The following is a 67,373-nucleotide window of genomic DNA, read 5'->3' on the forward strand; positions in this document are numbered from 1 at the left end:
GAATATGTATGAGATGAGTGAATTTCTACTTTCATTTTCATAGTCAAAACAGCAATCTCAGCAAGTAATTAAGATTGGTAGAGAAAGTGTGCATCTTACTGGTCTCTACTCCTACAGTTATAGCATCAGCCTGGTTTCTGCACCTGTAAATTCCCCAGACTTCATCTGTAATCTTTGTAAGACATTTTACCTCTTGTCAGGAAGCAGTTTTCTTCCTACCTCACGGGAAAATAAATACTGCTCTGCCTCATTTTAAAAAGGCTCCTAATCCAAATTCTGAGGAAAGCTCCTCTTGCCTGACACAAAGTAGCTAACAAAAAACTCAGTTCTATCTTCCCACACTCACATAAATGTATCTTAGCATCCACATGTCAAGGAGCTGCTACCTGTAAAAGTAACATTAGATAACAAAAATACCTGGAGATACCCTGAGGAAAAATTGCACAATGGTGTGAAATGCAGTTGTTTTGAATGCTTGAGAACAGAGTAGTAAATATTTTTGTTTTCAAGTTGAAATCTTAAATCGTGAAGAATACGCCTGAGTGTTTGTCTTTCTCCACAAGAGATGAAATTGCTTTCTTCCAAATATTGAAGATTTCTATATGACATTGCAGATTCAACAGATTCTTGAGTGATGGCAAAAAATGTCTCATGTCTAGAGAATTTAAAGAAAGATTTTAACCTTTAGTACTCTTTCTGAGAAGCAGGTTGACTTGCAGAAAAAGAAGTCTAGATTCTAATGGTGATTCTTAGATTGCTGATATGTCTTAAGGAAGCTCTGACCAATCAGAAGTTTCTATGGAAAAAAAGGAAGAATGACAAATATAAGGGTTTGGGTTTTTTAAATATTTTTAAAAATATTTTTACAATTTTTAAAAAAATTAACATTTTATTTCCGTTTATTGTAATAGTTCAGCTCTCTTCATCTGGCAGAATTTGTAAAGACTGAACACTTCAGCGAGTAGATAGTGTCATCCTCACATCAGACAAGTGGAAAATGAGACAGTTTTTACATGGCTGATAGTCACAAAGCTAGAAATGGACCTCAGGATTGCTGACTTCCTTTTCTTTTAACCTGTTAAACTCAGCAGCAGTTAGTCCTTTTGATGAAATCTCTTTATTTGGGCAGCCTTAGCAGGAAAGAAGATGGAGTGGAAACTGAAATTAAGAATGATCTTCAGGCCAGTTCCAGATCATTCTGTTCCTATGACTTTAATTAGTGAGAAGGTAATTAATTATACCTTTACAGATGCTGGTTTTGAGCTGTTTTTCAGACCATGTAAGGCAGATGCACCCCTAGTGCAGACAGAAGTGCGTTGTTGCTGTTCTGTGCAAGGTAGAGCGTACACAAGTGAAAGTCCCAGCTACGCAGTTTCCTTCTCCCTGCTGATCCTCTACCGGATGGATGACAGACACACACCCCAGCCGTGGGTTTGTTGATACTATATCCACGTTACAGCATCACATGGGCTCTTGTTGGAACTCGGGGTAGCTCCGGGAACAAAAATGTAGTTGTGTTTTTATCGTGATGGGTTCCGTGATGAGTAACAAAATGGTGAAAGGAGGGAATTTAGGTGAGATAAAGGTTCTTTTGAAACTGCAGCCCTAAAATAGACTGCATTGCGTGAGAAGAGAGAAGGCTCCTACTTAAGATAAGGAAGGATGAGACACAAATAATTCCGCCAAAAGGTTTGCATAGATAATTGGAACAGAATATACTGAGTCAAGCATCCACACAATCTACTGAGGGCTTGTCTAGACTTGAAATTTCTTTCAGGCTAACTTGAACTATTTCACGCTTAAGTTCCTTGCATCAACAAATAAAGTGTGTATGTTACAAATTATCCGAAAGCCTAAGAAGGAGGAGTTTGGAGTCCAGTGTGCTTCAGGGCTTTCTGGAATAAAACACCTCCCATTGGTGTCCTGCGTTACTTTGCTGATTGCTTCTACCTGTATAGCCTTTCCTGCTCTGTCTGGGCTTCCCTTTCTAAACACAGGGATGCCTGTTGCTAACTTGTGCAATTTCAGGTCACAAAAAGTTCACAAATTTATGACGACTTCAGCAAGCGTGTTTCAGTAGTCAGGATACTCTGAAGTACAAGGTTGTAGATTAAGTTTTTCTGGGAAAGCCTCAGGATTGAATATCCAGCAGAATACCATGCAGAGCATTTAAGCATAGACAGCTACTGGGTTTTTTCCTCCCAGTTGAATTCCATTACCAGAACGACTAGAGAAACAGCAAAGCCCTTATTGTATATAGCAACTACCAGAATAAAAGTTCTACACCTCTGAAGAAAAGTCTTCGAAAACTCCTAGCACTGTGAGGAAGTTTTACATGGACATTGATAAACCTTCCACAGTGATCAACCAGTTCTTGCAGAACTACAGGAAAATACTCCTTTCTATCCCCGAAAGAACAGATCAAAGCGGCCCATCATTTGCTTCAGTTCAGGAACCTCCAACATACAAACCCTTAACCTCCTGGGCATTGCTTAATCTTATGATGTAGTGATATGATATCGTAGGATAAACCATTCCCAAGCATTTTGCATCTATAGCAGGATAAGAACAATTACAGTAGTTGTTAATGGGAGGCGACTAACTTGGAGCATTTTATTCAGCTCACCGGCTAATGTAAGACAAGCCTTTCTGACTTCCAAAGATGTGATCCTCCAGTGCTGTTGATCAATATTCAAAATAGTTAAGTGGGTAACATGCTGTGAGTAACGTTATGTTACTCTCCCTGTGAAAGCAAAATATACAAATGCAATTTTTTAGTCTGAAAGGCAACATATTGCTTGTGAGCTGTGACCATTGGCATGAAGAACAGAAAAAAAATAAAACTGATTTGAGCAATGCAGTGACTAGTAATACAATAACAGATCACTAGAAATGGCAAGAATGAATGAAAAGATAGAACTGAGGAGGAAGCTTTCCAGCAGGTAGAAGTTTCTTTAAAGAATTCTGTTATGATCATACTTACAAAACTTGCAGTATTACAAAATATTGTGGTCAAATTTTAACAGACATTACAATGAAACTGTATTAAGACAGGATAAAATTGAAGGTGTTACTAATTTTGTTGAACTATGAAACAGTTGCATCCTCTCTGCCCACACCCCAATTCTTCCCAGTCTGTTCTGGCTTTTAACAATATTGGTACTTGAATTAACAGGCTTTCAGGTGGGAGGATGGGCTCATTTGTATTTTCAGCCATTGCAGGAGCAACTTCTCCAGCAAACACAGTCCGTTTACTTAGGCAGGACTGTGGGCAGAAGGGAATTTTTCCTTCAGCCAGATGAGCTATGTAAAGGTTTTTACTCCATTATTTACCTTGCAAATCAGACTCCTGTGGGGAGAGGGGGGGATGTATGAAGTGCTTTATGTAAAATCCCCATACATGTCTCTCCGCCCACTTTTTTTCTTCCTCTCTTTTAATACTAAACAGCTATTTTTGCTGCTGGTTCCCTGCCTTCGGAGAGAAGAGTGACACTTGCTAGAACAGAAAGGAGTGGATCGGGGTGTGTCAGCTAAAATGACAGAAACAGAAACAGAAAATCATTTACTGTAGTTCCTTCCCATTACTGTCATGAACACGCATCAAGCATTGCACTTCATAGAGTAAGAGGGAAATGTCTTTATCGAAAAATTAGGCAGATAAAGTCTTCCTTCCATCCTCAATCTTCTCTCAGAAAGCCAAAATCATGAAGTTCCTTATGAGCACGTTATTTCCTTTTCTTCTCTTCAGCTTTTGCAGGATCCAGTAGTTTGTTTAAGGAAAAAAAACACGCGGTAAATTAGCGATTAGTTTAATGGCTTCTGACCTGGGGCGGGGGGTGGGGGGGTGTCAGCATTGCCAGCTTACAAGTATTCAGTTATGACTCAGTCCTCTTAAAATCATGAGATAGGCTTAGTCACTTAATGTTTTTCCCCAAATACAAGTCGTTATCGTTCTCGCTATCTAGGATGAAGGCTTTTTTCTTTTTTTTTTTTTTTTTTTTGGCGTTTGAGACTTTCAAACTCCGCCAGCGGCGCCAGCCGGCAGCCTCCCCGCTCGGGGAGACGCACCCCCGAGGGCAGCTGAAGCTAAACGCCCGAGAGCCCCGCGCTCCTCGGCGCAGGGGCCGTCCCGAGGGCCGGCTGCAGCCCCGGGGCCGGGCCGGGCCGGGCCGCCCCGCTGGCCTCGGTGGCGACGGCATCGCCTCAGGGCGCGCGGGCCCGCGCGGCGCCGATCTGAGGCAGCCCCGCGCGCCCCTGGCGGGCAATGGCCGCTCGCCTCGTGGCAGACCCCTGGGGCCGCAGATGGAGCCTTCCGGCTGCCTCGTCCGCGCCCCGCGGGCTCCCGAGCGGCCCGGCTCCCCCCTCCACCCCGCCGAGAGCGGGCCGGCCGCGACCCCCGCCCGCAGCGCCGCCGCCCCCCGCCGCCGGGCCCCTTCCACGGCCCGCCCCGCCCCCGGCGCCGGCGCCACCGCGCCTGCGCGCCGCGGGCGCCACCGCCTCCCGCCGCTGCCGCCCGGCCGGCGCGCAGGCGCAGAGGCGCGCCGCCCCTCCCCTCCCCTCCCCGGCGGGGCTGTGCGCAGGCGCAGTGCTTGCCGCCTGCCCGCCCGGCTGGTGCGTGCGAGAGAGAAGATGGCGGCGGCGGGGGCAGCAGCGTGAGGCGCCTGGGAGACGCCGAGCTCCCCACTGAGGCGGGGCGCCATGGCCGTGAACAGCGCCCAGGTAGGGGCCGTCCGCGCGCTGCCGGGCCGGCGGGCGGCGGGGGGCCCTGCCCGGCTCGGAGGGGCGGTCGGGCCGCGCGGCGCGGCTCGCCGGAGGGGGGAGCGTGGTGGCCGGGACTAGGCCCCGGGCGATTCTGCAGCCTCATTGAATCGGCTCGGGGCGGGGGGCGCGGCGGCCGCGGGGCCCCGCCGCTGTCCCTGCCGCGTCGCGGGGGGGGTGGGCGCGGGGGCGGCCTGGGGTGCCCCTTGCGGGATGCGGTCGGTGCCGCTCCCCCATCCGAGCCGCTGCAAAGAGGGGGGCGATTGGGAGCCGCTCGATAGGTCGGGATTTTTTTGGGGAGGGGGAACGGCGGGGGAGATTCTATAATGGGAAAGAAATAAGGAGATTTGTAAATTAATCCTCCCCCTCACCAGCCTCCCCCCCACCCCCCCGCCCAAACACGCCGTAAACCTCGATGCATTGGGGTGCGAAGGGCTGAGTGTTGCGAGGTCGTTCTGCGTGGGGATGGGTGTGCGGTTCCCCCCTCTCCCACCAGCCAAACCAGGCGGGAGAATTATGCGTGGAATAACCAAATCTGCAGCCGGGGTAGCTCTTCTCTGGAAGTTAAAAGTTCGATTCTTGGATCTAGGCCAGTTTACACTTACAACAAAGCAAATGGTTGAATGGGTCAAGGATTTTTTACCCCCAAAAAAGCTTTAAAGCAAAAATTTCTGGCAATATAAATGCTGCACTGGGGTGTGCATTTGTAAAACTTCATAAAACTTTCTTTTTAGCAAGTAATGAAGTTTAGAAAACTTAAATCATGTTAAGTATAGTTTTACTAAAGAACTCTACTTTTTGCGGGGAAAAATCTTTATTAAAATTTTAAGTCTTTCTAAAATGATGATACTTTATCCTCTATTTTTTATTTTTTCTGAAGTTTGACTAGGGTGCTCATGTATTAAAATTGTATGCTAATGGTACTGACTTTTTGCTTTAAAGCAAAGTGTACAGTCGCTGAAAACGATCATGACATTTTTTATCAAAATTGATTTTTTTAAAGCTCTTGTTTTTTGTGGTAGATGTTCTGAGGACAGTTACAGTTTCTGAGGTTTGTTAAATTTTAATGTACAAGGCTGTGATTATAAAACTGTGTTCTTAAACTTTTTCACAGTGGAGAAATCTCGCTCTAGTTCTAGTACATTGGTTGACTGACCTAATGAATGATAATTAGAATGCAGCTTGTATCGAAAGGAAGCGTGGAGGAGATTGTGTCCAACTCAGAAGCTGTTTCACTCTGCTTTCTCCTTCTCCTGAATACTAGAGAGCAAAATACTAGACAGCAGTGCGTGTAGTCAGGTTGATAAAACCATGGGGTTTTCATTGCAACTTTTTTTCTTGATTTAGAACAATAAAGGGCATTTTTGTGTCTGTACTTAATTAAGCTGCTGTACTTTTTATGTTGAAACACTGCATACCCATAATTAAAATGAGACTGCAGATTCATCTTTTTTCTTCTCCTAGTTCTTATCTTTTGTCGAGTGAAAGTCTTTGGATCTAGTCCTTTGTAGCTACTTGCTGTCAGTACTGTACTTAGATCAAACCACTCTGTAAGTAAAGGTAGATATTTTGGTCTCTGGAGGGTTGCTGCTTAAATTTATGTATAATTCAGGAAATGAATCTGTAAGATATTTTTCAGGTAATGCTGTCTTCATGTCATTAAACATAGCCTCTTGTGATTTTTTTTTTCCTAATGTATTATAAACTGTTTATTTAAATGGTGTTTCCTATTTATATGAGCACACATTCTAGAGCAACACAGTGTTGTAATACTGAAATAACATAACTGTTTTATACTTTTTTGGATGGAGGATGTGAAGATAAGTTTAGGGATGTAGTTTTGTGTGTAGATATTTCCTTTTAATTTTAAGATGATAGTGTTTAAGATTAGTAAAAAAGTTTGAGAGACAATTTTGATAGTCATATAGTCTAAGCACAAGACTAAATAACTATTTAATTATGTTCATGTCATAATGTGGAGTCCTATGCAGAAGTACTTAGTTTGCCGTAATTGAGACATTTCTTGTCACATGGGAAAAAGTCTTCTAGAAAATCATACTCTTCTAAATATCATAAAATGTGCCATCAGGCTTCTGCCGATTAATGGATTCATATGGCGGTGTGCAGAAGTATTCTGTAAATCAGCTTGCATACTCTTAACAAGTGAATTGTGAAACATGACCATATCGGATATTTTGAAAGGAGGATTAATTTTGGATGGCCGACTATTCAAAAGGCACATCAGCATATGTTAGTACAGTTCAGATATGCTGATCATTTGTACCTCTGTATTCCATGCAGCTATTTCATAATCATTTAATCAGATTCTTAAGTGTTGCTGTCATTCATAGTCTTCTGGGTGTGTTCTGAGTATATTTAAAATCTGTAAGATATTTTTTCTTAAGGCAAGCTGGAAGTAAACCTGTTGTAGCACTACTGGTTCTGTATGGCACTGCAGATATTGAGCTGATTTGACACTAGATATAATTGAAACGATTTTTCAAGGCAGACATTTATCCTTCTTTTTTAAAAAGGAAGATTCAACAAATATTTCTGTGTTTGGAAACAGTACTGTGTAGGAACCTTATGGTTTCAGTCACTTTCTTATCCTTTTTAATGGAATGAATTACTGTAGACACTTCTCTTATAAATCTTGTGAAAACAAGTTAAACAGAAGAAAAAATACCAAAGCAGAATGAATCATTTATGCTTGTTTTGTTCTTTAACCGTTAGTCTGGTTTCAAATTAACTTAGTACCATTCTAAATACACCATATTACCCCCAAATAAGCTGAAGTAAAAACCAGTAGAGTTTCTATTTGGAAAAAGCTGAACAAACTCATAAGTTGCTCATCCTCACCCAAGCCTGTATCTGGGTTGACAACCAGAATAACTGGAACTCAGAATACAGCATGCAATTTGACTCCTTGAAATACTGCACTGCAAACTACCTCTTTTATGGCTGGCTTGGAGTGTTGCTCCCTGTCACAGGAGTATTTGGTGTTCCCTTAAGCCAGTGCTCTTTCTGGAATAAAGCAGTCTGTAGGCACTTATTTATGTGCTGCCTTTAAGTTGTATTGCCTAAGGTTTGTGAGTAACCTTGATTAGAAATTTTTCTGCCTCAAAAATAATCCTAAAATAAATGGTTGTTATTCAGCTGGATGAATTTCTCGTGCTAGCTTACTTGCATCCATGCATATGTTTCTAGCATGATAGTGTTCTTACAGGCAGGATCAAGTAGTTGCGGAGAGGGCAGTGTGGATTTTTCTGTCAAGTTCCTGAAATACACTGAAAATGATGCATTCGTTGGGGGGGGGAACACCCTGAGCACAAAATGAAAAGTTGCTCTGGACTGTATCATTGGATGGGTTTGGAGAGAGGTGTTCGAGTGCATCATCATACTGTGATAGCTGCTGCTTCTCACCTATCCTGCTTGGTCATCCTTTTGTGTTTTAAGGGGGTAAAGAAACTGGATTCTTTTGCACCTTCCTCTCCCCCCCCCCCCCCTTTTTTTTTCTTTAGAATCCCTCATTCGTTGCTCATAATTGGTTGGTTTGGTCCTTCTGCTAGAGCTCTTGCCTGTGTAGAGAGTAGCTTTTCTGGGTTTCCGTGATCTCGAGCTGCGAAAGTAGCTGCAAGTTTGGGTGGCCAGAAGGTATCATTTGTCTTTCTAAAATGTGAATGGTATATCCGCACAGAGTAGTGTGAATGTGGGCTGGTTAGCTTCAAAAGGAAGTCTGGGAAAATTGACATAGAACTTAAATTTGTATGCCAACATGCAAATAATAGAATAAAAACTCTACAGTTTTTCTGAGTCACTGCTATTCTGTGAATTTTAGACTATAGCACTGGTTCAGAGACTTTTTTTTAGAATGGATCCAGCCATTTACATATTAATAAGTCTAGTTTTTGTAGGCAGTTGCTTAGACGCACTGCTGTTTCCATTCATGTAGCTATTAAAATATTTGTAATGTTAAAGTGGAGTTATGCTTGTAGGTAAACTAGGCTGTTCAGTTTCTGTTTATTGATATGCATGCAACATGCTGTGTCCTACAAAACAGACAAATCTGTTGTAATAGAACTTGCTGGCCTTGGGCCATTGGATTATAGTCATTTGTCACTCTAATGCCATTTCAGCAATGTAGACGTTCGTTTCCAAAGAATTAAACTTGCTAGAACTGCGTTTTTTCTTTTTGATAGAAGTATTTTAGGTGTGATCATTAAACATACAACTCAGGATTATGGAACAAAGGGTTATGCTTCATGGTGGAAAAAAAAGTGTGTGTGTGTGTGTGTGTGTGTAGATGTCTGTGGACATATATATCAACACTCTGTAATGGAATAGTCTGATATTTTAAAATTGGGGATGTAAGCCCTATTTTTGTTTTAAAAAACTGTAATTTATGGGTTAAGGCTACTTATAATAAGTAATGTTCCCAATAACAGTGAACTTTTAGCTGTATTTCTGCTATAGATTATTTTTAAAACACTGTAAAGAATTTTTCAAGATTAAAGTTCATGTGAATACATCCAATAACACCCCAGGAGAGCAGAGCTTTAAGTATGTTATCCTTTTTGATTTTGTGTTTGACTCTTAATACCTAATTTAATTGCAGGTGTCCCTGATATTTTAAATACATATAAGAACTTTTCCCCCTTGTTTGACACCATAAAGTCTTTAGTGCATACTGCAAGATTTGTTTTTTATCTGTAGTTAGGTGAGAGGTAGTTTAAATCACAGTAGCCCTGGCATAGTGATTGCATTAGGCTTATTTAAAGCATAAACCTTACAAAAAAAGCCACATGTTTAACTTAAAACTAAGAAAGAGATCTTGAGATATTCTGATAGTTACAAAAATTACCACAGTTAGGAACTAAAAATAAATGTTCAAACATGCTTTTGGGAATATTACTGTTTATAGTATCATATGTGAATTCCTGTCTTCATATGTGAGAGTTCTAAAAGCAGCATTTTATATGGTTTGCCTTGGAATTTTATAATCCAAGAAAGAAAGGGATGTGGAGCAACTTTCATTGAATGTAATGTTCACACCAACTGAAAAATCATCAAGAGTTCTGTAACTGTTCTTATTTTGATAAAGGGATTGGGGATTGACTTTGAGTGGGAAGAGGTAAAATGCCCTATCTGTAAGAAACTATATAGAACATCTCTGTAAAGGTCATGTGAAAGGAGCAATTAAAAAAAAAATAAAATAAAAATGAAAAAGGTTTTCCTCAAAGAATTCTGTGTATGAAAGACTTCTCTTACTTTTGTTTTGTTTGAACTAAACTGAACATACTAGCAGAAATAGCAGCGTTATGTTCCCTCAGCGCAGTGGGCGTATTTTTTCATACAACGTCTAGAGCTTTCAGTAGTAGTTCACAAGTATCCTGCCTCATTTTTCCCATGACAGTTGCAGGTTAGCAGTGGATCTACCAGTGTAACTTAGAATACAGAAATCATACATCTTTCATGCAGAGAAAGTGAAGGCATTCGTCATGAAAGCATTGTGTCTTGTTTGAGTGGGATTCTTTTGCAAGTAGTGTAGCAATGTATAACCAGTGGTGATCCATATACTGTCAAGGAAATGTTCCTCTTTTCATGAGGATTTAACAATTTTGCCATATGCACATATCTGTCGCTAAAGAGCAAATTATTTATATGTTCTCATGCACTATGTAGGAAGAATATACTTTTTTTTTCAAGTTGGTTGAAGATAACCTGCCTTATTAGCATTGAAGCCTCCCAGAATGTGGACAGGATTGCCAGGTTACCAGATGACAAGAATAAGTTTTGCAGATCTGTTGACTTTTGTTTTGTGAACTTGTCAAGACTTCAAATTATGTATGTGATACCAAACCACAGATTTTCCCTCTCCCGGTTTTCTGGTGAAGAGTCTGTTGCATGTGCCACCCCTTTGATTGGGCTCAGCATAAACCTTAAAGAGGAAAATGAATGCAGAACTTACCTTCTTTACAGTCCAGTTTCACTCACTCCCATCTTGTAACAGCAAAAAGGGGAGGAAGAGGCAAGCTATTGATAATCCCCTTGATTTTTCCTGAAAGCATTCAGATGGGTGAAGGGGAAGAGTGAAGAAGTTCAGCTGTTTAGTTTAAAGGAAAAAAATAGATTAATCATATTCGAATAATATTTTTGTACCATGCTAGTTGGTAGAAGATTTGATTAAAATTGATGTTATACAGGTACATAATATGGTCTTTTTGGCTTACAATATGGGTAGATACAAAAGGAAAGGGAAATAAACCACAGAGAGGAAAGGGGTATGCTCAGCACCAGCTACAGTTGAATTGCAAGAAGAATCTAGTTCTCTTGAGTTGCAGCCTACTTTAGTCTATCCATTAAATCATACGGTCTCTAATAATAGCTAGTGGTTACCAAAGAAAGTAAGAAATACTGCTGTAATGTCTGCAAAGCATGGAAAGCCTGACTTGCTGTTCTTTTCTATGGTCCTCAGGATACCAAAGCAAACCTGCCGCTATTTGAAGTTTTATTCTGTGAAGCACTGTTATTAATTGATATAAAGTCAGAAAGACGTCATAGATAACTAATTTAGGTAATTCTCAATATTTCACTTTCTTCTTCTCAACTAAAAGCTGTAATGCTACAGTGTTAGCTTACCAGTTCAATGTTGTCTGCCTTGTCCACTATCATAGGCTATTGCCCCTTAACAAGAAGTTTAAACTTCCATGAATTTCACATAGTGAAAGTTCCCTCAAGCTCCCAAAACTTGAGACAACAAATAAGGGATTATGCTCTCAATGTGCTTTCATAGTAAGCAGGAATTAGATATATAAAATTATCATCGTGGAATTGCAAGCAACAGAAAATGTAAGCACAGCAGAATCATAAAGGTGTGAAGGAAGACTAGTCAGCTTTTAGAGCAGAAGAACTAAAGCTGTTAAATTTGCTCATGTCAACAAGTTTGCACTCAATCTTTTGAACCTTACTTTTGTTCAAATCCAGAATTGGATTGTAGTGGTTACTCTTGTTGCTGCCTGTCAAAAGAACTGTAAATACTTGCTGCTGGCTTGTGGTGTTTCAGTTCTGAATGTTGCCAAAGAATCAGTTTCCTTAATCGGGGAGTTAAAGGTGATAGATGTACATTACCTCTAGTGCTAATGTTTGTCACATAAGGGCTACTGTGGCTTTTCTGATTTGGTGTAATTGCATCCTTAAAATAGAAATTTCCCGGAGTTCTTGTCAACATTCACTACTGGAATAATGTATTAGGGCAAGCATGTACACATTTTCTTTGCTTTGTGCTGCTGCTAGTAATGGTAGGTACTGTGATCAGAAGTTGTGGTGGGCTAAAGGGATCCCTCACTTACAGAATCAACTCTTGTGTGTGCTTACATGCATATGCCATGTTTGCATGGTAGTATGACTTTACAGTTAATCTGATTTTTTATTTTATTTTTTTTAAATAGTTTCTCTGGCCTAAAAATTTAAGGCTCGGCCAAGGACCAAAGTGTGTTACAGCATCTTGCTTTGCATACCAAATTTTGTGTATGTGTTTGTGCTTCAAAATAATTTATTTTATGACAGCTTTTTTAAAAAAAGCCTGTAATTAATGCACAACACCTTATTATGTTATTTCTGAAGGTCAACTCCCAAGTATGAGAGTCTTAACACATGAGTGTTTACGGAGTAGCAAGAAGTTGCAATATCTGATATTGACAGACATCAGTACTGGAATCTTCTTGGTTCATATAGTATTTTCTGTCTGTCTGAAGTGTCTGTTTTGCAAATAACAATAGTATGAGTGATTGTGATTGTGTTTACCAAGTTTTTTTATGATTTGTAAGAAATTTTTTTACTGGATTTGGAATGAAAGGAGGCAACATACAGTCACATTATAAGCATTTTTTTTCAAATGCTGCCCAATTTGGTGTTGCTTGAGCATGGAAAATATTATAAATTCATGATATGCAGGCTGAAATCTGAGGGCGTGGTTTTACCATTGTTGCACAACCTTGTCAGTGTTAGGGTTTAGACTCTGGTTTGCTGGTACTTACGTGGGGCCCCTTAAAATGCTCTAGCTCCTTTGTGCTGTAGTTGGATGAGGAGGATAGACGGTGTTGAAGCTGCAGACCTCTTCATGGAGGTGGGGGGGGTGAGCAGAGACACTGCAGATAACAACTGCTTCTGCCTTTTTCCGTATAGTGAGTAAACTGAAGAGCTAGTGCTATTTTGTGTTCTCCTGCAAAGCGTAATGATATTTCTGCTTGGAGATAGCAGGACATGCAAGCCAAGGAAGTGTTGTCTTCAACTTTTGTACCAGGAACTGGATGGGAGTCGGTATGTTAGCTGTCAGTTGGGCACTCTGATCTCAGTATTGTGGGCTTTATCAGTAAGTATGTCTGAGTATGCTGTCTGGTTTAGTCCTATTTCTTTTCCTCAAAAAGTAAGAGAACTTAAATTTCAGTAACTTCAATATTGTAAATGTGTTGGGAAGTATCTTGACCTGTTTTACATTTTTCTCACTCGCGCAAAAGAAATCTGAATGCTGACAGAAGATCTCCTGTAAGGAAAGACATGAAATAGCATCACTGTCAGGGCTTACTTGTTTGAAATGAGCTTCCTAAAAAATTAGTCTTAATATCTACAGTATCATTATCGTACAGTAAACGTACTGTCACATTCCTATCCAGTTTTTAATACTGCTATTAAAAAAAAAAAAGCCCTGGATCTTTAATATGTTGTATCTGTATTTTAGTTGCAGCAATATATTCATCTGTGAATGCATTTGAACGAGTATTTTGTATCTACGTAAAATTGTCTTGCAGATACCTTAAGCTATAAAACTATCCCAGGAGGAACTGGCAGAAACTTCATTTGGCATGTATGAAGTGTCCTAGTTTTCATTTTAACTTACATATCACTTCAAAATATAAAGTTGTCGTGGATCGTGCTCAGTTCTCTCAGGGTTCTACCTGCCGTTTATCATGTAGTACTGTCAGAATCATTGAGCGGATGGACAGCTGCATATATATGTATTCAAAATCAAAACAATAGCTAGTGACTTCAGTTTTCTCTCTGTCAGGAGAACATGTAGCATAGACATTGTCATGTGGTGAAGTAGTGGAAGGGTTTTGGAATTCCTGCAGGGAGAGAACAGAGTAACTGTAACAGTTACAGAGCTTAAAATGTAGGAGAATTACCATTATGTATATGGTTATAGTTGTGTTTATTTTTTGTTCCCCTTGAGTCATTTACCAATTACTATGTTTTTTTTCCTTGAGATTGTGGTTTCATTGTTTGCTGTGTTTTTATGAGAATATAACCCATTTTTTGCAGGTCACAGCTCCAGTCTCCCTTGTTCCTGACCACTTGCATCTGTTACTTTATACTGGCTCCTCACTTTCTCTTATGAACTACATTCTTCCCCTCCCTTCCGCCCCAATAAAGGTGTGTGTGGGAGTTCATGTCAGATTAATGAGGAAGATCATCTCACTGATTGATCAGTTCAGTGCATACCAAAAATGGCACAGGAGAAAAGATGGGATTGTGAATCCAGCAGGAGGAAAAGTGGCCAGTGTTATTTTGATAGGACTTTGCAGAATATTCAGAATAGCACAGAACTTCCTAGGTTAAATCTCATTCAGCTATAATTCTGAGCTTTCAGTGCTTCTGAAGTTTAGGGTTGAGATGTTAAGTTAGGCCCCCATAATAGGCGTATCAGTCCTGGATAGGTGGGCTAAATTGCCTTCTTAAGGTGCTAATCTGTATTCCTTGTCAGGATGGAGACCAGATAGCTAATTTTTCCCTCACCTAATTTTAGCTATCTTAAATCCTACCCTGAGTAATTGCTTGTGAAAAGCATTGTGTGGGTGACTTGTCTAGCTCTGGTGCTATTAGGGATAGATTTTAGTTTTCCATGAAACTTAGCTACAGTTACTCGGAGGCTACCCATTCTTTTCCTGCTTTTCCTGATCTTACAGTGTGTTTTTCAACTTACTTGACAAACTGGGTCAGCAGTCTGCTTTATTGCCCATTGTGGAATCACCCCCAGGACCAGTCTGTGGTGTATTCAGTCTCTGGGAAGATGTGGGTTGTGGGAGTAAGCAAAGAATATATCAAACAAAAGAGTTGGTATCAGATGAAGATACAGTTAGTCTTAATTTTTGTGCAGCTTTGCTTTTGAGTGCTTGATTTTAGAAATCTGTTTTTTTTTTTTTGGTGTAGTTTCCTCATCTGAAATAATGGGATGCCGTCCTGAAACCCACATGTAGCACCTCCAACATTAGAACCTTTATCTATGTGGAAAGGGCATGGAAACCTTCTATTTAAGGTCATGGAGCAATTCACAAGAGGAGGGAGTATTAAAAGGAGTTGAGATGCATACTGCTCTGATTGGTTTCAGAGAGACTTGTGACGATAGTACAGAAATGATGCGATTCCAGAATTTGGGGTGATAGTTCAGTTTTTGGAGAGAAGAGTGCTCTGCCAGGCACAGACCAGCTCCTTCCATTTCTTGTTCTGTGCTGTCCCCACCCATAACTTCTGATCGTGTGTCTTCTGTTCATCTAAAGCTTGTTTCTTGTCTTTTTGTCTAACTGGTTGTAATCTCTATTTCTAAACCACTTAAAAAGGTGCTTAATTCAGCTGTGTTTTATTTCTTAAAACTCAGGGCCTTGTTGCAGTTTTTCTTCCTAGAGCTCCTCCTCACCATCACCTTTTTCTAGCTTTGTCCAAGTCTGTATGCTAGTCTTACTTTTTAAAATTCTGGATTTGAAGGTTAACAGTTGCCTCAGAGGTAGCTGCATGTATATTAAGCACAGGAGAAGAAAGGCTTTCTGTTGTCAGGGCACTGCCAAGGACCTCTGAAGTTTGCTAGCTGGAAGCACCTACCAGGAAAGCCCGTGTGGTCCCCCTGCCCCGTGTAGCCCTGAGTATCCTGACTTGCTGGGGTAGGAACGTACTGGTTCCTTGATTTTAGAAACTCTGTAGATGATAAACATGCCTCGTCACTCTGAAGGGATAGCACATGTACTCTTCCACCTGGAGGAATTGAGAGAAGCTCCTTGAGGGCAAATCCTTCCAAATCTTAGTTGCTAAAATATGTGATAAGTAAAGATTTTGTAAACTTAAGAAAAATTATGATTTATATCTGGAATTTGGAGTAAAAAATGTGTTCTCTACTTGCAGAATCAGTTTTACTAGAGCGTTCTTAGAAGTTTGGTCTGCTGTAGGTATATGGCAGGAAAGATTGCAGCTCTAATGATTTTAGTCTGGTGAAGACAGAAATAGCTAACACGCAGGTTTTTCTAATGGGAAATGTTGGGCAAAATTGGTAAGAGATCGTTTTACCTGCCCCACCTATAATAAAATAGTGGTAAAACTGGCTACGTTCTCAGGTTACCTCATGTTCCGTTTTTTCTCTCCTCAGTGCTTATCATACTATAGTAAATCAGAATAATCCAGGTGTTCATTATTTTTGTTTTTCATTATAGGAAAAGTTTATGATTTGCACTTTCAACTCCATAACTAGTTCAGTGCAAGCAGAGCTCTGAACTGAATTTATCTGCTCAACTATGAGCCAACAGCTTGAAGCTGGTATTTTTCGACTCTTTGAAAGAGTTGAAGATGGACTCTTAGTGATTGCTGTTTTACTGACCACTGTTCCTGAATTCAAAATTGAGGAAGGACCTGTATACCCATTTTGGAAGTGTTTATTTTTTCCTTTGATAATTGCCATGATTGCTTGCTTGGCAAATTTAATAGGAAAGTATTTTTGTGTTTGGCTTTCATTGTCATTTAACAGGTTGCATGAAAATAGATTGGAAAAAATTACTTCTGTGGAGCACTGGCAGATATTCTGTGGGCTTGTAGCTGATCGAAATGCTGGTGTAAAGGTATCAGAAATTCCCTCTTTTACTCTCCAGGGAGCTAAGGAATTTGATGTAATCAGCTCTGACACCTTAGTTGTCATCCTTCCTCTTGCTTACTGTCTAGAAGGTACTTACCATGTATTTCTGCTGTAGTCCCAAAATCACTGCTGTTTACTGCAGCTGTCGTTTGCATAACATATGAAGGAATGTTATTACCTTCGTTTCTAGTGGAAGCTCCAAGGAAGATGCTTTCTTCTGTTTGAAAAAGAGTAAAGCAAGTGTAGCTGATGATATCCCTGAGGTAGTCCTGTTTTAGAGACTGGATGATGAGAGCGCTTTTCTATGGCTGAGGAAGGTGCAGTGCATTCTCATAAAGGCAGTAGTGCCTGTGAAGGGTGATGGGTAGGGTTTTATCCTTCCGCTCCACTTCTCCCCCCGCCCTAAACTAACTATAATCAGCACTTTATAGATAAGCTTCTTCAGGACAGTTGAACTTTGTGCCAGCTGTTATTTGTTTGAAATGGAAGAGCTCCAACAAGCACTGCATTTTGGATATGGAATGAAGAGAGCACAGAAATAGAATTGGTTTTGGTGTAAGAAATTGGCTGATGTTTTGGCAGATTTTTGCCTGATTATTGATTGGGGTATTGATCTTATTTTAAATATATGGTCAAAGTGATGGAAATTATTTTAATGGAAGAGGACAACCAGTAGTCAAACTAGGGGGAAAAAATGAATTTTTGAGTTACAAGCTTTATGGTAAACAGTTCTGATCCACGTTATGTGCACTCATGCTAAAGTCAGGCTGTAGATGACATTTGTTCATTAAACCTATCCTTCCATTAACTGTGTAGAGGCAGCCAACTGGTGCTTTCATACAAGGCAATGATCTGTTTTTTCCTCTGATCACAAAATGAGCTTTTGAGAATGATTTTTTTTTCCACAGTGGAATAAATACCACTCAGAATAATTCAAGTTAAATGTGTGGAAAACACTTTCTTCAGCTGTAAGAATTCTGTAATAACATCCAAGAAGCACTAAATTAGAAAAAAGTAAAAGTCAAGTCATGCACTGAGTTTTAAGCCTTTGATTGCTTAAATGGTAAGGAGGCAAAGTTGTGCTGACTCATGAGCTAAGTTTGGCCTACTTTACCTGGCTTGGATCTTTCTCCACACACTATGTAGAAGATTTGTTACAATGATCTAGTTTCAAGCTCCAGGCTAGTCATTAAGGACTGTAAGCTATACTAACAGTTTGCTCACAACTTGCTGTGTTTTCAGTTGTTAAAAGCTTTAGCACGCAATCCCTCCACCTTCAAGATGCAGCTTATTCATTTGTCCAGAGCTTCATCATTGCCAAACTTTTACTTATGAAAATGGACTTTATTCTTCCATAAATACAGAGGTATAATTTAAAATTACTGTCAGTGTAGAACTATTTTCAGAAGTTAGTTTTCCTGAAATGTAGCTGTATCACAGACTGCACAGTAATAAAGATGGCTAGTGTGCTTCATATCTTTCAGTTACAGTTACTGTTCCTTGAAAATTCAGTGTTGAAAAAATATGAACCTGTTTTCATTCCAACTTACCATCCTGTCTATGTTTTCATAAATGTCTTAGCAAATAATTTCTTGTGATTTGAAAGTTCAGAAAGCTTTGTATCAAGTTAAGTAATAACATATATACTAAAACTTCATGGGTTTCAGCCTCAAGAGAAAGGAGAACCTGAGGGAAGGGTGTCTTTCCCTACCCTTCCAAGAAAACGAAGATGACAAACTTAAGCAAAGTGTGAGAAAGAAGTGAAGGGTGAGAAAGAAACACCTTATTTGCTCCTGGGATGACGAATTTAAGAGCATTGTCTCTGCTAATAAATGCCAAGCGCACTCATACACATGTGCCCTTGTTTTCCTTGCCAGTTTCTCCACAGTATCAAACGCACTTCTGTCTGAATGGTTCATTTTCCTCCTCTACTCTAGGTTATCCTGACAGCTTTAGGAGCAAGTAAGTACACTTTGTAGAAACACTAAGTGAGCAAGGCTGTACAGCTTATGGTATGCATAAACTATTTCATGACTTCAGTTTATATGTGAAGTGGTTTTGACTTGTTAGGCCTTCTGCTTTGATGCAGTTGAACTATTTCTTACTTCCTTTAAAAGCTGTATTTTTAACTCATTTGTGAAAAAACAATTGAAATGAGAGTATTTGCAGTTTAAACTAATCCGGCTGGAAGATCTGGAGCTGTTTGTTACTAGATGAAAGCCACATTAACGCTGCTTGAAAGCAGAAGTTGACATGTCATTTTCCTAACTCTCTCCAAGCACAGGTGATGCCAAAATGATGATGCATGAGCACTGTTTTTACTACTCATTTTTTCTAGGACAAGGAGTGATGTAACATGTATTCCTCCTCCTTGCATTGCTGCAGAAGAGCTTTCTTGTTGCTAGACTGGAATACCAGTGGTGATTTCACTTCAGGCAATGGAGTAACATTTGCATTCGTTCTGTAAGTGGTTAAGGAGTACACAGGAAAAAACAGTCAGTGTGGGTAGAGCTTGAAGGTTAATAATTTTATTCCTTTGGGGTCTTCGGAAAACTCGTTTCCTATTTCTCTCCCCCCCCCCCCGCCCCCCTTGGAATTGCGTCGCTGCTGCTCATGCCTTAGTTAAAGTGTCACTTGATTTGTTATGGTAATCAGCGTTATGAGACAAAACTACTGATACTTTCATTACTGTGCAGTAGAAAACCAATTTTCTTGTGTAGATGTATTTGATTTTATGTAATTAATGTTTTATAAACTAGATGCAGGTAGTGTCTTTAAGATTTAAAGATAATGCCATGGATTAAATTTCGTGTTCAAACTGGCATAATACCTACGCTGGAATGTAAATCTCTATTCTACTATCGTAATGGAGTATAGATACTAATTTAGAAACTTGATTTCAGTTTTATTGCCAGTTGCTGGTGTTTCAGGTGGTAATTAGTAGGGTTTTGGATGTTGCTCTAAAGCAGCTGTTTAATGTGAGAAACTTTTTTTAAAGAGAGAGCTAACTTTGGGAGACAAGTATTCAGCACTGGGAAACTTTGTCGTTTACAGCGTGTGGAACTGACCGCTAAAATTAGTGGCACCTGGCTCACTGGTGAATCTCAAAAATGCAGGCCAAAAATCCTTTCCTTGATATGATCTTCAGTAGTCTCCTTCATTCCATATTCTTAACTTCTATTAGAGGAAAAATATATTGTAGAAATGCTCTGCAGATGTAAAATTCGCAATATTGTCTCAAAACGTAAGTACCCCCATAGGAAGAGGACATATGCGTCTTTCAGATGCTCTCTTCAGTCAAATGGGAATGAGATCTGTACTGCAGTTGTATCTGGTTCTTTTAAATCTTTTCAGCAATTTACCAGTAACTTTGTGTGCGCAGGCGTGTGTGTGCGTGTGCTTTCCAAAGCTTACCAGAATGTTTTGAATTTAATTCCAGAACATGCAAAATTTTGATAGATGGAAGCATGGCAAACAAATCTGAAATATGGATAACATAAGAAAGTTTAATTAAAAAGCTAGAGCACCCATGCTGTTATCAGTTTCATGTGAAAGGAGGCATCATTTTAGAATTGCACAAAGTATATTTAATTTTTGTCATTTGTGTGTGAACTGTTGTTAGTGTCAATATTGAAAGGAGAGATTCTGTTTATCTGTCGTGTACCATCTCACTTCATGCTGTCTCATTTTTAAGCTTATTTAAGCATTGTTTACTTTTATTTTCGTCTTGGTCTCATGGATGTGAGCGTCTGCAAGAAGGTATTCGCATTTGAAAATTCCCAGAAGTTCACAGCTTGTATATCTGGAAACTGGCGTGAAAAAAAAAAACAGGCTAAACAACCTAGAGGAGCATTTTCTTTCTGAAGTGGTTGTTTATTAAAACAAGCCTCAATATGAAAGATACGAAATGGGGAAAAAAAATCAATCTGTGATTATGCAGTGGAGGAAATGCATCTTGATATGTTGGTGTGAGATTACTTAGTTAAAATCATTTTTATTTCAATATGTTTAATAACAGTGTATATCTCTGGCAAAAGATTAAATTGGGTTAGAGTTGTGAATTGCAAAATGGAATAGCTCCATCAGTGTGTTGTAGTTTTTTTTTTTTCCTTGTGCTTTTCCATTCTGAATGAGAGGTTTGGAAACACTGTCAATAAAAACTGAATAGTAGTAGAGGTAGGTGGTTCCCCCCCCCCCCCCCCGAATTTCACAAAACCTCCTCCCCCCTGCAAATGAGTATTTTCTTCCATTTGCTTTTCTTATAGAACTGCAAATGAAAGATAGTTGAAATTTATCATATGAGTTGATTTTGACATTGCTCTTAATCTGTGACAGCAATAAGCTAACTAGTCTTTTCGCTTTGAGGTTTCTGAGGGGTTCCTTGAATACACGTAATACAAGATTGATTATTACCGTGCAGAGTTGAATGATCCGGGGAGTAGCAGGAAAAAATACAATGTAAAATAGTCACTCAAAAATGAGAGAGGATTCTTCCCTGTAGAAAGCATGTATGTAGGTTGCAGAGATGATTTGAGAAGGAGAGGGAGGTCAGATTTGACTTCAAATTAAGCCTCTTAGGGATTATGTATTTGTAAAAGTAAGTCTAGGGGCAACATTGCGATAGAAAAATTTTAAAATTTCCCTCCAGCATCCTCTTAGACTTTTTCTTCACCATCCAGTATTGGTGGCACACTGGACTCTCCTTTAAATATTATTCTTGCCTCACTATGTGGGTTATCACTTACATCCTCAGCTACTAAATATTTAGCATGCTTTTAAAATAGCTGCTCTTGTTGTTTGTCTGGGGTTATAGATTAATTAAGGTTAACTTTTTAAATAGGTAATTAAATACTATTTTTGCTTGGGAAAAAAGCTTAATTTTTGCCTTAAAATGAAATTTGTGAAGATCTTTAAATAAAGATCTTAAATCTTTTGCTTTTCATTGGCAATATTTTGTAATATTTTGTGCTTGTGTGTTCCCATACATTTTTAGTTTATATATTATTAATGGTCATATTCATGGATTTTGCTAACTGCTCTACTTCCTGTTGCCTTAGAATTGTGATACTGCATTATTCAAAAAGGTAGTGCTTCTAAAGAAGTGGCAACCCTCTGATTAGACTGATTTGCATAGTACATGTCACTTTTACTTTATTATTCTGTCAAGACACTGAGTTTGTATCAAATTTATATGGGGGTTAGCCATAGTTAATGTGCAGGAAAGGTGCCTAGTGCATTGTCTTCTCAAAATTCTTCCTCATCTCAAGCTGATTTTTTTTCTGTACAAAGTTTTTGGTAATATTTAAAATTTTTATCTCCGAAACCATAATCATTAACATGTAGATTTTGGAAAGTCATATGGACTTAAACATAAGACAAGTTATTTATGTGTGAGACTGGACCAAATCAGCTGTCTTTTCATATATACTGTCATAGTAATTGTGCTTAGACTTTGTTAGGGTGATTGATTATACAGTTATCATTGCCATAAAGATAGGAGGCTGCTGCTGCACTGACAGGTCGGTAATGGTCGGCATGATGAGCAGTTTACCTCTACTGCCTTATGTACCCTGTTAGCAAATCGGTCCCTTGCCGGTACTAGGGCTGACTCAAAACAGTCTGTATTTAGAAACCACTTTTTGTTCCAAGCTTTACGACAAAGTCCCAATCTTTCATTGGGCCTTCGAACTACTGTGAAGTACCTGCAAGTTTAGGGATGTTTAATCAGGAAGAAAGCAGGGTACGTAGGGCAGATTGCACTTTGGCTATTAAAGCAGTCATAATTTGGTGTAGCTCTGGTTGATATGTCTTTTATGCATATGCACAAGCAAAAATGCTGAAATTGGAATTGAAATAGTCTGAAACTGCTTTGTACAAGTTTATCATGTGCTAGTATATTTCTGCTGTGTTTTAGACCTTATTTAAAGAGTGTGGGGTGAATTAATGTTGATCATTAGTAGCTTATATAAGAGCAGCGTAAATCATTAATTAAACTTCTGTTTGACTGCTCCCAATTTTTGCTTTTTGTTTGACAGTTTCAAGAAAAACTAACCCTGTGACTTTTAAAATTATTTGGAATAATTTAGAGTGTATAAGCTAAGCCCCTAAAAGCTCAAACTGTCAATGGGATTATTTCTTGACAGATTATATTACTTTTATAAAATCCTAGCTCTCTATTGTTTAAAAATGCTTACTCCTTAGGCACTTCAGTTGCAGAAAAACCTTTAAATTTGAACTAATGTAAAATGATACAGTGATGTCTTTCTGAAGCTATGTTTCACAGCTAAAATCAAATGTGTTCTTACACAGAGATAACTAATCGAGGATTTGTGCTGTATTTTGGATGCTTAACTTGCAGTGGCTTTCCTTCCCTCTGCATCCTTTTTTTCGTAGAGATTATACTCCCCAAATGTTGGGATATCTCTGTTCCTTTTCACCTCAGCAGGAAGCCATGCCTTAAAAAATGGTAGAACCTTCCCTCCTCCTAGTAAGAGGGTGCTGTGTGTGCAGCCTGCAGAAATTATTTATTGAGAGACTGGGTTGACTGAAGAGGTAGAGAATAGGAAGGTAGATTTATTTAGGTTTAGTTTCATCAATCATATGGCCTGATACCCCTCTTTCGAAACAGTATTTTTCTCAGTCTTCATTTATAACACAAACTGTTAACTGGCTAACTTTGTGTTTGCAGGTATAAAGCACTGCTAAGTAAAGTTTCATAAAAATCATATTAAGTTCTGGTTTCTTCATCCCAAATGGTAAGGGATATTTGCCTGTGGGTAAATGGGATGGAGTTTTTTGCATTATAGTCTGACTAGGATTCGTTTCTGGATTAGATGTTTGTATATTTTTCGTGTCCTGTTTTCAGTTATGAAGAAACAGTTGCATAGTCAGTGTTTCCCTATGTGAATACTTCATTGTTTAGTAAAGCAATTCTGTTAAGATAGTATTAATAATCACTTTATTTAATTTTGGCTTGTGTTCCCTAATTAAAAAGTAGCACTTTCTTTTGCTCTGAAAGAAGTGCTGGGCCTACAGTACCTCGGTTAAAAATGTTGGTAAATGAAAAAGAATGTATTATTGTATGGGGAAATTAGGGTTGGATTAGTATTGCTTCTAACAGTCTATGGTTGAGGGTTTTTTTTTTTGCATGAGTGCATCAGAAATGTCTTTTTAGAACATATGATTCAGCATGTTTTTGGAAGGTGATAAATTCTAGTTATGTTACTAAATAAAAATGGTGTGGTTACGTTAGGAGCATAAACCAGGTTTAAGTCCTGTACCAAGAACTATGAAACCATTCACAGAAATTTAATTTAGGAATTCTGTTCTGTTTAGGTGTTGTACTGTCTCAGCTGGTAGTTAGTAGGCTTTTTGTATGTTATTTAAAGGATTAACTATTAAACAGATGTTCTGGTTTGTTTTGACTGTTAGAACTGTTTTAAGAACTTTTTTCTACAGTTCAGCTCCTGGTCTAGTTAGTTATATCTTGATACAGCTAAGTTAAGGATTTACCATGAATAAGACTCGATATTGACAAAGCTGGTGTCTTCACCAATTTTCTGGTGGGAGGCTGGAGAATAGCAAAGAATTATCTTAATTGATGATTAAAAAGTACACTGAAGATTGATAAGAATGGTAAGCTGCAATGTATACTAAACAGTTACTGACCTGCTTTTATCAATACACATAATATTTGTGACTACTGTTTTAATGCATTATATCCTCTCATGTGCCAAGATTGTGTAGTCTGTGGTATCTTCCAGCCCTCTATTTTGTGAGTTTATTCAACTCCTTTTTAAAATCTTCTTTCTGTCTTGGTATATCTCTGCTGTGCTGATTAGCTTCCCTGCATGTTCAGATGCTATTCAGCTAATCCGGATTGGTAGTGGAAGTTTAGAGAAAGTCCAATCTGAAGAAATGCCAACCTGTCAGGCTTTTTTGTTGAGAATGTTTCATTTCTGTAAACTACTTCTAAACTTTCATTTTAGCATCAAGATTTTTGTGGTCTAGGTAGGTGCTTATGCTTTTTCATAGAAATGTAGATATAAAATATCAAAAGGGTGGATGAGAACCTAGGTTATTTTCAGTTCAGTGGGACTCTTGTGTGCTGAAGTAGTGGTACCATTACAGCCTCACATAACTCACATTCGAGTAAGTATGCTGAAGCTTCTCACTTAATAGTTTGGCAAAACTCTGGAAAAAAAGATCTCGCTTTTTCTGTTGTGAAAGGTAAGTATATGTGGTGTTATAGAAGGACTTGTGTATAGTGTTGCAACTTTTCACCGTACATATTTGTTTAAAACTAGTCACAGCATGAGCTGGAGTTCATGCTTTGGAAACACATTGTATACGTTCCAGAGCCTGAGGGAGTTTGCTAAAAACTGAAGAGGGAAAGTGAGAGTTGGGATGCAAACACAAGTTTCAGGCTCCTAACGCACAGGTCATTTTAAATGCCAATATCTTAATAAATTTTACCCTGAATTTACCTAATGGCATCAAATTTAATCCTTCTTTAACAAAGGTCCTTCTCTTTTATTTTTTAGTATATTTTTGGGGAGTTCAGCCCTGATGAGTTTAATCAGTTCTTTGTGACTCCACGATGCTCTGTTGAGGTAAGATCCATTTAAACGTTTTTAGAAAATTGTACTTTAAAGCTACATCTCTTTGTGTATATTTGCTATATAACAATAAAACTAGTTTTTATCATTTTATCAACTTGCTAATTTACAAACTGAAGATACCGAACAGGAGTCTTCCCTTCCATGTGTGCGGATGTTAAGTCAGTTTTTAAAAATATGAAATGAATTATTCTGCCTTTTGCTTGTAATCCTTCAGAGCTGGAATAGCTGGCATTGTAATAGTAGTATGTTCAAGGTGAATTTTCCAGTAGCGTTACCTCAGATCTGGTTGCTTTGTTTAGAGGTGGATATAGGAGAGAACTTTTTCGTCTTAGTTGTATATAAGGTGAGGTTCTAAATCTTCTGATCCTTTTGAAGCACAGCAGTTCTTAACTTTTTTGACAGGTGGAACACTGCTAACCATCTAAGCTAAACTTGTAAGACTATGCCTGAGGTCTGCAGAAATGAGAAATTAATGTGATCCATGGGTCAACAATGAACTAATTACAGTTGAGAACCACAGAATGGAAACAGTTGTCTAATGTGTATTTGAGTTCATAATATACTACAAATAGTAATGCAGACTCGGATTCTCTGTAGCTCTTGGTAGAGAGGGAAGAAACCCTTTCCTTCTGTAGGAAAGCAGGTATTATGCCGTTGTCTTAAACTCCGGACTTGACAGGTAATTGTCTATCTTAACCTTTGGATGAATTTCCATGTTTTTCCTCCAAACCTTTCCATCCTGCTTCTTCCCCCAGCCAAGGAACTGAACGTTTCATGTATAGGTGGGGAAATTCGCTTTCACCACATTTTACAAATCTGGTGACTGTTCTTAATGTGACTTAATTTCCTGTAACTTAATTTTGAAGTATAATTATTATGCAGAAGTTACATGCCATGCTTTTTACGAAAATTGTAGGTGTACCTCTGACAAGAGTAAAGGTGTATTATGCTGCATGAAAGGAGTATGGGGAAGGGGGAGTGCAGAAATAAAAAGATAGCTTCCACTTGCCTTTAGGGCTAGCTTTGTGTCTGCTCTGGTGGGTGGGAAGGAATGCAGAATAGAACTTCAGGTAGTATCTGTTTCTTTTGCTTGTCTTTTTGTTTCCCCACCATTAAATATGGTAGCAGCAGCATGATGTCTGCATCCTGTTTAGTGTCACTATAAGTGTCCTATATCAGATATTCCAACACTCACACTGTGGAAGATGAAAATGTTTTATCGTGTCTTCTATGAAGCTTCTGATGTAGTCTGGTATTCTCATACAGTATGTTGAGGAAACATGAACCTACAACATAAAGAGAAGCAAGACTGATTTGAGTGACTGTGTCTCAAGAGTACCACTTGCTGGTTAGCTGTCAAAATCTAAAACTGTGTTGAACAGTGTTCCTTAAGTTTGCCCTTGATCTGGTTCAGTTCAATGTTTTAATTATCTGGATGATGAAATAAAAAATATGCTTATTAATTTTGCAGCTTGCTGATATTTTAAAGAACGTTAGGAAAGTGGTCTGAGGAAAAAAAAAAAGAAATTCAAGAAGGACAAGAGTGAGATTATAATACTGCAGCTGTGTTTGACATACATTCTGTTGGGGTGGTGCCAGATCTGGGAGTCCCAGAATCCACTGCTGCTTGTGTCCTTCCGAAGTCCCTTGCTTGTCTGTAGACTGAAGCAAGGGACTAGTTAAAGGTAGTCCTTATTAAATTTCTTAAGAAAATTGGTGGTGGAACCATTGTCAATAATGAAATCTTCTGTGAAAGGTGTAGATGTGTACAAAGAAGATGCATGAAGTAATTCTGTCAGTCGCCTTGGTATTGGCAAAGAATCAACTGGAATATTAGTTTTGGCACCATGCTTCAAGGAAGTAAGGGAAGAAATCCAGAGCAGAATAACAAGAGAGGTCTAGAAGACATTGAAAGATTGAAAGAATTGGAGTTTTTAATGCAAAAGAGAAGACTGAAAGGGTTTTTTGGGGACATGCGAGGCTTCATACACTGTAGTATGTTGGTTGCAGTGGGTAGAGGAAGAAGTAATGAACCTCTACTGCAGTTGGAAGATCTAGAGGTCAGTAAAGTACTTGGTGAGATATTAGAATAACCTGTTACTTTTGGCATTCACAAACAGGCCAAAAAAATCTATCAAAAATGCATGTGATAGAGGGTCTCAAACTTTGGTTCTGCTCCCCTTCTTTCTCTCTGTAGTAGTTTTGGTGTATTTGGTTAGTCCCTGTATTCTCCCATGTACACTTTATTCACCCACGCTGGCCTTCGTTCCAGTGACACATTCCCAAAACTTCTGAACATCTCTTTACATGGCATTTTTAATGCATGCTCCATCGGATACCTGTTGACTAAGATTATTCAGATGACCCAGTTGCAAGAAACAGCTCAACTCAGAAATATCTGCTTTACACAGCTGCTGTTGATTAACTATTGGTAGGCAACCAATAGGTGGACTGCTCCAGTTTTTTTTTTTTTAATTTTCTTTTAGGCATTGTATTTTTCTTAAGCCTCATGAATTAGAAAAATGATGAATCACAGATTTCATTGTAAACTGTTGGCCATAGTCTTGTAATTTTTTTTTGTTTAACCATAGAACTATACTGAATCTGCATTGAATTTTAATGTAGATAATAGGTTCTCAAGAGCTTGGAGCCTCTTTTTCCACCTATTAATTCTCATTTTGATCAGGAAAGTTGCTGTGTTTAGAAGTGTTATGATTTATAAATGTATCTTACAGTATATGTTATAGACTCTTTTTATACCGCTGTTTAGGAATATTTTTCTTACTGCCTGTGATGTACTGTTGTCTACAATGCTTTAAGAAGGTAATACATAAATATCTGTAGTTTTGGAGAACTGAAAAACTTCAGTGGAGAAATCTCCGGTATTTGCTACACTGTTGCATTTAATATTTAGGATAGCGTTATAAACTGCATTGCACCCTCACAGTTTTATCTCCCACTGCAGGAACACTTCAGCTGCTCTCGAAGCAGCTGCTGGAGTGCTGTGTACCAGTGGCCAGTTCATGGCAGGCACAGGAGAAGGCATTCAGCTGCTGGGGGAGTTTGGGGTGGGGATGTTAGAAATTGCCCACCTGTGGTTACACAATTAAAAGCGTTATATCAACTACTGAGTGCATAAAATGGTGCCAGTGTTTTAGATTAGACTGCGATTTACTGTCTGGTAACTATGTGCTGTGGTCACATTGTGCTTGGTCTGATGATCCAAAATCTTTATTTTTGTTTAGTGTGATTATTTTAAGAATAGAACTTAACTGAAACATTTCAAGGGCAACGCTATACCTGAAATGGATTGAGAGTGAAAAGATTTAGGTGTGAGTATTGTCTGTACAAAACTTTTTCAACCTACATATATAATTTGGTCCGTCTTTATCTTCAGTTTTTATCTAAAAAGAGCATATGTTCCTCATTTTAAAATCCTGGTAAGTTGTTGTTGAAGAAAGATCCTGAGGCTCCGAGGTGCATTGCTTGAGAAGTTGATGAGCCTATGGTTTGTAACCAAGATAATCTTTATCTTTCACTAATTGTGGTAATCTGCAAGGACATTTGAAATTACAGTGTGGGATTTGATAAATATAGAAACATGAGTTCAACAAGACATTCTCAGAAAATTAGACCTTTACAATAATGCTATTTTTAAAAGATTCAGATGTTTCAAATGAAATTGATACCATGTTATTAATAGAGTTGTATTGTCTTCAAATAAGTTTTTATTTTCTTTTGGTACAGCTTCCTCCCTACAATGAAACAGTTTCATGTGGTATTAAGTCCACAGGTAAGTTTCATGATGGTAAGAAATCAACATTCATTTTTCACAAACTTAAAAGCCCTGAAACTTTCTGTAGCATTATTACAGGCTGTCTTTAAAGTTAGTCTTTAAAGTTTGATTAACATGCATATGTGCATATATTTGGCAGGTTGCTTTTTTCTAAACACTTGTTTGTTGAATGAAATCTCTGAGGATACTTGAAAATGTTGCACTGATCTTTAGCTAATTAGAGTGGATATGCTTACTCTTTCTTGATTGTGCTACCACGCAGTCTTAATGTCGTGGTGAAATAACCTGGAGTATAGCTGTAAAAACGTGGAGAGACTGAAACTTTTGTTAGAGAACTTGTATTCAAGAAATAACTAACTTGTATGGAGTTCAGCTGGCCTTCCTGTAAAAGTCATAGAATGAATATTTTTCTGGCAGTTGCAACCTGAAGCTGGTGTTCTGTTCAGTGTTCCCGTTGACATTCTGTTTCTGTTTGGTCAGCTGTTTTTCTGGAAAATCCTTTTATTTATTTATTTATTTTTATTTTTTTCTTTCTTGAAAGTATGATTCTTGATATAAAAACGCATTATGGAGTTCCAGTTTTAAAGCTGTAATGATCATGCTTCTACTGTGTCTCAAACTGTTCACCTTACAAATTGAAAAAGAAAGCTGACCTGATTTCATGATTGTATAAAGTTGACAGTTAAGTAGGAGTTTCCATAACTGTATATGCATACATACTTTGTCAGTACTTTAAGTAGCAGGTGAATTATTGGGGTTTTTTTCAGTGAATCAGGGGAGAAGCAAGAAACCTGAGACTTACCCAGACGCATTTGAAAATGATAGAAATGACACCTAGATCTTCTTTTAAAAAATAATGCAAGTATCTGGTCATTTCTCAGAAGTACTTAAGAGAACCAAAATGCCCATATCACTGTTTAAGAACACCTAATCATTATGTCCAGTACCTTTAGCCTCTCATTTAAAGGTTAATAAGATAACCATCATAAAGGTTACAACAAGCCCCATTTGAAAACAGATGTGCAGCATTTCTGGAAATTGGGGAGCTTTATTCAGTGCAAGACCAGCTTCAGCAGTTTTATAACTGAGTAGTTTTAAATAGGAGCTTGAAAAGTTCGTGAAAAGGACTTCTCTGGTACAAGTTTTCTGTTGTTGATGATATAAAGGGGCTTCCAGTCATATGTTGCTTTGTCTAACTCTGGATTTAAGTTCTGTTCTTTAAGACTGAGATTTCAATGTTCACAAGCCATACAGAAAGCTGGTTTGTACAAATGTTTTTCAGATCATTCCTAGACCCTGAGAGAATCCCTCCCAGCCCTGAGATTAGGTAATGACAGCAAATTAGGTTTTGTCTGAAAAATGTCTTTAACAAGCTTGCACTGTACTGTGCATGCATTTACCATTGTGATGGCTGCATAAGAAGCTATGGAAACTAAAACGGAATGCTATGCTTATGCAGAATATTTATAATAATAACGAGATGACACATACTGACCATGTAGTCACTCCACAGTATATTTTTTTCTATACTTATCTTCAGTATTTAACTATAATACCTTATTAGAAGATCTGTTGATATTTACTAGGAATAATCAAATCCTGGCTGAAGCTCTAATATTAAGAATGCTGTTCAGACTAATTAGTATTATGCATTAAGAACCTGTGTTATAGTACGTTGACTTTGTCCTCGGAACATTTGTTGACACTTTTCTCTGTGCATGTGATGTTGTTCATGCCTTTAGATATATCTGTTTCAGTCCATTCAGCAATAGTGCTTCCAAACACTGTGAACAAGATTGAAATAAAGCTGCCCAGGAGTGAAGTGGAAAGTCAAACCAAACAGAAAAATGTACCTCTTCTTATTTCAAAGGAACTTGACACAATCTTAGGCCAAATGAGCTTCTGCCAGCTGTGCTGTATGCCAACTATAAAATACTGTTATTTTTTACTCTAGTCCTGGTGTAAGGTGTAAACTTCAGTTCCTTTGCTATAATATCCTGATTTTTTTGTTAAGTATTAGAATACCAGTTTTGCTCTTGGCTAGATTTTAGCCTACCACGTTCATGTTGCACCTTCAGCAAAATTAACCTTGTGCTACACTTGAGAGGGAATATGTGGTGTTCTCTGCTGCCCACTTGCTTTGAGTTGGCCCTAGCATTTGTCTTGTGTGCAGCAAGACGATCCAGTTCACCAAAACAGAAGAAAATACTCATTTGGCATAGGTTTTTGCTAAGTTAGTTTTTGGTAACACAAGTACCGGAAGATGGCTGGAGAGTGGAAAAGCAGTGTGGGAGGGGAGAGCTGAGAAAACTCTTTTGGCTGTGACAGACTAATTAACTCACCACAAAGGGAAACCACACTCTTTGTTTGAAAGCAATTTACTTTTATAACAGGGACTTTGGAAAAGAAACAGAAGTCTTGGATTATCTGGGGTTGGTAGGAATTTGAAATGTGTCCAATAATTCATTCTTTACGTGGCTGGAGGAAATATTAGGTGTTACCAGTTGTTGCTTGTGCGTTTTACTGCTGAAACGAAGGGTGAAGAGCTAGCTCTTGGTCCCTGCTTGAACTAACGAGTTGCTCCATAAGCAGATGAACTAACAAACAATATTTTTGTTGTGGATTTGTGTCCTGTGTCCCCTAAAACCCATGACCTGAATTTGCAAACAACTGAAGCTGTGGCTGGTCTGGAGCTGTATGGGTGCCGACTGGTCGGCTGGTGTGTGCGTACGGATTAGCCAGCTAGTGCTGCTGCTAAACAGAGTAGGTCATGCCTGAGATCTCCCATCCCATCCCATCCCTCTTAAGTGGATATCGTAGCACCTTTCCATATCCCTGCCCCTAGGCTGCTGATTTTTAAAGACACTTTAGCTGTTTTCTCTGGTGATATATAGTCAGTGACTGCAGAAGTAGTTGCTGAATGAAATTCAGGCACATGAGTTAGAGAAATCAGGTTTGTAGGGAGAGGTTTTTTTTAATTAAACTGGCTTATTTAGTTGGAGAAAATATATTGTTTTGAAATTAAGTTGTATTTAGTCTGACTGGCAGCAAAATCAAAACTTGATACAGGTCAGATGTGTTTACTTCTCAAGTTAATAAATTAAAAGATTGGGGGGAAGCAATTAACATCTCTATTTACTTTTTTTTTAAACTGTGATTTGGCATGAAATTACATTCTGAAATTTCGTGTGATTTTACAAGCTATTTAAGATATGTTATCTATGATTACCTAAGACTGATCTTTGTTAATTTGTAATATTTTGTTATTGCATGTGTAAGTTGGACCTCAACACACGGTGAATGCCTGTTACTCTTCCTTTGATATTAAAACTATGTACCCTGTACATTTTTGTTTCTTTCACATTTTTTTTTTCAAAATTAGTATTTTTGTCAGATGACTTTTCTAAAAACTCTTTGGGGAAGCCACAGAGTTTCAAAACAGTTATGTCTACAGTATGTATCAAAACATTCTCCCCTGATCTGTCCTCAAATAGGGTTATGTTTCTTTAGGCATGTGAATAACTTTTTTCCTTAGGAACTATTGCTTGTTTTCTTGTGTTGAACACTCATTTTCAATGAGTTTCTGTGATACACTTGAACACATGTTGTATGTAACATTAGTAAGCTGCACAAAATCTTCCAGTGTTGTAAAGACTAATGTGTATCCACTTGTTTTCATTTTGAGATAGTATCTAGTGTCTGATTCTCTTACGACATTCTTACAAGTCTGAAATGTGTTTTTTAGCCCCTTCCACCTTTGAGGAAACAGACTATGCTAAAACTGTCTTTGAAACAGTAACACGTGTCATAGAAAGGCCTGCAAATTTTGCAAATACTGAAATGAGAAATTATCTTCAAAATTTCTGAGACTTGGAAGTTTCATGAATTTTACATCCTCATTTGATATTCATGGAACTAGTTATAACTGAAGTATTCAGTGTTACTAGCTGGAGCACATGCGTTATGGAACTTACTAATTAGTTTTATAAAATTGCAGTACTTTGTCACTGACACCATGTTGTGATACTGCAGCCTGCCATGAGAATATTTCTTAGCATTTATTTAAAAAAACATATCACAGTCCAAGGATAAATAAAAAGTCCTGTCCACAGATGTTTTAGTTCTATGTACAGGTTGAACACAGTGACTTGCTTTGAAGTATACCTGTTGTATTTCTTGTGATACAGTTGTATAGTCAACTGTCATAAATTTAAGTAAGCTATTGATGAGTCTTGAGTTTCAAAGTCTGTGATTTCAGTGTTTCCACATAATTAAAAATGATTTTTAAAATTTTTATAATGATTATGATAAATCTTTGCACATGCAAATGCTAAATCATTCCACATGTGGAAATTACTTTTAAAAGTTAAACTGTTACAGGCTTGGACTTTGTAGTTGTCTGTTGAAAAGGCTGGCTTTAGAAGAAGTGTGGAATTAAATGTTGCACCATGTTGTTTATGCATGTAACCTCTAATTAACTTAATGCAGAATATTGCTAAAGTCATTAGGCTTTAGTGGGTGCTCTTAAAGGTCAATTTAATAGCTGTTCTTTGCAGGAACCCGTGCAGTGGTTAGGAAGATTTATACCTGATTCAAGAAAAGCCGGATTGTACTGTCTTTTTCCAGGAAAATGATGTTTTTAAAATGATCTTTGGGATTTGGATAAAGTTTAAGAATAACTTTAGTTTGAGGGAATGTTGTTTTTCTGAGTTGCAGAAAAATAGTTGTTTGTTTGTTTTCATAGCTTGTTGGTTAGATTTCATTTGCTAACTGATTTTTACTTTCTTTTGTCCAGGGGAAGAGTATCAGAGAATTGAATTTGGTGTTAATGAAGTTATTGAGACAGAGTCATCTGTACTAAATAACACTGACTACAGTATTTCAAGCACTCTGAATCCTCAGGCTCCAGAATTTATTCTCAGTTGTGCACCTGCTCAGAAACCCCCTGATGATAGTCTTAGTGAAACAAACTACAACTCCATTGACTGCCAGTTCTCAGATCCAGCCCTCGCTTTGGATAGCAGCTCTAATGCTGAAAATGATGGCTTGTCTGGAGGCCTTGGACAGAGGGAGCGTAAAAAGAAGAAAAAAAGACCCCCTGGATACTACAGTTATTTGGAAGATGTCAGTGATGGCATCGCTCCCCCAGAAGCTCTTGTAAATGGCCATGCAAACTCATCAGGACTAAACAGTATAAGCACGGAGGATACAGAACTTACAGGAGACGTACCGTCCCTGGCCACCCCGAGGACTTGTAACAGCCCTGACAATTCTGTAGACTTCATTAATGAAGCTGTCTCTGATGACTCTGTTTCTAGCGCACTAGACAATACCAGGACTGCAGGGCAGCCTGAGGCATGCAGTGTTACTAATTCTGAACAGTTTTGCATCCCCTCAGAGACTGGCAGAGTTAGCCCATTAAGGACAGCTGTTGTACAGTCTTATGCTGGTACTGATACTACTGAAAATCTTGGCGTTACTAATGGACAAACACTTGAATCCTCTGGTGAGGACACAGCTGCCAATGGGGTAGAATTGCACACTGTGGAAAGCACTGACTCAGACCAAGCAAAGCCTGAGGAAGCTTCACCTACTACTGAGACGACAGTCCCGGTTGCAGGATCAGTCCCTGTTAATCAGCCTACAAAATCGTGGGCTAGTCTTTTTCACAATTCCAAGCCCTCTGCTTCCACATCTGTGGTCTATGTTGAGACTAAGTATACCCCTCCTGCCACATCTACTCTGGTCCCTGAAAAACAGGTTGAAGTCAAAGAGGGGCCTGTTCCAGTTTCAGAGGATCCTGTAGCCATAAAGATTGCAGGTATAGTTAATACACACGAGTGGATGTTACAGTAGAAGGGTATTAACCTTGCTTATAAACAGGAGTGTACAGCATTGATAGGGAAGAGTCCTCTGTTAATGTTGTTAACAAGGTGATTGTTAATACGAGTTCTGGGATGTGTAATTGAAATAAGCTAGTTTTGTATTCCCGTGAGTAAACAATTGAACAATAAATTACCGTGTCATTATCCGAAGTACAGTAAAACTACTGCTACCTGTGAACAACCTGCTTAAGTGAACTGTGATTTTAAATACACCAATTAAATTCAGCTGTGTGCTATTGTAATAGGAAGAATGCATTAGAAAAGTTTGTTGCACTGAAAATGGTATGTTACGTTACCCAGTATTTATGATCTTGTCGTAATGCATTCCAGGAGAGAGAAGAGTGTTAATGTATTTATGCCAAAGTAGCTGAAATTCCTGAAGATTTCAGAATTCCTTAAGAATAATCATGAAGAGTCCAAAGGGTACTTCAGGAAAGATAATGCATAATATAAAGGCTTTGACTACTGGTACTGTCATATTTATGGCTCTGATTAATGCTAAAATGTGCATGAGTGATTTTGCAGACTGAATCTGCAAAAATATGAAGAAAATATCCAGTTAGCTGTATTTTATGTCACTGACTCATGGGTGTTTGAACAAAAATAATTCTATTTTAAAATCTGTGAAATAGTCCATATGTAAAAAGGCTTGTACAAAATGCTGTTGATTTATGCAACAAGCTAATTTACAAGTACAATGAAAATTAGCACATGACAGTTTCACGTGGAAGATTTTCTGCTCTATCCAGAAGCTGATCTGGACATTTCTATTCAGAATACCCAGGAGTACATGGCTACTTCTTATCCCCGTCCTCAGTCAGTAATACCTAAAATTAGGAGTACATGGCGGCTACTTATCCCCGTCCTCAGTCAGTAATACCTAAAATTACCTGTTCAGAGGACGCTCTCAGAATGATTTAAATTTTGGCGTATTTTCATTTAGGTGTCAGAAACTCAGTTGAGTGTATAAAAGCGTGTGTGTAAAGGTGATTATAGTCTGTATGAACCCGTATGTGTAGAGTATGTTGTGCTTTAGAATCATAAGCTATCATTTGGTAGTGAACGATTTTGTCAACTGTAAATGGAGAACTGCTTACCATAGATGAAAAGATTTCTTACTGCCTTGCCCAGGTGGCTTCTGCTTTAAGTCAACTTTCAAGATTTTTGCTCTTTTTGTACTATTTTTTTTTGCCACCAGGTGGGAGCAGAGATTTTATTTTGTCTTTAATATGTTAAAATAGCAATATGATCTTATACACATTTTTTTTTGTTTGCTTTTTTTGCACCTTGACTGTTAGCTATTTTTGCAGAGGAATAATCTGAGTATGGAGCCTTTTCTAGTGAAAAGGAATCCAAGATGACTTTTATTATTGGCTGTTTTTAAATGTCCTCAATACTATTTGGGAAATAGGTACACTAATGCTTTAGTGCTTACACATACAAAAAGGCATTACAGGAGTTTGAATTTATTATTTCCAGACAGGTTTAGTCTGGTCTGTTCGTATTTCATTTCAGATCTGCTTAGGTTAACATCATTGTATACTGTTTCATAGTAATCCTGTATATTTTTCAGAGGTAGATAGTTCCTCACTTTCTGGATGTCTTACCTGAGTCTGTTGTTTGGTATGCTGGGAATCCACCAGTTTCAAGTCCAGACAATGTGAATGGTATTTTGACCACAAGTGCTATAGGATGCTAAACACAGGTAAAATCTAAGGTCTAAAGCACCTGGAGTTTGGCAAGCAGAATTAGCAGGTCTTCTGACTTAATGCTGAAGCTCTGAGGCGTTTGTGTACAGCTGTTACTTAGGATAGGTGCTAAAGAGACAAGAAAACAATTTACTTGTACAGATTGCTTTTTTTGTGCCTTAATGTCACCAAGTGTTACAAGGGGGTTAATGGTTCACAGGCAGCGTTGAAGTTTAATGCTTTTCATGCATGTGTTAGGACTGTATTTACAGCTGTTTGAAGATGCTATTTGACTCAACCTGCAAAGGTCTGTGGTTTCTTAGACCTCAGATTTGAAAGATTTTATCCTTTCTTCAGGATATATTTATTGTTCAGCGAAAGCAGAACTCTTTTGCCAGAGGTTGGCAATGGCATACCTGCTGCTTAAGGAGCAGGTGAGAGTAAAGACTAGAAAATGATTAAAAAAAGACTTAAATTTGATGTTAAACTTGATGGAAAAAATAATGTGCAGTTAATTATAGCAAGTGGCTTTACTGGCAACACTATTAAATGGGTAAAAGGAACTCCTGAAGCAAGCTGTGAACTGTTGATGTTTATTTGGCAAAACTCAAGGAAGACATAGGACTTAAGAATGACAGAAGAGTACAGCTGCAGTGCTTGCATATTTAAAAAGGGATGACCCTGTTAATTATAAATGTGTTAGCCTAATTTAGGTGCTAGAACAAACATTTTAATAATTAATTTCTAAGGTTATAAATGGCCCATATCTGTATTTAAAAAAAAAATCAGACTTTTGCAGGTTTAACTTGTCACAGGTTTCACATCTGCTACCCTTTGATGCGTACCGATGTTAGTTAACAACATCTTACATGATGTTCTAAACAAATTAGGAAAATAAGCGATTGTAAAACTAGCTATTCTTTGAATAGGCTTTTTAAACTGTGTTTTTTGTTAACTTTAGAAAAAGATTCAATGGAGTCTACAAAGATTTTCTGAATCCTGTTTTTTTGCAGTATTTTCATTATGGATGGGGATGATGAAATCAACAGTAAACATAACATTGGTATACAGCGTCAAAATTTCAGATTAACTCAAGAACACAGTCATTTAAAATCTGAATACATCTGAAAAGGTTTTAAATTAAGAGGAAGGGAATCCAATCAAGAGAAGTGTGGAAGGATACACCAAAACAGAAATCAAATGCAGGCATGCAGTATTAGGATGGAACAAATAGCTTGGTATTTGGAAAAAATAAAAGGATCTGGAAATGCTTGGCATCAGTAAGTGTACATAATGAAGCTGGAGCAGACTAAGGTTTATTTTCAGTGTTTGTTAATGGAAATTTATATAGAAGAGATGGAAGAGAACCATTATATTTCTATTGTTGCTGCTGAGGACTCAATGTGTTGGCCAGCTTTGGGCGTTACTTTTCAAGGAAGATGCTATAGTGCAACAAGCAAAACAGAATTAAGATGTGAAAACCATAATCCTTCAGCAAACATGGAAAATTTGGATTTACTTTATCTCAGATGAGATTATAGGAGGGATTATAGATCTAACTTCAAATATGTAAAGTGAATGTATAAAGACAACAGCAGTGCACTGCTCTCCAAGACTATAGTGAGCAAGGCGAGAATTATTTAGTTTAATGTGTAATAAAAATGCTTCAGCATTAAATATTAGAAAAATGTTTCTTAATGATTTTATAGTTAGTTAAGTGCTAGAGCAAATATTTGTAGAGTGGAGACACTGCAGGGTTTGGGTTTCTGGCACTTTTTTTCATTGTGCAGATTTGAAGAAGGATCCAAGTGATGTATCTAACATTTGCCTGGTAACGGTCTCCAGCTGCGTGTTAAATTTTGCTGAAAGATAGTGATATTAATGTCTACATTATATTTTGACAAAGTCAATTGCTAACTTGTAATAAATATCTCTTTTTCAGCATGGAGACCATATTTGCATGATTTCTCTGTTAAACTGTATACTTGCATTGGCTAGGGAATTACCTTTGTTAAAATTTGTCGACTGTATATAACACCAAGTGTTGAATGAATTTTAGCAAAATGTACAAGTTACATAAATTTCTAAACACGATACTGTTCCAGATGTCTTTTCAAATGAAGACTATGTTTCACAGCTAAGTATCAACAAAAGGGAGTTTGAATTCTTTCTGGTTAGTAACTAATGATTTGTAACAAGTTTGAAATTTTAAGAAAAATGTTGTGGTTGTAAGCGTATTTTTCTTTCTTCCAGTAGTCTTGTAATAGTTCTTTTAGTTAATGTGTAGATGTTGGATGTGGTATGAAAATGTGGTATTGAATATAATTAAGGTAAACAAAAATTCTTTCTGTTTAGAGAAGATTCACTGAAATTGCTTTAGAGGTTTACAAAGCAGTTTTATGGCCACAAGAGGATGCTAAAGGTCCTAATATTTTTTTTCTTAGTGCGATATGACGTGGGGAAAATACAGTTAACTTTAAAAGCTATTGGTAGATGTACATTTTTAGCATTTTTATGGTAATTTCCAATAGTGATTAATTATAATAACAGGAAGATTGTATGTGTGGACATCACAAATGTTTAATGCTTTACTGCATTAGCTATATATTCTAAAGTATTTAAACAAGCACTGATTTTAAATATTTTAAGGTTTTGGCGTGTTTTAACTTGGTTAGAACTGGCGTCATCAACAGGAAATATGATCCCATAGCTAAAGAGATAGATTGGAAATCAAAGGACGTAGATTTTATTTGCAATTCTGCCACCTCATCTGCTCAGTTTTCTTTATTACGCCTCTGCTTTTCCTGCTGTGCCGTGTCTCCCATCTGTTTAGATAGCCTTTCTAGTGAAAAACTCTAAAGTCTATGCCAAGTGTTAGCATGCAAGGGCTTTAGAGGCCTAGATTTTATTGTAATAAAAAATAACCCACTTTTTAGACAATGGCTGTGTTTATATGCTTGTTCTTCTATTAGCTTTATTCCTTCTTTCTTGAATACTTGTTCTTATTTTTCAGATTTAAAATATATTAGATCCAGATTCTGAAAAACCTTTTCTTTAAATCAGTTTTATTTAGGTACCTAAATAACAGGCCAGACTTCCAGGGAAGATTCTCCCTGTTACTCTTCACTTCATAACTGTGACAGACTTATGCACATGCCCTGGTCTCTCATTTTTAAACTTGTGCCATTGCTGAAATATTAGCAAGCAGGAAAACAGTAAGCACCATCTTACGTATTCCAGTATCTTGATCTTTTTAGAAGTCTTAAAATGGCAACCAAAACATACCATTCTGAAGATCATACGAACATCAGTCTATCCTGTTTTCACGAAGGTGTTTTTTCTTTAAGATAGTATAAGTTGGAACTTGTAAACTAAGGCTGCTGTATCAACTTCAGGTCTTGTCAAAGCAGGAGACAAATTTGGCAAATACTGCACAAAATTTATTTTAATAAAGCAAATTTAAAATAGGTCTTCTCAGCTTTGAAATGAGAATGAATAGTTTTGATATCAGCATCCTCCCCACCCAAATTCCAGGATGTCTTCTGCTGAAGAAATCTCTGTCTGATTTGAAATATGAGTGATGCTAAAATGAAGCTAAAAATTACTTGCTAAAATTTCTGGGAATCTTGATAACTGATTTGCATAATTTTGTAATGAGTCAACAAACATTTGTTTTGATGGCTAACACATGCATTTTATTGCCGCTAAATTAAGTGTGTTTCATTCTGCAGAATTACTGGAAAATGTAAAACTAATACATAAACCAGTGTCTTTGCAACCGCGAGGGCTGATCAACAAAGGAAACTGGTGCTACATAAATGCCGTATCCTTACCTTGAAAAAATCAATATGCTTAAGCTAAATTTTATATATATGTAATTTCCTGGGTTATTCTGGTAAGTAGTTTATAAAAATGTTTGTTTTCCCATATTCTGTCCTTTAAAGAGTTTAATATTAGATCTAGAAGTCCAGGGGCTTTTTGGATTGTTGAACCCAATGTCCAGGGTTCCCCTGAAATTTGTTGCTCAATCCTGTTTGCAATTTCACCATTCCCTATATTAATTCTGGTTAGATTTTTGCCTCTGTTACTTCTGTCGAAATATTTCAGAGCTGTAATTATCTCAGTGGTTTTCTGGTTTTCTATTGAACAGATTGTCAGTAACATATCATCTGTGTAAACGCAGTTGTGCAGTCTTTTTACAAAGGGGTGGAAGACTAGCTTGCTCTTAGTGCTTTGTGTATTAGATTTGTCTCCCCCCCCCCCCCCAATAGCTTTTACCTTGGATGACAGAAATCTGCCTTCAGTGCTAGTTTATGTTAGTGATTAATAATCACTTTGTGATTATTATTGTGATCACTTTGTGTAACGAGACCCTCACTCAGCTGGTTGTCTGTATCAGCCCCCATTTTTTCAGTCTTAAAATGTTGCCTGAGAATTTGTTACTGAATTTTTGCAAACTATAGGTATCAAGTTAACATCTCTGTAGCTGTTGAGGTCAGCGCCTTTTTTTGTCATTTTCCTGCCTCTCCAGTCTTTTAATGTATTTCTTGTGTTTGCTGTTCTCCTCATGTAGCTCTGATTGTGACAATATTTTAAAATATTTTCTGTGAAGGTATACTGTAGTTTTGCTGGTTGCTCCAACTCCCACTTTCATTGAAGAATGTTTCACATCTCTGCTTTTTTGTTTGTTTTGGTTATGGGGCTGGGTAACCATCTTTTCTTGAAGTCTGTCAGTTGGCTGTTCCTATTTTTTACAGAAGATATATTCCAGGTTATCACTTGCTAATATTCAAGTTGTTAGTTTTAGAAGGCGTTTCCTATGAAAGATTCCCCCCCCCCCCCCCCCCGCCCGGCTCCTACACCTTTAGTTATAGTATTTGAAATGATTAAAATGTTGGTGAAATCACTGCATATTATAAAATGCAGGGTTTCTTTAACATAACTTCTGAACATTAACAGTTAATGTTTTGAGAAGGCCATCCATCAGTTCCAATTTAGTTAATGGGTTGGTCTTTGGTAAGTAATAAAGATTTAACTGTTTAGCATATCATTTTTAATGCGCTTAAATATTTGGTTAATATACAGATTACATTTTCTGAATACTTCCTTAATGCCACTGCACAGACACTGCAAGCGTTGGTTGCTTGCCCTCCAATGTATCATTTAATGAAGTCCATTCCAATGTATTCAAAATCGCAACGGCCGTGTACCTCAACACCAATGATAGACAGTTTGTAAGTAGCTTGTTAAAAAATCTGTGATCCGACTAAGCTTGCAAAGAAGTATGTAACAAATGATTGTTTGTTGTAGCTGCTGAAAATTGTTATGTATCCAGAAGTCTTTTTTGTTTTTTGGGTTTCTTTATGACACTTAGCTTTTTTAATGAACTTAGTATTTTACAATTGCTTGCGAAAATGCTTCCTGTTGTCTGTCTGATGAGTATTCTTTTTTAAATAGCATTTCAGTTGCAAAAGTGAACTGTGAGAGCTGCAAGAAACCTCTGCTTTATTAGCAATGATCACATTAATTTTTGTATCTGAACTTATTAGGCTTTATTATGATATCCTTTGATTTTTGGCTATTGGTAATGACAATGGTCTAATTTTATTATTTGCCCTGTTAAGTCTTAACTTGCGCTCATGTCTAGTTGTTCCTTCCGTTCTGTTTCAGTGTTCGTCTAATGAATGAGTTCACTAATATGCCTGTACCTCCTAAAGCAAAACAAGGTGAGTGGGAATAGGGGGAGAAGAGTCTTCAAAACATGATAAGAAGGCTTTTGGAATAAGGATCTGCCTTGTGCTATGTACCTGAGAGCTTTAATGCTGGTGCTTGAGCCCTTCTGTGGCTCTTTAATCCCTTGGGGTTCCTTGACAACTTTCAAAGTTTGCTGTTACTTTTCTGTCAGCATTTTTCCGTAATGGTAATTAATATCAAGAACTTACAGGTGTTGCTTGTTATATTTCTTCTGTTTGGTAGACCAAACCTACAAGTGCAGTAAGAATAGCTTTTTTTAAAGGTTAACTTAATTGATAAGATGTCTTCTAAGAACATGCCCTTCCTAATGAAATCATTTGGTATTTCTTTGTATTTTACTGTGCTTCTTCCTTGTATATCTTCAGCTGTTGTTTTATCATCTTGCTAAATTTTATCCTCATATATATCTCTTTCTTAAATACTCAGGACTTGCATTTGTTCAGAACAGAACAGGCCATATTATGGTCTGTGTAGCAATTAGAGACTGCCTGCAGGCGTATTACCTAGTCTTGAATTTCTTCCCTGACCCTATGCGCTATTGCAATGTGAAAACTTTGAAAGTATATGATTCTTGCTAATATCTGTTTAGGATCAGTCATGGTTATGGAGTGAGGAATGGAGCATTTTTCAGTGTATTTAAATGGTCTTGTAGGTTTCATTTGTATCTCTAAACCAAATCTGTTTTACTACAAACTTACAGAAATATGAAATGCTTTCAGGAATGTGTTTATGTAACATTATAAGAAAATATCGTGGGGTTGCTTGTTCCAGTGATTTCCAAATGCTTCAGACATTTCTGTGGTTTGCTGTTTAAGTGGGTTTTTTTTTTCTCCTCTGTAAAACAAATCTTACTGTCTTATATAATTTATTTTACTTCTAGGTCATTTTAATTGTATTCTGTAGTTTTCAAGAATAGTTTCTCAGGCCTTATATCACCATCAGTTTGAAAATTCTGTCAAACCATTTGTTGCTTTTTTGCTGCAGGGAGGAAAAGTGATCCATTAGAGTTACAAATATATAAAAGATTTAAGGAGTGTTCTTTGAATACAAAAGAAGTACAAAAATATAAATAGAATGAAACTTGTTCTTTTATGGTGGTTATAGATATTATTTTCTCTAAGTTTTTATAGTATTGACTGTAAAAAGAGAGTACTAACTGGTTTTTCAGCTTTCCAGACCATCTATATAAGTCAGTGCAGGGTGATGTAAGAAGTCCTAAAGAAAGTTCATGGATAAAAGACTTGTATCTTATGGATACTGAACTTCAGTCACTTGGTTAAAATGGTAGTAAAACTGTTAATAAAAGATAATTTTGGATTCCAAGGTGCAGTGATGTGTGAAATGGATGTTAAAGTCTGATGTAGAAAAACATCTATATGCTGTTGAACAATTTTTTTTTTTAAACCAGTGTTAAAAGTTGGTAAAATTCTGAAATTGTGGATGTGTGCGTGTTAATGATAATGGTACCTGGTATGACTATAGTTTAAATGAGGTGGAATTTCTGGGGAGAAGCAAACTATCTTCACATAGTCTGAATGGTCAAATATTTTGTATATTTTGAGAACACATGTTTTTCAGGTGCTTTACTGTATAACTAATGAAGAAACCAGATTTATCATCGGCCTGATTAACCTTCAAGTTTTTTTTTTTCACAATCCCACAGTGTTGCTTATTTAAATATTACTTCTCTTTGTCTTGCAGCTTTAGGTGATAAAATTGTGAGAGACATCCGACCAGGAGCTGCCTTTGAACCTACATATATTTATAGACTTTTGACAGTTATCAAGTCAAGTCTATCAGAAAAGGTGTGGTTTACAAATCTCTAAGACTTTTGTAATTGCATCTCAAGACAGCTACTAAATTTTTAGAGCAACTTAAAAGCCATGAAATAGGTTCTGTGCCTAAATATCACTGAAGTTATTATAACAAACAATAGACTAATTGAAGTTAGACAACCTTGGAACCTGAATAAATTATAGGAAGGTATTTATCATAATAATCTGGCAGTTTAGTATGTCAGAACGCTGAAAAAATATGATTGGAATAGAACATCAGTATATAGTCTTTTTATAGAGAAAATATTGCACTGATTTACATTTAAACTAAGAAATGAGTAATTGTTCATTTCTGCTTGGAATTCAGCTTGAAATAGTTGGAGGTCCACAGAGACTTTAAAATAATGGGTTCAGATTTAGTTTTAGTTGAAGAAGAGGTAATGGTTCAAACCATCTTCTGGTTTGGACTTGTTTCAACTGCAGTTTTTAATAGTACTTTTGAAAGAAATTGCCGAAAAAAATTTACTGACCTGCATGTTCTATTCAGTATGTACTGAGGGAAAAATACTAATTAAAAAATGTTCAGATCCAGGTCAAGCTTATGTATGTGCATGCTGTCACGGCTGGTTAGCAATTAATGTATTGGTTCTCTTTGAAATTGTTATAAATGGGGTGTTGCTAGAGTGAAGTTTAAACTTTATTTGACTTTCCACCTAAGCCTCTGACTACTTGGTAAATTAACTAAATTAATAGAAAAGCTAGAATTTCAGTGTCTTTTATCTACTCTTAAATTGAAAATATGAAAATGTCATATAATTACTGAAAAAACTTTTATTCAGGGCAGACAAGAGGATGCTGAAGAATATTTGGGATTTATCCTCAATGGACTACATGAAGAAATGCTGACCTTAAAGAAACTTCTCTCTCCACATAATGAAAGTTAGTTTTTTGTAGCAAACTTAATTCCTTTCGAATATTTGTGAAGATCTTTTTTTTTTCTTTTTGTGATATTCTGTAGTACAGAACAATGTTTGGAATAGATGTGGAGGTGGGGATAGAATGCCACTTTTTAGAGGACTCAAGAAGGACATTAGAATGATCTTTTGTTAAAACCTGACCAGAGAGTAAAATAAATCAATTCCTTCCAAGTTTACAAATGATCTGCAGTATTACAGTATATTTCTAAAAAAGCATTATGGTTCTATAAATGTTCTGGGTGACGTTTGATCACAAGACATGTGCCCTGTTCTCCTAAACAATAAATTTCTGTATTACAAATTTTTTAGTGAGCTCAACTGAGAACGTTATTTGAGGCTAACTCCAGTTGTCTGAGTTTGTCTTAAGTATAGGTATGTTTCTCTACCATTCAGATCTGCAGTGTTGGTTGTTTACTGGGACTCTCTATAGTATTTTAAAAATATATCAATATAGTTTGTCACTGATCTTTAAACAGCTGTTGATTAAGCTCTTCTTTTCTGAATAGCAAACATTTAGACTAATGGCTAATTTATATTTAATTTAAAATAGAACACATGGATTAATTTTAAAAGCATCTTATTGACAAAGGTGGAGAAATACAAAACAAAGACTTAGTTTCTTTGAAAGAAGTATTGGGATTTACAAGCAGCCTAAAAATGCCATTTTATTTTACAGTGCCTTTATGTTTGGGTGCCCTACTAGAAATGAAACAAAATACTTTTAGTCTTATGCAAGTATAGAGAAAGATCACCGATTATTCAGCTTCTCTTTAGTGGAGTAGTTTTTTTTGTGGTATAAAACAATGATTCCATATTTTGTTGCTTAGCTGTGTTCAGTATATAGCCTGCTGACTTTGGCACTTGCAAAGAAAATATTTGCTAAACCTTGGTTTCTCTGTAAAATATCCATGCAGAAAAGGAGTGATATTTAATAATGGCATAATTATGCCTCCAGAATAACACCTGACTTTCCAATTTTCTACCCCATTAGTTTAGTAATAAAAGTACATAAAATTTTGTCTGTTACAAAACTACTTCTGTTTACATACAGCAGTCATCAGTGAGCTGTGTTATGTTTTTATATACACATACACATGTACGTCCAGCTGTGAGTGTTGCTGGAGTATTCTTAAAAGCCCTTGTTCAGTCTTTCAAAAAACGTTGTAACCTATGAAAATACTTTATCCTCTGAAAATTATTCTTACTGTTTTTTTATTCTTTCAAATTCTTTATCTGTGTACATGTTTTATTTGTAAAAATCAGTATGTATTCTTTTCCTCCTTCCTTTTAAGAACTCTCAGTTTCCAATGGTCCTGAGGCACAGACTGCTCATGAAGAGGAGGAACAAGATGAACAAGGAGAAGGCAGTGAGGATGAATGGGAGCAAGTGGGACCTCGCAACAAATCATCAGTCACTCGACAGGCTGACTTTGTTCAGACTCCAATTACTGATATTTTTGGTGGTCATATAAGGTATAGTACTATTCAGTAAAAGTTCTTGAGATTGTGGGCTGCGTTGCCTTCACAGATAACCTTTTCTGGTTTGCTGGCTGTCTTTCACCATTGTGGAATAGGATAAAATTTTGTACAGTTGTTTCTGGCCACACAAGGTTAGCATCCTACCAGCAAGCACTGTTACGCAAGAGAAGTTTCAGAAGATGGACATCATGGTCAGAAAGCATTCTATGATTTGTTGTATAGGCTGAATCTTTTCAAGATTGAGAACAAAACTCCTCAATTGCATATAGAAGAGGAGTTTGAGTTATATATGCTTTGCCTTTTTATATTTAAGAATTTGAAAGAACTTTACAGCTACCTAATTTTTCAGGAGTCTGAACTAACTTTGTATAATACAGCTACTAATAATACTAACAAGTAGTGAGTTTTTTCTAAGAATTAAGTCCAGTCAGTAAGAGGAGGTATTAAAATTGAGAACTGTTGACTTTCCGTTCCTTATAGACACTTACGCTTCCCAGAAGCAGGAAAGTTCATAAATAAAGTGTTAAAGATGAAAGAATTTTGTTTGGAAAAATGTAAATCACTACAAGCTGTTACAGGAACGAAAGGAATGTGAGACATTACTTATATTCAAGCCTGATACCAGAGGAAGGCAGAAAGTAGGTACTGGAAGAATATTTTTTGGAAAGGAAGCCTCATGATTTGTTTGGAGAAACATATAATTTAGAATAAAAGTAAGATGAACACTAGGGAAAAACATATTCCAAAACAAAAAGGTAGAGCTGAAGAATTATTTCTAAATTGGCAGACATTTAATTCATAGTATTTGACTCCTTGTGTTGCCAGTCTACAGGTGCGAATAATGTGGACTGGTGCCTTCTGCTTGTGAAATGCACTGAAATTATTCTTCAGGGATTTGAGTCAGACAGTTGGCAAATAAAATTGTTTTCCATAGAAATTGGCAGATGGATGTTTGTATGTATTGATGAAATTCTGTGTTGATTGTATGTTCTCATAGCCAAGGTACTATTAATACCCTTAATGTATTTATCATGGCCAGAATTGCTTAGATCTGTATAAGATTCCATTAGTTTGTTAAATAAAGAATATTTAGAAGACGCTGTTCTGTAGAACTTGACAGAAAATGAAGTAAAATGGAGGTGATACTGAAAAAGAGAAAAACTTGCACCGAGCAACAGAACCACAGGGCCTAATCCCACATCTGTTGCCACCACACCCATTTTATTCAGCCTCCAAACTAGGTCACACATTTTACCGCAGAAACAGTATCCCATGTTGAGATGCTGGAAAGCTTCCTGCTCTGAGGCTGAGGGTGGAGATAGGAAGGACTGAATGCAAAATTGCAAGTAGAAGTCCACCAAATTAAAGTACCAGGAATAGAAAAATCAAATGGAAAAAGCATCTGGGAAAACATGGTTTGAATTTTCATCTTTTGGGTTGAGAAACCTTAGTCTTTCCTCAGGGCTTTAATTGTCCATTACATGCCTATTTAGGCATAAGTGCTTAAATGATTTTTGTAATTTTTGTTAAAAACAGTGTGAGACTTAAATGTGAACACGTTAATACACATTTCTGTCAGGATCTGGTTTGTTCATGAACAAGGGTGCCTTTTGGTTTTCAGCTTGTGTGAATTTCAAATATTTGCTCTGCAAGCTAGCTCACAATCCAGTTAGAGGTCTGCTAAATATTTCCATAAGTCTCGCTGACTTTTCTCTTCAAACGCACTGTGATTTTAAAAGAAAATTAATCAAAGAAGTTTTTGTATTTGGGCAGCACTTTGCTTTGAGGAAGTAAGGGTGGATTTCTCAGCATGGCCTGTGTCTCTTTCACTGTCACTATATTCTAGTGCTGCAGTTTAAGCACGGTGGTAATGGCCAGTGTATGTTTTCTTGAAAATTTTTATCTTGGAACTATACTGATAGTAGAATTCCTACAGTACCCCAAACTAATTATGAATATGAAAATAATAGATTTTTCCCTTGACCAAAAATAACTTGTAAATAATCTAATCAGTAATGTTGTTACCCAGAACCAGCCTTGCAAAGGTATTGCTATCAAGTCCATTTCTGTATATCTTTTGAAGAAATGTTACAGTTTAATTTCTAATTCCATATTTAAAGAAATATTTTTCATTAGTATTAACTTTTCAGAGTATCATTCATATTATTAACTAAGTCTGTAATGTATGAACTTCAAAATGGTTGGAACTGATAGCATTTTCTATTAATTATCATATTAAATAATGGTTAGCTTAAGAAGGAGATTGGAAAGTGTATCCAAAATGAGCAAGTTTTATACAGTGGAGGGTTTGTTTACTGAAACGTTGTGCTTGGCATGTGTCGAAGGTTTTGTCTTTAAATATAGCCAAGAAGGAAGTGTTAAACTCAAATAAAGATGCTACTGTTTTTCATAGGCTTTTTCCTCTAAAAGAGAAGTACTTGCCAATGTAGAGTGGATGGCTTTATGGTGCTTCAAGGTGTTGCCTGAATCAAAGGAGTTATTTTGATAGGAGCTTGCAGTACAGGCATTAAACTTGTATGATTAACATTTCATATGTGATCCTGAGAAATTTCAGCACGGCTGCCAGAATTACAGCTATGCTGATTATCTTCCTGCTTTCAAGCTTTGTGAGGTACTGCCGTGAGCTAAACAATACAAGAAATGCATGATTTATTTGGCTGTATAAAACCACATTGTTTAAACGAATGGGCCTTTTTAATGAAAGTACTGCTTTTGAAATAAAAAAAAAAAGAGCTATATTTGCTAGTTTGAACTTGTCAAAGTTTCAAAAGACTGAAATCGGTGGGAGTCCCCTTAGCAGTGCAGTGACGTTGTGGCTAAAGGGTACTCTTGCACCTCACAAAGCAGTGATCACCAAACCATATTACTTAAAGGCTGAAAATGATTAAACTTCCTAAATAAAAAATAGGAAGTGTGTTCTCATGCTCCAGGACTTTACTATGTTACTTGTACAAAAGCCTCCAATTTATGTCCAGACAGTGGAGCAGAGGGACAAAGTCTAGGCACAGAAAATGATGGGAAGAAAAAGGAAATGCCAGTCCTGGACAGAGCATAGTTTAAATTTCATATGGTGGGGTTAAAGCCAACAATTTAAAAACACTGTGAAATTGGTCTGAGTGATAATCTGGGTGTTTTGACTGGAGAATCTGGACTTGGTTGAAATTGTTGCAGGAAAACATACAACTAGATAAACATTAGTATATAACATTTCTGAAGATCTATTCCAAAAACAACTTAAAATCTAGCATGATCACAAATGATTTAAAATGATAGGAGTCATCATTGCTTTGGATTTCTGTGTAAGCGTTCTGTGCCTTGCAGCAAAACCTTCCAGTTTCCAGACATCTTTTCCAGAAGAATGTATATTTCACAAAACAAATATTTTTGTGGTTAGCAGCATAGAAAAATACTACAGTTGCCAAGCTGAGATGACAATTAAGTATAGCAGGAACTTTATTTTAAAGCTTTATTTTAAAGTTTTATCAAACCTAACTATAAGTAACTTAAGTGCCTTTTTTAATATAAGCTTTTTCCACTTACTTTAAAATTTTTACTAAATCAGGCTTGTACTGTGCTCTGCTGTGAAATAGGTAAATGTTTATTTTTTTAACTTAGAAAAAAATGTTAAATCTGAAGGCTCGAGGTAGAAATTCAAGAACATTAATCCTAAAATGTTACATTTGTCTTTTGTTCTAACTTGCAGTAGGTTGATTTCATTTCCTTTATTCGCACTGTGTGTTTTTGGGAGGACTTTCAGATTTCTTTGTTATAGGAAAACAGAGTCCTGAGGTGAATCTTTTTAAATACGTGACCGCAAATTTGAGCATTTTTCTTTTTTAAATGTGTGCTTATCCAATAAATGTTTTAATCCTTCCATAAATAAACCAGTTTAAATATAATCCCATTCTGTATGTTGTTAATAGATGTAAAGACCATTTTACTTGCCGTAAAGTGGATTCAAGCTGTCAAAACTCATGCTTAACAGTTTTATATTTGTATGTGTTTTTGCTTTGAATTAACTGTAAATTGTGTTACCAAGGGAGACTTCAATCTGTACTTACTTGAAGGTTCTGTATTTAAAATTACTGTTTTTTTCTTTTACTTTTTTTTGTCTCGACAGATCTGTTGTTTATCAGCAGAGTTCTAAGGAGTCGGCTACACTGCAGCCTTTCTTCACCCTACAACTGGATATCCAGTCTGACAAGATACGCACGGTTCAGGATGCATTGGAAAGTTTGGTGGCAAGAGAGTCTGTTCAAGGTTATACCACAAAAACCAAACAAGAGGTGTGTTCTGTTGACCCCTTTTTATAGTCAAATATTTTTTAATAAGTTTTTTTTTTACACAGCTCTTTTCTTACAAATAAGTACCTGAACGCTATACCTAATCTTTTTAAAGTATGCTGCAATAGTAAAGCATAATACTCTGAATTTGTACAGCGAAAGTCATTCAAAGAAGAGAACTAACTCTTAAACAAAACCGTGTCTGTAAATTGGTATGTTTTCTGAGTTGGTGCAACAATTGGTTGGAAACTTTAGTTGAGTGTGTAATGTGTATTAGATTATCAGGGTGAAATGTGGTAATAATACGTACTATTATGGGTAAAGCAGCTTACAGCTAATCTTAACATACTGACTTCTGGGCATTGCCAGATGCTTTTGGTACAGGAGTAGCTCTTCAAAGCATCAGTTGAAAACATACTCTGTCTAGAAAAAAATCTCTTACAGCAGAACATTTGCATGGTTGTTTGTTGCTGTCCCTGGTGAGTTTCAATTTGTACATTTGACTTACAAATTAAAAATAAAGATGCTCAGTAGTGGTAGGCCTGTTAGAAGTCCCTGTACAACCCCCCCTCCCCCCCCAAAGAAAAAGCCACTTGGTATCATCATTATCTTTCTGTCCAGATCGATAATCTGAAATCTTCAATAGCCAATAATTCCTCCATTGAGTATGTATTTCTTGGTACTATATAGTTGATTTGTTCTACATAGCCCTAGAAAAATCCTGTCAGAAGTACTATATTCAGTTTTAGGTCAGCACCTCAAGAAAGATGTTCTTTAGTTGGAGAATATCCAGAAGAGAGCAACCAGAATGAGTAACAGTCTAAAAGTTGTGACTTAAAACTGAGGTGGAAGAGCTGTTCAGCACTGCAAACAGAAAACGTAGAAGCAGAGCAATGGAACAGGATGTAAGGCTTGAGGAAAGGAAGAGCCTCATTTTTCTGCGATACTCAAACAGGAAATGGGAATGAGAAGCTAGACTAGATTGCCTGTGGTGCTTGTGGAGTTGTTCTCACTTCTTTAAGAGAAGGTTAGAGGCATATCGGTCAAGATTTATACAAATAGTTATGATGGAAATAGCTCAGATGGAACTATAGTAGAACAGATAGTTCAGACAATGGGCAGGAGCATCTCTTGATCTCTGTGAGCCTCATGATTCTTAGTCACTTCAGATACTAGGACATTTGATTGTATTCCCTCATGCAACTCTGCAAATCATTTATCTTAGTTTTCAAATAATATAATACATAATGTTGTAGTAGAAAAATATTATATAGGAAGAAAAGCATGTTTTTGGCATTACAGCTCGAGGACTTGTGGTATAGAGTAATAGGTAATTTTTTTTTCACCCTGCAGTGTTGTCTTGCTTCTTATGGTTTGTTTACTCTGCGTAATTAAAAAAAAAAAATTCTGTGCATGGAATGCTCAGGTGAAAATTCTGCAAACACTATTCCTAACTGCTTTCAATAGGCCAGGATGGACAGACTCTTGGATTGCAGCTGTTCTTTCTGGCGTTTTATTTCTATATATATTAGTCTTCTCAATAGTCCAAATAAATGTGTGGTTAGACAAAGAAAGAATGGACTTTTTTTTTTTTTTTGGAAAGTTGAAGATGGATCAGAGAATTGCAGAATGGTTGAGGTTGGAAGGGACCTCCAGACTAGATCATCTAGTCCAATGCTACCCGCTTAAGCAGGGTCACCTAGAGCATCTTGTCCAAGATCGTGTCCAGACAGCTTTTGAGCATCTCCAAGGATGGAGACTCCACAGCCTCTGTGGGCAACCCATTCCAGTGCTCTGTCACCCTCACAGGGAAAAAGTTTTTCCTTATGTTCAGATAGCTGCAGTTTGTCTGCTTTACGTGCCCAGTAGGAGTGAATGAGAGAGAACGTTTCTGCAGTTGTCTTCCATGTGGAAGAAACATTTGCAATGCAAGGTCATCATGAATTACCACATGGATTTTGTTGTGCTAGTCATTCATTTTTTTGGTTTTTTCTGTGGATGGTTTTAACTTCTTTACTGACAACTTAGTGTTCAATTATGGGATTTGGAAGAAATGGGTGTTCAATTTAAGTGCTCGAGGTTTGGTCTGGTTTGTATTTTAGCGTCTGGGTGGAAACATAAGCATTCACAATGTCTTTTTGCTCTCTTATTCAAAAGAAATTCAGGTCAGAATAGCAGTTGTTGTATTTCAAATTGCACTGAAAACACTGAACACATTGACTTTACAGAAAGCATAGGACTTTACAGATAATTTCATTGCGAGGAAACACTTCAACTCCGTTTCCCAGATAAGGATTACTGAAATTTTTGTTAAAGCTGAAAATGGTATTGCTGTAAATATTGGCTTATCTGGAAAAACCTGAACCATAACTTCTGCTTTGATTCTGCCAGTCTTTTGAAATGTTGTTAGCAAAGAGTATCAGAACTGTTTTACTCTTTTTTCGTAACAAATTAAAGACACCAACTAATTGTTGAATTAAGAGCTGTTAGGCTCACACCTTTTAATGTTTCAGTTTCTTAACACAGTATTTGGTGTACAGTTTTATTTCAGTGCTCAAGACAATTCAGAATTGTTTATAGTCTTCTGATTTTGTTTAATCTGAATTGCATTCTTCACAAGTGATGGGCCTGAGAAATAGATATGGAAAAAATAATCTTTCGACCGTATGTGAATTATTTCACTTAATTTTTGCAAAAGGCTTTTTAAATAAACACTAAGAGTTGATTTTGAATTTTACGTGTATAGCAGTAAATCTGATTCCCATGCAGTGTTGTTAAATGGGTAGGCATTTAAATGGAAATGGATGTTTAAAGTGGAATGACACTTCATTGGTGTCTGCGTTCAATTTCACTTGCTCACTAGCATTTGAAGAAAACACTTCTGGTTCTTTATGGTCTTGCAGATCAATTTTGTTAAATCTTGAAATATTTTAACTGTTAGTATATTTTTTTAAAAGGCTTAATTTAACTTTACTGCAGTGATTTTTTTTTTAATCCTTTTTTTCTATTCATAGACCTGTTTATGTTTTCTAAATTACCTTCCATTAATTCCTTAGAAGGAGTCTTAACACCCCCTGGAGTTTCTAAACTGCTCCTTGAAGATCTTATAAATATTTTCCTAGTGCTCTGATTCATACTCACTAAACAAACATTCGTGGCACTTTTGGATGGTAATGTCGATGCCAGAAATCAGTGCCCCTTAGCAGAGTCAGGCCAGCAGAGCATGTGCCTGCTGCTCAGCTGCTGCTGTGCAATCTGGCACCATAACACAGAACTGCACAGATCTGCGGTTTAAGCTAATACTCTTGACTGAACGGCGCAGCTGGGGGCAGCCATATGTTCCCATATGCTGGCTCGGTTACTGAGGGAGGAGAATGGGACCTGCTTAAACCACTGCAGAAACGTTCTCCAGTGTCCTCCTGTTCTTGCTCTGCCTTGGGAATTATTCTTTTTGCATTGAACTTTGAACTGAAAGACATAAGATTTGAGATTTGGAAGACTCTGTATAGGAAAATCTTGGGCCAGAAATAACTTGATGAATCAAATGCATATTATTTCTGCATATAAAGTTTCCCCGGATTTGCTCCTTAAAAGCAGAAGCTGTTCCATGCTAACATGGTAGCTGTCTCATGAGTTCATGGGAGAATTATGTAAACCTCTTGTCATAGTCTTCGCTTTCAATGTTTGCCTTTTAGCTTCTTTTTCTCCATGTTGTTTCCTGGAGAATGAGGAGATGGGCACCAGCAGGAGCTTATTTGTTGAATGGAAAAGAAGAGGGCTCTGTTTGGCTTGCTGGTTTAAAGAAAACAACAAAAATAAAACCCTACTGCTCAGCGAAGCTGCTGATGTAGCCAGGGTTTGATGTTTTTTTGGATGCAGGAATGCATATTTGAATCCTTAAGATGTAGCTGAAATTTTGCACAGTTTGTGGAAACGATTTCTGTTCCAAATATATCATTGTATCTGGTAAATTGGATCAGCTCAGATTGATTAGGAAATCAGGTAGCCTACGAAACCTACTTGCTTTCAGCATCATGAATCCACATTTTAATCTTCATGATGGAATAAGGTAATAGTTTTTCCGCAGGAGTTTCCTCACGAGTTAGTAGGCTCTAGTGGTCTATTTAAAGTTAAATATTCCTCTTTAAATGAGTGATTTTGAGTGGTTAACAAAAAATTAATTTCCTTTCATCTTTGTTCTATGTATGTTAGGTGGAGATCAGTCGAAGAGTGACACTAGAAGAACTCCCACCTGTTCTTGTTTTACACCTCAAGCGATTTGTGTATGAGAAAACTGGTGGATGTCAGAAGCTTATCAAGAATATTGAGTATCCTGTTGATCTGGAAATTAGTAAAGGTAAAGATTTTTAAATAGAAATTCTCCCTGTTTTGGGAGACGGGAAGTTACCTTTCCCAGGGAGCATCTGTTTGTTTATGTCTGTTTCAGTTCTCTTCCCCAGCACCCAGGTTTGTGCACAAGAAACATTTCTTCATGGAGAGTATTGTTTTCTAGAACCTTAATAATTGGAATTAATATCTTGAATGCTTTGTTTTGCATAAAAAGAATCTCTCTGGGTTTCTGGGTTCACTCTTGCTGAGCCTGACATTCACCGTGTATTAGTTTGGGCCACCGTCTTGCAAAAAACATTACAGAGAAAGCCCTTGAAATCTTTTCCACATCTTAGGCGTGGGACTGGCCAAATAGGAGGTGTGTGCAGATTTAAGGATTAAGATAACAGAATGTGTAATATGTCTCTATACAAGGTTATTGCTGCATAATACTAGGTATTTTTGTCTCAGATTGCAAAGAAGTGACAAATTACTACAATAAACAGTGGCTACAGAAAGGAAAAAATACACAAAAAACATAAAATATAGCCTAAAGACAAAGCATAGTTCAAGGGTTAAACAATATATTACGAAGGTCGTCTTTTAGAGATACTGATTGGACAAAGGGTGAGATTGTGCATATAATCCAGTATCTGAAACTTGCCATATTAAATGCTTCTTTTTTTCTGACAAATTGACTGTTAGCCAGTCAGCATTTCAGATGGGGGGCGGGGGGAATGGTTAGTCATATCTCAAGCGGATGTGACTTTGTCAGATAGTACCCTTTTATTTTACTTAATACTCTATTTTAAAATGTCTTTTAAAAATGGACATTTTTAGAACTAGTTTAATCTGCCTTGATTGACAAAAACAGTTGTTATAAGACTTGGACTCTGAAATTGGTTTTGTCATCTTCCGACAGTAGGAGCGAAAGGAGAAAGAAATATATAGCCTGATCTTTTGCTCTAATTTTTTCAGTATTTTTTTTTCTCAGTAGTTTTAAACACTTCCCTAGGTGTTAGTGCTCAGATAACTTCAAAAACCAATGCCTGCAATACCAGATAGCAGAATTTTGACTGTTCTATACAGGTCACAGAAGTCACTTCAGTTAAACTTTCTCATTTGTTACTGTTGGTTTCTGCTAGAAATAATTGATCTCTATTGAAATTGAATTTCTAAACTTGCTGACTGTTGCCTTTGTGACTTTCTTCCTCCAGAGCTATTATCTCCTGGTGTGAAAAGTAAAATTTTTAAAGGCCAAAGAACCTACCGGCTCTTTGCAGGTATTTTATCTCTCTGCCTCTGGTTCCTGTATTGCAAAACAATTTCTGCATATAGAATTTTAGAAACTCTGGAGTTCTCTGGATTATATATAATATTTTCTTTAAAATTGCAGTGAAATAACTTGTGGGTGTCATTCTTGCATACAGCGTTTATTCTGTATACAAACATATAATGCTACGTATTTATATATCTGACTTTTTTCAGCTTAAAACTCATAAAAACACAGTTCTGTAGGAGATCCATCCTGAAAAATACTAGCAGAAGCTGAAATATAGCTGTAATATAATTACGCTTAACATACATCAGATTCTCAGGGTAAATGTTTCAAATGTCTTTTGAAATGGCCGTTTGAATGCTGGCTTTGCATCTTTTTGTACCTCAAGATGAGAACTGCTGGCAGTGTATGAATAGCATATTGTGGGTGGAAAAGTTTCATTTGGATATGATTATTTTCATGTGAGGAAATGATGTTTTTAAGAGAGCATCTGCAATGTATATGAAAGACCTAAATTGGCAGTTAAGACTGGAAACTGGTGTAAGAATTTAGAAGAGAAGTTTTAATATTGAAGAAAACAGTATCTGGGCAGTAATGAATTTGCTAAAGTGTAAAAGTCATACACAGTTTAGGATTTACACCTGCTTATTTGTGTTGGCATCAGAGGAACATAATTTACTGGAGAACCAGAGATCTTAATTTTTACGTCACTGAATCTGTGCCAGTACTGGTGACCTTATGTGACTTGGTGGTTTAGATCCAGTTTTGTGACCACTGAGGTTACAGAAGGACATAATGTACCTGGTTTTTTGTGGAAATTCAGGGCAATTTCTGGCAGTATAATTTTTTTTATTGATAGTGAATTTCACAGAGCAAGTTTGGAGAGTGTATGTAAGCTGTTTTGGAGCAAATGTGTTAACCTTCTGATTTTTTTTTCTAACTCCTTCTGTGGAAAAGTATAATGCTTTAGTCTTCTGTCAGTCTAGGACTTCTCATCCACAGAACTGAGCTTGTTGAATGAATTTTAAATTATTAACATAAGCTTTTGAATAATTAAGTTCCAGATATCACCCAGGATTTGCTTGTTTATCTTGTGGTTAACTAAATGCTAGAACATCAGTAGTTTAAAATGTAAGCTACCATGAGACTTATTTCATAAGTTCTCAAAAATCTATAGCTATAGTGTATTCTACTTTTATACTTTCTTTAACTCAAATTATACTAAAAATGTTTGTCTTGATAGATAGTGTATCTATGCATCATGAATTTCTCTTCACAGTTGTCTATCATCATGGAAACAGCGCAACTGGTGGCCATTACACTACGGACGTCTTCCAAATTGGTCTAAATGGCTGGTTACGCATTGATGACCAGGCAGTTAAAGTGATAAATCAGTACCAGGTGGTGAAGCCGTCTGCAGAACGCACAGCCTACCTCCTGTACTACCGCCGAGTTGACCTGCTGTGAAACTTTCCCCTTTTACGCTGTGTGTGCAAGATACCTGCTTTGTAGAACGCCAACTATCACTAACTTTTCTTCCTCCTGTAAATGCTCTTTTGAGTGAATCCTTTTTTTCTTTTCTTTTTTTTTTTCCCTTGCAACTATGGGATAGAGTAAAAAAGGAAGCTACCTTGGGTTTGTGCACAACATAGTTTGTGTAGACTTTTGACTTTGCAGAATGAAGTCATTTGGTTAAAAGACTCAGTCTCATGAATCACAAAAAAAAAAGAAAATCTGAGTTAATGCTGAATCCTAAGATAATAAAAGGGGATTTGCATTCGATTCCCACTTTCTAATTGCGTAGTAGAAGAAAACCCTGCACCAGCAACAGAACTTGTAGATTTCTGTGAAAATGTTTTATCTTTACTTAAGTAAAAAATAAAAAAATAAAAAAAATAAAAAGTGCTCTCTGCTTCCCCAATAGTTTTTGATAAGTGGTAAAATATGAGCCGATGTGTATGAGATGGAAATGGTCCTATGTGCTTCAAAAAATGTACAAACGTACAAAATGCAGAGTTGCTGGTTCCTAATAGGAAGACACATTTTAATAATTGTGCGATGAGAAACTGCTTAAGTACACATTGCAGATCAAATACTTGGAGTTAAGATGTTAGTCTATATAGATGGGTGATTGTAACTTTATTGCTATTAAGAAATTTCAAACTGCATTTATGCTTCTGTGTACATGAAATTAAAAAATGGGCAAAATAATTAAGATTGATATTTCTTTAAGTCTGCTTTGTTTAATTTTGCTGTCTGCTCTCCTATAATGTTGAGTTCCTAATTGTACACAGTTTAGTGATATCTAGAAGTATAAAGTTGTCGCCCATCAATAAAAGTCACAAAGTTGGTTTAAGGTGTGTGCGTGGGTTTTGTTTTTCCTCAAGTGTGAATTCTAGCCTTGGAAACTCCTAATAGAAAATTGTTGTGTAGCACTTTTACAAGGTGCAGATACGTACCCCAAGTGAATGGGGCATGCTTTTTGTCTTCTGCAGCTTCTTGAAACTTCAGAAGTGTTTTCATTCTGCATTGAGATGAAACTGAGCTTTGAGGGGAGAGGGAAAGGGAGAAGAGGTCGATCACTGCAGGATAGCTAGAAGTCTAACATTTGGGGATATGGTACCCCAGGGCTGAATACCCGTCAGACAGAACGGGGAACTGGTGCTTTCCATGCCCTAGGTGAATACCTTGCGCTACTGTTTTGAGATAGTTACGGTTTTGTCTGCCTTCTGACTAAAAGAATCTGTTCTTTAGCCAGTTGGCATTTTCAGATGAAGAAAATATATATATATACGTGTGTGTGTGTGTGTGTGTATATATATATATGTATGTATATAAAAATTTAATGCTTAATTTGGTGACTGGTGTTTTATGCTTCTTGCTTTATGTGATACTACAGATGTTGCCAGCGAAACCGAACTGATTTTAACACAGACTGTTAGCATATTACAAGAGGTTAGACTGCACATACTCTAAGGAAATCACTTTTCATTTCTAAAGTTGTGTTTAGTTAAGCCCAATTTTCCTTGAAGCTTTTGAAAAAATTAGCTGCATTAATTTTTCAAGTACTGTGTTCTAATGAATTGTTTCAGCATTTCTTTAAACTGCTTCTCTCCTTTTGCCTTTTATTGCCTGGCTGTCCAAGAGAGAGCTGCAGACCTTAGGTGAAAAGCAGTTAACTTTTTCAAGAGAAAGAAGTGTTGTAAATGTCTTAACTTTGAGAGCTTGCCCATTTACATGGGATTCCCTCTTGCATTTCCTGCCCAAATAAAACAACAATTAGTCACTTTACAAAAGATGGGGAACTTATTCATGGCTGCTTCCTGAAAGGAGTCAGAGGTGGAAATGTTAAATTATGGCTGCAGTTTACAGAATTTCATCATCTAGGGCAGACGACGTGAATGTGCGGCTCCTGTAGCGGAAGCAAAGTTGTCGGGACAGGCCTGTGCTCTTGGCGAGCAGTAGTAAGGCTGTCCTGGCATGGACACTCAACTAGATCCTGACTGCGGCAGAAGCAAGCTGGTGGGACGTGCCCAGGAGCCGTGCTGGTCCGCCCTGTGCCTTCTCTGGCTGGTGGTGACGCGTTGGACTTTGGTTTCCTGCCTGTGAATCACTCCTGGGGACGCCGGGCGCAGCTCTCCGTGAGAGGCGGCTGAGCACGCTGCCCCAAGGGCTGGTGAGCATCACCAACGCTGATGCACCTTCTCAGGTTTTGACTATCACAAGGTACGTTCAGCAGTAAGTAGGAGGGTTTCGGCCCACGGCTGGCTCTGTCTGGAGTGATCACCTTCTCCCTACTCAAGAGTTTGCATGCCAACTGCAGTTGCACGATCTTCAGTTTCTTTCTTGAGTTGTTAGGGCAGTGCTAACTCTGTATATCCCATCACAGCCCTGATACCGAGAAAGTTTTGTGATGTTTTGTCTATTGCTTCGGATGTAAGTATGTAGTTATTTGGTAGTTGGTCAGCAAATTCCAGAAAATTTTATTAGTGTTCCCTAATTTGTACAGATTGTGACTGAGATGCTCTTGATTTTTTTTTTTTTTTTTTTTTTTTTTTTTTTTTGGTGACCTTCCACCAACTGCTGAGCAATTTTCCATCTGAGACTTGTTTGATTTTTTTCTGCCAGCTCTCCCATTTGGCCAGCAGCAGGGAAAACCTAGGCTGCTGGCTTGTCACCAGGCATGTTGCCCTGCAGCTGGGGCTGCTGAGGTAGGGTGCCAGGTGGGATGCCCAAGGGTTGGTGCTTCCAGGGTTTCCCAATGCCAGGCCGCCCACTGTGGGAATTGCCCTAGAGGCAGTGCTATTGAGACACTAATTCTGCTTTGAAATTTGAAATCCGGGGAGAGTTGTTCCAAAGGGGAAAGAAACCAGATTTCGAAATCTCTGAAACAAAATTGCTGTTCTCTGCTCAGCTGTCCTGGTGATTATTCAAGTCCCGTTTCGTCACAGCTAATACCCAGCTTCTCCCAGCCTGTGCTGTTTTAAGGTTGGTTGGAGAAGAAAATTGGCTATTCTGTCTTCTGGCCTCATGATACACCTAGCACACCTAAATAGTTACAGCTATGGGCTTAGCTGCAAGTGTCCAAAGTGTTGCTTTTTAGAAAAAAAGACGTGCAGCTGTATACAGGCGCTTATCTCTGCAGCTCCTGACTCCCTCAGCAGGAGCTTTGTGAAAGTGCCATAAAACTAAAATAAGACTACTACAAAGTATTTTCCTCTGTTACACTTTTTTAAAGGAAATTATGTATTTATCTAAACAAGAAAGAATAATCCTTTTGAGTGTTGGGTTAAATGTCTATATGTGTCTTAGCATCAACTTGGAGATGTTAATCTGTTTCAAGAGAGGCTGCAGTGGACTGGGGTGAGCTCTTGTGTTGTCTGAAATCTATTGGAAAAATACATACTTAAGCATCTTGCACCTTGGTTGAAATAGTTTTATGTACTGCAGATTTTTTCTATTGTGGCTGGAAGAGGAATGATATGTGTCTGGTATTTACCCACATCTCCAGTGCATTGTGAAAAGTTGCATTCCTGGTAACACAGGCTTACCAGAACATATTGAATACCAGTATAATTATAGCTAAATGCGTTTTGAAAAATTGGCTCCTCTCAAGAGGCTTATGTGCTTTTTCAACTTTCGCTGGGACCATTTTAGAGACAGCATGACTTACAGCTAAGCATAGCGCAGTTTCATTTAGCAGTTCTTCACTTGTAATGTCATGGCAGCCTGGAAGAAAATGAGCACTGACTGCAAACCAAGTTTTCCAGCCTACAAGATAAAATTGCCGATGATCAGTAATTAAAATACTACTTGATATCTGGTCCTTGCAGTTGACTTTGGTTTTGACTTGACAAGATGTTTGAGTTTTGAACTACATTGCTCAGAAACCATGGGTTTGAGGTCGTGGGTAGGACACTAAGCGCGTATTGTTGGTCTATGCTTGCACTAATGGGAGAACTCTTAATGGTGATGAATTTCCTAACAAAAAGCTTTTAATATTAGAAGATATTTTAAGCAGATGTAGGTAGGTTTTTAATATGAGTCCCAAGTATATCCAGTGTACTCTGTGCCTACAAGTAAGATGATTTTCAGTTCACCAAAATGCAGCAGGTGACAAGTTGGAGGCATAGAGACATAGTATAGTCTCTTTTCATCCCATCTTAATATTTGTTGAAAAGTCTAAATAATTTAATACAAAAAGCATTTGACCAAATGCTTCCACTTTTAATGGTTGTTGGTAAGTGCTGCTGTGTGGCTGTGGGGTTACTTCCAAGTCCTGTGCAATACACTGCTCCGAAATACTTCCCCTTAAATGGCATCCTGAGGAGTTTCCTTGGTTTAAAGGTGAGGAGCGGCCAGAGGCTGCAGGGATGCGATCCAAGCTTAACCATCAACTTTGTAGACTGATAAACATTTCCTACGGTGGTGCAAAACACGGCAATTCTGGAACTGAATGAATAATGAATGAGCAGAAACAGAGCTCGAGAGATCGAGTCATTTAAATGCCCTGAAAATGTGAGAGTAGTCCCACTGGATGCAATAGCCCTGCTGGAGCTTCTGGGCCCTGCTGGATCAAGGAGTAACATGTTTATCCTCTTCTTTTCAGTGGTGGGAGGGTGCAGGAGTGTTTCCAAGCAACCCTTCCCCATTACTTGGAGGTAGGTTTGTGTTGAAACAAAATTCAACTTTTTGCTAACTGAGGTCTATTTCTGTTATCTTCTGGGAAGAAAATGCTGCTGGGAGGTCAGTCATCCTGTGAATAATGAAATGCTTCTCTGCTCTTCTAGGCGACTTGTCAACTTCTAAAGCTGGATGTGGAGTGGTGCCTGCTGGTGAGGAGGGGTTTGGTGTGAACTTCAACATACCAGACTTCAAAAGGAACAAAATGGGAAGAGAGAATAAGAGGAAGGAGCGAAGGATGAGAAAGGAAATCTGACTGTATGACTAATGAGTTTTTAGCATCGTTGTTTCCTATAGCTGTATTTGTACTTGTGTTGAGACCAGCTATAGAATTGCTGCATATGCCAGTGGTGATGAATTAAATATTACAGTACTTAAAGTTTAATGACATTTTAACAGGAACATCCTATTTGATATTTTGTGCTGTCAGGAGGTTTTTGGTGTGGAGATGTCCAAGTCTGTTCCTTGGTGACTGTGGAAGCTCCTAGAGCTCTTGAGGTATGTTCTGGGCTTTGCCCCCTGCAGAAAAGGAGGAACTGAACTTAGAAAGTAAAACCTAGGCTTGTCCTGCTCATAAAAGACCTGTATAGGTGTCTTAGAAAATTTGCCTCCTAAATAAAGTTTGGGAGCTTCCCTTAAGTCAATAGGACATATTGGAAAATACTGAAGGATCATAGAAAGTTATAAAAGAGGAGCTCATGGGCTTAGAAACAGTTGCAGAAAAAACATTCACTCCGATTCTGCATATCCTATACATCTATATTTCCCTTGATATGAACAGGTTACAATTTTTTATTTTATTTTTTTTTAGGACGTGGCAATGAGTAATAGCCAGTGTGGCAAGCAAGTGTTGAAATCTTCTGCTAGTATGAAATGGAAGTTGTTCAGATGGTATTAATTTTTTTTTTTTATTTTTTCACTAAGGAAATTACAAATGCACTTGTTGCTAAAATCTGTCTTCTGCAGTGTATTACTCAAAGGAAAAAAAGTAAAAACTATGTGGCAACAGTTTGACATTAACACATAACCACAATTTTTATTTTCTGTATTAAACTCCTCCCTTTGTTCCAAAACAAGGATTTTGTAGCCTTTTGAGTTTTTGCTTTGTCTGCAACAGATTATGTTTAAAAAAAAAAAAAAAAAAACTCACACCAACAGACCATAAAGTTTGGTGGTTGTTAATGATTTTTAAACCAGTCTTTAAGAAATGTTTTAAAAATGCATATTAAGTATTAAGACCAAAAATTTTCATAACTAGAAACTTTGGAAGTTGCATCACAAAGATCTTAGGGCACACGCCAGATCTTCATACAGGAGGAGCTGATGGTGTGTGGGGGAGAGATTTTTCAAAAGCACAAGGGGGGTTTTTTGTGTGTGATTTTTTTCCCCCCAGAAACTGCTCTATTGTGTTTTTCTAATAATTTCTTTGCTTGTGCATTAGGTAAGAAGCCCACGGTCTCTGCTTAGAGACTTGCTGAAAGGCTGCAGTGGGCTGTCCTGCTCTGGGAAGGTGGTTGAGCCGCAGCTCACGCCGTGTTTCTCATGCCGGGGTTTCGATGAGCCAGTCGCTCTCGCAGTGTCGTCTTCCCCTGCACGTTGTCACGTCTCATAAATGTGTTTTGTCCAGCCCAGGCCTGTGATGCAGAAAGGTTCAGGTGGACCACGGTGGAGATGCAGTAGCCTGGCCCATTTTGGAGGCCGGCTGCGGGACCCGCAGCTCTGTTACGGCCTTTGGGTGAGTACAGTGGTTACGGGGTCCAATGACAAAAATTTGTATGACAGGGCTGCCAGGACCAGTTTTTTATAGGGTAGTGCTGTAATGTCACTTAATTTTTTTTTTTTTTTTTTAGGCAAAAACTTTGCAGCTGCAATTTTTTATGGGGAAACTGAGGCCCAGAGAGCTTCAGTGACCTGTGTCTAGATACCTGCACCCATACTGATGAGGATGATAGGAAATATTCTGATTAATTGATGGGGTGGGAGGGAGAAAGATAGGCAAGACTGGAAAGGTATTGAGCCACCTGCACTGCAAGAAGTCAGCCACTAACAGGCTGCTTCTAAGCAGGCTCTTGCCCTCTGGTACTGTGATGGGAGACTGTCCTGCGGGATCCAGGCCTGGAAAAACTTGATGATGCTCCTCTTGGAGTCCACCACGAACGGGGATCTGTGCATGAAGGTAAAGATAAGCCATTGCTGAAGCTATGGATGTTGCTACAAGGAGCAAAATCAGAGGCCTGACCACTTCAGCTCATGAAAAACGTCACGGTGCTTCTCTGCGTGCAGGAGTGCTGGCTGTGGTGGTGCAGCCAGCGTCATCGGTCCCAGTCCAGCTGCAGAAATCTGCAGTCCCTGTCAGAGCCCGTTATCCACTCCCTGCTTTATGCAGCCTCGGACTTGGTGCACTGAAACGGATTTGAATGTCGCTGATAGCACAGACTGCGACCCAAAGCTGCTGCTCTGCAGAAAGCAGGCCGCGGGGAGACGGTGGCCCACGCAAGCCTCCGCCCCGAGCAGCGTGGGCCGCGGCGGGGAGCCCGGGAGCTCCGCGGTAGAGGGCAGTGGTGGCACGCGGGACCTCCCGGCTGGTGCGGCGCTGAAGCCCCTGCAAAGTCACTTCTGAGACTTCAGGGGACACCCCGGCCAGGGCAGGATCTCGACAGATCTACTGCAGGTTTCATCTTGTTCCGAATACGAGTGAAAAGCTTGGCTTTTACATGCACTGGGTCTTCCTGAGACGGTAACGGAGTCAGGCAGTTGTGTCTTTTATTCTGTGTTGTTTTAATGACCTGGAAGATTTCGGAAAGAATTTGTTATTTAATACACGGCCAAACTTACAGTTACAGAGCTTGTCATTGCAATTCACCTCTTCTTATAGGGGATAAAATCTCTGAAAATGAGAGTCAGGTTAATATTTCAGAACTCTATCTTCTGTACTGGATACTTGATTAAAAAAAAAAGCAGTAGTTTTACAGTGTTTCATCATCTCGCATTACAGATGTAAGCAGGAAATGCGGAGAGCTGCAATAATGAGGTGAGGGTTTTTTTTGTGGTTTTTGGTTATTCATATTTCATTTGTACTTAGCTGTATGGTCAGCTGCGATGGCAAAATTAAATGATTAATTTTCTGAAATTTTTACTCCTTGTGTGCTTATTTCCTTGTCTTACGGACCTAATTTTTTATTTGAGTACTGACAGAAGAGCACTTTTTTTTTGGGGGGGGGGGGGGAGCTGCTTTCTTGCACATCAGATCAAAGTTTGGGAAAATGTTCTTTATTATAAAAGATTTAAGGTACAAATTCTGCCAAGGTGTCGGTATGGAGGTGACACGAACATAGTCTTCCTTGAAGAGCAGGCGTTTAGTGAGGGAGGGCTCTCCAATTCAGCAGGCAGATAGCATCCAGCGGTAGGATGCTGAAGCCGGTCAAACCCAAATTAGAAGGAAAGTATGTACTTTTATGGGGGGGCATAATCAATCACTGGGAGTATTTACCAAGAGTGGTAGCAAATTCTCTGTGATTGGAGCTGTCTTCCTCAGCTTTTTTTCCTAAAAGATGTCCTCTACTTTAACTGGAGTTGTTGGATATCATACAGCAGGGATGAATGGAGCAAAATTGTATGGATTATGTCCTAGAGAAACTCTGACTGGTTGATCATGGTGACTTTCCTCTGCCTTAGTCTGTAAAATGGAGCAAAAAATGTGGACTTAATTCCGACCTACTTGCATTGCTTACTGCCTATCTATCTATCTAGGCTTTTGTTATGGTCAGGGCTAGAGAAGAAGGAATAGGAGCACGAGAAACGCTGTGTGATCCGGTTCCAGGCTGAGGTTTCCCCGAAACGGAAGAGCAGCGCGAGAGAAGAGATGGGGTTCACAGTGCCAAATGTTAGCTGCATTTGCGAGTGAATCTGTTAAACGCCTGCTTTTCACTCCAGGCAGTGGTTCAGACTTTTTCTTATTTTATCCCATGCAGTTAACTCATCCTTACTGGAGCAGCCTCTGTGCAAGGCCACGGCGGTGTCGTGCCGTATGGTGAAGAGACTGGAGCATCTTGCTCTCATATCTGCTGCTCAAGGGCAGCTCGTGGGATGCTGGGTTTCTCCATTACGCTCTTACTGCAAGCGATTGCAGCCAAGTTTCTCTGTGTTTCCTATTTTCTCTGGTTTGCTTTATCCATGTTATTCCACTTATACTCCCTCTTTTCTGGAGGAAGAGTCAAGCATAGACAGTAATAGGTAGTTAGGACTACTGATGTGAGCCCGCAGCCCTGTTCTTTGATTTGCCCCTGCACATCGGCCGTGCTGTTCTTACTGAGCTAATATTTGAATGGAAAATCGAGTGGAATTTAGTCTGGGTCAAAAATCAAGACGAGCTGTCTGCACGTTCAATTAGGAGTGAAATGGTGAATTCTGTCTTTACTCCTATTCATTGGCTATTACTTTAAAGGGTTTCTCTCCTAATATGTACTTATATATTCAGCCCGCTTTATGTGGCTTTTACCACATATGAAATTGAGAAGTTATAATCAAGATGGTAATAACCCCAAATGATTAAAAGTAACTTCTGATTGTTTTGGCTTTGGTCGAGAGTATGGCCTGAAACTGCTGAGTCGAGACAAAACGAAGTGAATAAACTCATTCACTCACAGCTACGATTG

At 37.8% G+C, this 67,373-nt stretch overlaps 1 protein-coding gene across 1 annotated transcript; it reads left to right on the forward strand.

Annotated features, from left to right (window-relative positions):
* Positions 1 to 4,551: 4,551 nt before the first annotated feature.
* Positions 4,552 to 58,891, forward strand: USP10 (ubiquitin specific peptidase 10). The gene is made up of 14 exons (XM_064519758.1): positions 4,552 to 4,719; positions 25,192 to 25,260; positions 29,017 to 29,062; positions 33,861 to 34,886; positions 40,370 to 40,461; positions 41,763 to 41,872; positions 42,309 to 42,364; positions 44,094 to 44,197; positions 45,007 to 45,106; positions 46,437 to 46,617; positions 50,765 to 50,930; positions 55,140 to 55,284; positions 56,474 to 56,539; positions 57,815 to 58,891. Exons 1-14 carry the CDS (start codon positions 4,699 to 4,701, stop codon positions 58,000 to 58,002), a joined length of 2,370 nt encoding a protein of 789 aa, XP_064375828.1. The 5' UTR covers positions 4,552 to 4,698; the 3' UTR covers positions 58,003 to 58,891.
* The last annotated feature ends 8,482 nt before the right edge of the window (positions 58,892 to 67,373 follow it).

This window comes from Dromaius novaehollandiae, chromosome 13 (genome assembly GCF_036370855.1).
Source record: "Dromaius novaehollandiae isolate bDroNov1 chromosome 13, bDroNov1.hap1, whole genome shotgun sequence".
In the NCBI taxonomy this organism is placed as follows: Eukaryota; Metazoa; Chordata; class Aves; order Casuariiformes; family Dromaiidae; genus Dromaius; species Dromaius novaehollandiae.

Coding starts and splice junctions, on each gene's coding strand:
- USP10 (XM_064519758.1), top strand. CDS start 4,699: ATGGCCGTGAACAGCGCCCAG. Junction 42,365..44,093: donor ACCTCCTAAAGCAAAACAAG/GTGAGTGGGAAT, acceptor TTTGTCTTGCAG/CTTTAGGTGATAAAATTGTG. Junction 45,107..46,436: donor TCTCTCTCCACATAATGAAA/GTTAGTTTTTTG, acceptor CTTCCTTTTAAG/AACTCTCAGTTTCCAATGGT.